This window comes from Abrus precatorius, unplaced genomic scaffold, assembly GCF_003935025.1.
Source record: "Abrus precatorius isolate BTA unplaced genomic scaffold, Abrus_2018 Scaffold11, whole genome shotgun sequence".
Taxonomy (NCBI): Eukaryota; Viridiplantae; Streptophyta; class Magnoliopsida; order Fabales; family Fabaceae; genus Abrus; species Abrus precatorius.
Genome location: NW_020874303.1, coordinates 8729832 through 8801920, shown reverse-complemented (window position 1 = coordinate 8801920; position 72089 = coordinate 8729832). Strand labels below are relative to the sequence as shown.

The following is a 72089-nucleotide window of genomic DNA, read 5'->3' as shown; positions in this document are numbered from 1 at the left end:
TATAAAATATTATTTTTATTAATTTACGTTGTATTTCTCAAATATGACTTTGAATTTTTGATAAAAAAAATAAAAAATTGCACTAAATTAATAAATAGTATATCAAATAACATCATATATGTAAAAAAAATATTTTAATTTTTAAAAATTATTCTAGGACAATTCTAGAGACTCTAAATTTCATTGCCAATCATCTTAAGCCATAAATGACCCAGGACTTGAATTGGATCAAATGCCTAATCCAAAGCCCTTTATGATATAAGCTTGTGCACGTACAATACTTTATATTCATTCATCGAAGACGATCTTGGTCAAAAGGTCAGCATATCACTTTATGGGATTGAAACCTTCTAAACCATATTACATGGTCCTGTCTTATTTGTGAGTCAATTGCATCTAAATCTTATATATTTAGGTAACATTATTAGCTAAGAACCTCATTCGATCACATACACACTGTATTCTTTGTGAGTCAATTGCAAACACTTGATTGAACTTTGGAGCATCTTTTTCAAGTGCTCTTGTCATCTTTAACCTCATATTCGCTAGCGTGATAGCAGCCTTTCCTCTAAACCACATTAAACTCAATCTTTTGGGCTCATTAGAGTGAAATCAGATGAAAAATAGTTCCTATCACCTCTTATGTAACACACATCTAGATATATTATCTTAAAATAGCTATTAAGGTAAGTAGGTTTATATCATGTTATCATAATGGAAAGCTTTTTTAAAATTAAAATTAAACTAAATTATGTTTATAAAGCTTAAAATAAATTTAAACGTAATGGATGGATATTATGGCTACCCAACTACCCAGGTGTCCGAAACGTACACTAATGTTATTTGAGTAAAGGCAAAATGCAAATATGGCAAAGAACATTATTTATGAGGTTTACAAATCTTTATCATAACTTGGACAGATGCCTAACTCTTCTAATTGTAGTTAATGCAACTAACTTTGATTATCACAAGAAAATGTACGTTCCAATACCCATCTAATTAGAGAATATAGATCGATGGGAAGAGAGGTCTATCACGCTGGCCATTTCTTGTTTTTTGCTTGAAAAGACTGAAATTTGACATCCATCGTTGGCAGCCCTATCCTTCTTTGAGGCATTTAAGGCTTAGATTCACACAAGTTAGGTTTATGTACGTTGACTAACTAGCGGGAGAAAGTGACAAACAAGTTATGTGCTAGAAAAGATAGAACCTCGTTTGCTATATGTAAAGTTGAGTGTTATTGTCACCCATGTGACACTTCTTAATTCATTTTAAATGCTTCTTTCCTTCTTACATCAAATACAAACAAATTCAACAAAGAAAAATGATCCATGTAAAATAACAAAAAAGGTGTATGATTAAGTGGATGAACCAAAAATAATGAGAGAAAAAAATTGTAAAGTTATGTTTGGATAAAATATTTCTAATTTACTAGACTATTTATATTTAAATAATATGCAAAAAAATAATTTTATAACACTGTAAACTTTTAACTAGATATATTTTTTTGTTAAATAAAATAACATGTTTTTCAAAGAGAATTGAAAGTTTTCTCTATTATGATTTCTCTAGATGAGATAAATAATAAAAATAGAAAAATAAGGAAGTTAAAAAAATTGCAAAAAAAAAAGTGAATGTATAAAATTCAGAATTATATAAAAAAATCACGTGAATGAAAAGATGCTGGAATAGTGTACTAATAATCTAAAACACCCAGCTCAAAAGGTTAATTCAATTTAAATTTATAGATATGAAACTGCACTAAGCAGTTCTCTATTCAATTCAAATATAATTTTTTTAGAAGATATCTCTGGTCTGGATTAAGAAAAATAAAAAATAAAACTTGTGGCTGTCTTTGTTTTAACGTTGCCCACTGCCTCTCTATACAGTCTGAATAGGTCGACCTGTTAGCTAGTTTCATTTGTTTATCATTAACGACAAAGTTATCAAAATTTCCCTTCTTATCCATATATTTTTTTTATAATTTCTAATATTTTATTTTTAATATATACTTTTTAAATTTTATTTAACTAATTACTCATTACACACGTACATATGATGCGAGACGCATAAATTTTCGCTAATGGGATTTATTTAATTTATCATTCTTCTCCCTTTGCTTGGTTCCTTAAATTATTATTTAACCAATAAGATACAGATACACATTGATTTATCACTTTTTTGTGTTCAAAAATCTCCTATAATTATTCACTGTTTAGGCACCATTGCCTGAGAAACGGTAGAACAATAAAAAAATTTTCCACACTTGGGTGTATTAAAAAATAAGAAGAAGAAAAAAATAAAAAAAGAAGAAGTGATGAATGATATAATAATAAAGAGAAATAAAGATTTTAAAAAGTTGTACAAATAAAATTAAATATGAAAGTTAAAGGATGTGGGAAAAACCGAAAAAATACAATTAATTATAAAATATGTTAACTATGTAAAACTATCATATTAGACGCCTGACTTCCTGCTGGTGATTATTTATTGGTACGCCATTCATACTAATCACAATAAAACTTTGTTGAGGTTTATGCCCTGACCTAAGCTACCTCTCCTCTAAACAGTTTTTTTTTTTCATTAAAAACAAAAGGTTAGGCACCTTGATTCTCTATATCTTCTTAAGAAAATTTTCATGTTATACATTTTATTAATTCTAACTGATCAACACAAATGGTCTATAGATCACCAGCACGTAGGTTGAAGAATAAAGGGATCGCATATAATAAACTTCATAATTTATGTTTGCTTAATTTATATCACTTTGCTTAGTGATTACTGCTTCTTTCGAATTGAGGATGTTTGAGTTTTGAGAATATGTGATAATTGTGTATATTGTGATTCTCTAGTATTACACGTCTTCTTATTTAGTTCTATACCGATATGAGATGTTGACGTTTGGATCAATATAAATGTACCAGAATACTTAGCCAGCATATACTTTATAAGGGTCATATAAAGGATATCCCCTCCTTTCAAATAAAATCAAAATCTAGGTGTACCACTACTTGGCCCGATATTGGATTTATAAAAGGAGTGGTATAGATTATTCCAAAACATTGTCAGGATATGCATGAAAAACATTTTTGCTGAGTCACTCAAAATTTGTGTAATGTCGCATCCTCTTTGTACGATTGGAAGGTGTTTTCATCAATATAATGGTCGTGTGCTTAAACCAATGAGATGATTAGCACAGAGTCCATTAAATTTTACTTGTACAAATATTTCTTCATCTGGCTTGTTAATCGTAATTCTACCCTTTTACTTTATCATTGTCAACTTTCGAAATGGACAGATATAGATTCTTCTATGTCAAAACATGAAAATTGTAAATATAAGTTGAGGTTGCCAATTTAGTGTATTTACCATCCGTACTAATATAACTTACAACCACACATATAGTTTGTCCTAGAAGATTCCAATGACAGAGTTCAACTTGGTATCATGATATTATTGAACGACCCAATCTGTCGAAAGAGTATTAAGGAAGCAGTTAATTGGAGACAAAATCATGAAAAGAGTAGACGTTTAACACAGTTTAAATCATTTCCAGGAGATTGCAATTTGTATGATATTCCAACCTTAAATTAATGTGTTAAAAGAAATTGATGAAAATGGCCATTATTAGAAAGAGGCATTATTGTAAAAATATTCAAAGTAGAGATCAAGAGGTGTACAAGAAAATCTAATTACAATATTATGAACCGCTTCGTTTGGTAGATTAAATAAAACAACATGATAAAATTATTTTTTTATTCCATATGTTTGTTAATATAAATATGATATGATAAATTTATACTATAGCGAGATTTTTAGTATAAATTTTATCCCTATTAATCTTATGATAAAAAATTAGATAGAATAAGATGATGCAGCATATCTATTTTTTTACAATATATATTACATAAAAATGAGATAAGAGCTTATTATACTTCTATTTTATCACTCGTGTCTTATTCTTTCATGTTCTATCATGTGCATTAAACGAGCTTGGCATGTGAAGCCAAAAAGTGGGAATAATTGCATGGGTGTTGCTTTTGTGATTCCTCATAACTTACTTGAGCACTATCTACAATTTTGGGTCCTTAATTATTATAAAATGAAAAAAAAAAAAAAAACTTTGGTTGGTGATTTGGACCGTTGTACAGTCTATTTGGTTTCTTTAATTTAGAATGAAATCCTTATAAGAAATGATAGATGTGATTTCAATGCTATGATGATTTGATTAGGGTTAGATCATGGCATTGGTATGGTGCTAGAATTAGCAATGGTACCTGTTTAATCTCATTATTGGTGTATTGATCCTGTCTTATATAGAGCATGATTCATAAAGATTGAAGTATGGGTCATGTATTTTCCATTTTGTATACGGGATCGAATACCCCTAATTCTCTATATTATATATTTGCTCATCAAAAGGGAATTATATGTAGCAAGGAGATGGTGAATTAGGGTACCCACGTACTAAGATATTTCATGATATATAGCATGTTAGTAAAATAGCTTGATAACTAATTAAACATAAAATATAAACTTATATACAATTGATACCCAGAACAAATAACTAAATTAATGAGTGGAATTTCAATGAGTATCTAACAGAATACTTCTTAGAACATATTCATAGGAACCAAATTTTTCTCACATCACTTAACTATAACACATTTAAATGCAATCACCCTACTTGGAAAATTTCATAATATCATGGGTCTCATTACCAAGGTAATGAAATGGGAATTTCTGAGCAGAAGTGCTCACAGGAGGTGGAGCTTGATGAGTAGGAGGGTTACATTTGCTTTGTGGATGATGCTGATCCATGCCATGATGGGATGCTAGTAACTTGTCCAAGAATGACCAATCACCATTGAACCTCTCTCCTTGTTGTTGCATAAGATTAAGTCCACAGCCAGATGTAGTTGTGAGCCTCAGAAGATTTTGAGAGCACTCAAGGATGTCCATGGCATTCATTGATGAAGCCAAGGAAGAAGTGGGAGCAACAGCTGATTCTGGACTGAACAACTGTGGTAGGTGCATTGTCCCATCAAAGCTACTGTAATCATATAGTCCTTGCATGTGATGATGATGATGATGTTTTGGCTCTAGAACCTGGCAAGGACCGCTTGTTCTCATGTGGGTTAAGTGCTCTTCTTCTTCAATTTCTTGTTGGAAACCTCTAGTCTGGTTTTTCTTTTTGAAGACCCTGCATACCACCCACCCATCTTCCTGCAAACAGCGCAAGATAAACTTTGTCATAATGTATTTTGTAACTTAGATTCATAGATGTCAAGTTTCACTAAAAATACAAATGAACTTCTTTCCAGTCAGTAACTCGACGACACTTGAAGGAGTTCCAAAGGATCTTATTAGATTTATAAAAATAATTTATTATATTATATATATATATATATATATATATATATATATATATATATATTTATATATATATGTGTGTGTAACATACTTTAATAAATTTCATGGAGAACCTTATCCATTTTTTTTAACTTATCTCAGTAAGTCAAATTTATAAAAGATGCATGAAATAAGTTATCTAACTTAATCTTAAGATCAAGAGAATGAAAATATATATAGTTGAAGTGTATTTGTATGTGATGTTTACTAACCTGAACCTCTGCATCATCATCATCAAGGCGGTACTCATGCATGATCCAATCAGTCTTCTGGCCATGAGGAGCACGACCAGTGTAGAAGACTAGGGTTTTCCTCATGCCAATCCTTTTGGAATTAGTGTGATATATGGCCTTGTCCCTTCCAGTTGCTTTCCAAAAACCAGCTGTAGTTGCTCTATTTGTTCGAGTTCCTGTTGGGTATTTCTTGTCCTTGTGACTGAAGAAATACCACTCATTCTGAGGCCCTGACCCAATCCTACATTTATCTGTAAATCCACACACAAATAAGCATCAATATATTAACTAGTTCATGTCACAGAAAAGTTCATGCAATAAATACATGTAAAAAAAATTGTTCCAGTTATAATACTTTCCATGCTAATAAAACCCTACTATAAAATTGGAAGAAAGACAAGGATGCATGGTTTTATCTGTATTTATTTAAGCATATTATGTACATATAGAATATAGACCAACTAGCCCTTTAATTGGTTGTATAATACACGATATGGTAATTATCTCTGTGATATTGAGAAGTGATGAGAACCTTGAAACAAGCATTTAGATAGATATTTTGAACTATTATTAAGAATTTATTATGTACCTTTGAGGTCCCAAGGCTCAAGTTTGTTGAGATCTACTTCTCTAATGACATCAAGATCAATGGCTTCATAAGAAACTTTCTTCCTCAGGTAATAGTAGAGAAGCTCCTCATCAGTAGGGTGGAACCTGAAGCCCGGAGGAACTGTTAACTGTCCACTTCCTGGCATCATTTTGTACTTTCGTGAGGTTTTTGACTACCTGAAAGAAAAGAGAAAAGTCTATTTTTATAAACACGATAAATTTTTATTTGATATATAAGATACAGTATTTAACTCAAGGGTGGCTTATAGCATCGTAAATGAAACGGTTTTATTTTCATGAAGGTCTGAACTACTGGTAGCATGATGTAGAAATTCAAAAATGGTGGCGAAAGGTTGATAATCTCGAAATCATATATGTTCGTAATCCTCATTGCAAAAGGGTACTTACTTTATGACCTAAAAATAATAGATGAAGGAACTTGGTAAATTATATAATATTGTCCAAAAGCATTTTCATTTTGTAGCTATATCCTTTAACCGAAGTTATTTGTGGATTAAAATTAAAGAAAAAAGTTTTAAGAATAATACACATGATTACAAAGGAAATTAATGAGTATATAGGATCTAAAACTATCTCCATGCATATGGGAGACATTTCCTGACACGAGGAATCTAAATCTGAGTGCTAACCCTAAGAAGATTCTAAAAAAAAGCTAGATAACTTTTCTGACCATATTCCTGATTGTTGAGTAGTTCAGTTTCAGAATATCTAAACATTTTATATATTCCATGATGTTCTTAAAGATTATATGAACAATAACGAGAAAGAACTTTTGTCCAGGATTCCCTCTAGCTATTTTACCATGTAGTATGTACATTAGAACACAATTCCTTAGAAACAGCAGAAACACAGGAGTATTTATGCCTCATATCCCTGGATTTGATTAAACAATTAACAAAAGAAATTCTTTTCCAGCCCTTGCAACATGCACGAAAGGGATCAAGCATAAGCATAATTCCCAAAAGGATAGAAAGAAAATGAGAGAGAAAAGGAAGGAAAATTGACGAGTCTTCATTTTGATATGATTTTGCATGCAACTACAGGTATAAAAAACGTTCATTAACTTTCCATTTAATAAAACTCAGCCAACTGATCGTTAACTGATAACTAAGTTGAATGATATTAAAGGGCGAAATGAAGAACCAAAAGGCATACATATAGCCTAATTAAAACAAAAACTATAAAGACAAAATTTATGAATTAAGCAAGAGTTCAGAGTCATAATTAATTACTAAGAAAAGATCCAAAAAGGGTTCCGAAATTATGTAATAAAGGCACGAGCAAAAGAAGCCACAAGAAAAGAAAAAAAAGAAAATCAGCTGAGAAAACAAAAAAGTTTTCAAGAGACACAAAGAAGTGATGCTAAAACAACAGAACAAGGCATACAAACCTTTTGTGATACGCAAAATGAATCCCTCTCAAAGACAAAGGAAAGCAGACAAAGAACTACACAGGAAAACAGACAACTTGGAGGAGGCTTAGGTTGCACTGTTTCTTAGCTTCAAGGGCACGGACGTGGGTTTTAAGAGAGAAGAGGAGAGAGAGAGAGAGATGTGTGGATCAGTGCAAATGCTATAGCTTCATAAACAAGGACTGACAACCAAGAATGGGCACAGAAATATATAAAAACTTTATTTTATTTATATATTTTGCTAAAACAAAATGAAGAAGAATAAAATAAATTATTAAGTACACTGAGCTAGCTGTGTTATGATGATTATGATGATATCAGAAAGGTACACTAACAAGGAACAAGAGGGGTATAGAGTTTGTTCTTGATCCCTTGTTATGTTATAAACTTTCAAGTGGGTAATTTATTTATTTTGCATAAGATATAGACATATATGCATTGTATGGGTAATAATAATATATAAAATGGACTTTGGTAAATGTCCGTTGAATGGGAGACCTTACTCCCAAGTTTCGCCTTATTACAATGAAGAAAATCTGCTTAACTATCAATTACTAATCTAATATAGCCACAGTAACTTCTTTTGGTTTTTTCCTAATTATTTTTATTTTTTAAAAATAAATACACAATGTAAAACAAAACTGGATTTTGTTTTTATTGTTTTTGTCCATTTAATTACAAGATGAAAATCTATCTGTCTTCAATCACACCCCCACGCGGACTAGTCAAAGTCAAAGAAGAATGATAGAGGGCATTTTCTGCTCATTCCAATATTCCCAATACATGCACCTTAATGTTATTATAACACAATTATTCAACTATAGTCATTTGTTATTATTAAAAATTATTATTATTTTCAAGTACCATCATGATTCACAAGTCCAAAATTATATCCAGGATTTGAACTTGTACAAGTGAGTGTGCTTTATTTCGGCTGGATACATGCCTGTTAAGAGCTAGCTATGTATATTCATATATTTTAATTTATACAAATAGGACAATTATTTTCATTATGATTGCATTAAGCGTTTGTAAAGCTGCAGTCAACAAATCAAAGGATCAAGATCCAGCGGTTAACCTTGAATCAAGTTCATAAAAGTGAAGAATTTGCATCAAATTCAGTGCAAGTGTCAAACCTAGGGGTTCTAATTCTAGCAATATGTATATGTAGTCATGATTCACTGCCTAAGTGCACACGCAATATTAGTTAATTGATTAATTAATTACCAATTTAAATCTTTTGGATTATTGGGATGCAGCGATGGCTGCCTATGGGTGGTGCATCCCAATTCCGGATCCTAGGTGGTAATAAAAATCAAAGGATTGGTTAAGCTAAAGCAAGGTGACGAAAATGACCATTTAAGCCCGACAAAAGCTTCGGATTTTCAAGCTAGTTTGTGTAATTTTATCCTAATTATTGCTCTTTTAACCTCCACTTTATTTTGCTTATTTTCTGGCTCGTTTATACTATATATTTAGATTCTTGTTCTTATGTTCCATTGAAAGAGATGACAAATTTTGGTAATTACTTAGACCACATTTGTTTGCTAGTACATTATACATGGCTAACATAATGTCCTTGACCAGCCTTTGTCTTGAGATTTTCTGATCCAAAGATGGAAAATTATTTTTTGCAATACATGCTGACTGAAACCAACGATTACATATAATTTTAACCATAAACCAGACAGCATGTTAGTATATATGTATCCAAAATGAAGCAGAAAATATGTGCTGAAAGGCAACAAATTTGTCCATATGTCAAACAACTCTTTCTAGTGTATTATTTGAAGACTAGTTTTGAATTTGGGTCAAGTGGATAATGAGCCCAAAATGTCACAAGGATGGGGTGGGGTTTCTCATTGCATTATTTGCACAAACTTAAGAATAAAAAAAAGAAAAGGGTATGAGAAAGAAAGCAAAATTCCTTAAAGTCCGTGGCTTATACACGTGCTGATCCAACATAGTACACAATTCAAGGTCTCGATCACATAAATACTCATAACAAAATAGGTGCAAAACCGGGATCTGGAAGCCTTTGTTTCAATGACTCTTACACTTAACAAAATTCACCAAAGGGATTCCCACGCAACCTCCCCTCTATTCCACATGAAAAATGAGTCACAGTCTGTGCTACTTAGCTGGTCAACCACGCAGATGAACATATAATGAATGAATCAAATCAAAGGCTACACACATTATTATTATGGCTTTGGCTTCTCATTATAACCGTGACTTCCTCTTTAAACCCCATTACTATTCCTAGCTACCAATGTGTTGAACCATTTATAACCATTTTTTTTCTTGTTAATTGTATATATTATATAGTGTATACACATGCATCTTGCTTGCTAGTGCTGGTGCCGTTACCTTTACGAACACTATATAACATTAATGTTTTTGGCTTAACGGATATGGGAATCCTATGCCTGGTCTAGTACTCAAGGTCTGAATGGAGTTAAAGGGTACATGTTCTTGATTCCAAAGACAACGTAACAAGTCTTGTTATGAATTAAACACGATAGTTACCCAGTTTGAATTTCAATATTGGATGCATGGTAAATGGGAGTTATTTAACCCCTTATTTTATCATCATTAGGGCTGATATCACAGTGACATAATAGCAAAACAAAGTGATGTGTGAGCAATTCTTACATTAGTACACACTAAAAATGCCATATCTTAATAATTTACTATAGAGTAAATTTAAATATAATTGTTATTTAACATAAATTAAATTACTATTAAAAAATTATAAATTTATATTAATAATACAATATATCATAATAACACATAGTTCTATTAATATATATTATTAATGTATTCAATATTTAATATAATATATTATAATGTTAGTATAGATTTACACATACTAAATATTTAATTTTGGTGAATCATGAAAAAAAAATCTAATGCTTAACATTTTTAATTCATTACTAAAAGTTTCTTTTAAGTGACACAGTTAATAAAAAAATATTCAAGATATGTTAAAATAAAAATAAAGTATTTTAATATATCACTTTAATTTTTCGGTTGATTGATCATTTAAATTCACACTGCACTCATGTAAGAATTGATTAAAAAACGTCTCCGTCTAAAGTTGATTTTAACTCATTTGGATACAATTTAATGTTTTCCAACTCAATAGTAGAGATCTATATCTGTGGTGATTATAATCAAACAATGGCATAAGTTACAATAATATTATTATAATACATCTGCTGCTACGAAATTGATATGCTTGGGGGATAAGTAGGAACAGGGTGAACGCGAGTACCTCATGAACCAGTTTTTGCGTTATCTATAGCAAATAAAAATCCAAAAAAGGTATAGAGCGCCGCTTCTTGACTTAGCTTTTGGAGACATTGAAATTGAAAGCCGTATTCTCAATCTCATTTACACTTAGCTTCTTCCCGGATTTTCGCACTCTTCATATGTCAAAGAAGCAGGTTTGAATGATCAGATCAAACACTATATAAAGACTTTATGGTGTATATGGTGCCGGATTTTTCCAAGTTATTTCATAGGATGAATAATATCATTTTAAGTATATTAATAAAATTATATCTGCAATAAAATTTTAAAAATTGATACAATTTTTTAATATAACATCTTAATTTCATAAGTCTGCCTGAAATAGGGTTAATTATACTATAGGATAGTATAGAAAAATCCATTTGATGCCACCTGTAGTGTAAAGCCACGCTTAAGTGTTTGCACTAAAATAAGGTTATTTAACAACGTTTTGTTTTCATATATTCTTTTGTTGCCTGTAGTCTACCTCAATGATAGTTTGCAAAAGTTTTATACTAAAAATATGTTAAGATTATATATGGTTAGTTTTTTCTTCCATAAACCTTCACTTTACGGTGCAGGTTGGGATTACAATACATTGGCAAAGCAAAAACAGCACATTTTTCTAGGAACCCAATTCAATCTTGTGTGTTTTTTCTACTATATTTCCAGCTTTAATAGTTTTTTCTCATTTTTGTTATTAATCTAAATTGTGTAATCCATATAAAAAGTTTGAAAGCAATAGTAAGGAGAGTATATTGCATGTTTTTACTTCTATAAAAAAGGATCGAGAGATAAAACCAACCTTAGACACATTTATTAAAAAAGATATTTCAATTAACTAAATTTCTAAAAAATTTAGTATTTAATTAAGCTCAACAGCATCGTGTATCCTCGTAGCCGAACTTAATTAATGAGATAAAGCTCGGCACATCATCATTGAAAGTGACTTTTCTTTTATAGTTGTTCAGGTATAGAATGATACAAATAAGCCCAAGAAACTATGGAACCTTTAAAATATAGTTAACTTCTTAAGAGCTTTGCTTAATTGTGCAACTGTTATTCATGTGGATAGGAAATTTAATAATACTGTCGATACCTTAATAAAACAAGGACGTTTTAGAGAAATAGATTTCTAGACTTTTAGGTAAGAAGTTGATTTTTTCGACGAGGAAAACTTTGAGTATTGTGTTTTAATAACAATAAATTTCTTAGTAAGTTTAAAGATTACAAGCATTACAAACATCTCGATCCTATTATTAATTATACTAAGAATGTAAATTAGTTTAGAAAGTTGGCTGATAAAAAATATAGTTGCCCATGAGAAAATTGTCCTAAAGAAAAAGGAAAATTGAATACATGTGTTAAATGAATAAATTAATAAATCATCATAATAAAATTATTGACAAGAAACATATATGTTTCAAAAAGCGAATAAAGATAGAGTTGTTATTGTTATAATATATTTAAATTTTATTAAGTCTATAAGCATTTTGCTTTAAGTGAAAAGATATTGTTATCTAAGTTGTTACTATGGTTTCTTAATCTTTTCATGACAATCTTAGTGCTGTCAATCTTAATTTTTAAGGTCAAAACACCGGGAGATTGTTACTTAAGTCAAGAGACATTGCTATTTAAGTTGCTACTCTCCCCAACTTACATGGATGCTAACATATTAGCTTAACAAAAAATATATATACCTAGTCATTCTACAAAAAATTATAGTTTTTTTTTTCAAATATGAACGTATTGATTATGAAATTGCTTGAAAAAGATATTTTAGTCAGCCAATATAATATTATATACTATAATTACAACCACTAATTATGGTAATTACACAATATAATGGAAAAGAAATAAGAAAAGAAATTAAATTCTTATAAATATAATATTTAATATATTTCTTAAGTAATATTATCCAACTCTCCCCCCTCAAGTTGGAACATATAAATCATATGCACCAAACTTGCTACAAAAAGACTTTATTTAAGGTTCTTGAAGAGATTTAGTGAAAACGTCTGTTAATTGATCATTAGAACTAGCAGACCTAGAGCAATTTCCTTAGACAACACCTTCTCCTTGATGAAATGGCAATCAAGTTCTATATGTTTAGTTTTTTCATGGAAAACTAGATTTGATGCAATATGGCAAGCAACTTGATTGTCATAATACAATTTCATTTGGTTGAAGTGACTAAACTTCAACTCATCAAATAATTATTTCATCCATGAGTTCATAAGTTACCATAACCATAACACAATATTCAAATTAAGCACTTGATCAAGAAACTACGTTTTGTTATTTCTTCCAACAAATATGCAATAACTTGTAATGGAACGTCGATCAGGAGGACCACCCCAATCTACATTTGAATATAATCACAAAATCAATGTTTCCTTTATCTGCATACAATAGCCCTTGACTTGGAGGACTCTTAATGTACCTAAGAATATGAGTCCCTGCATTCTAGTGATAAACACAGAGAGATTATATAAATTGACTCATTATACTGACTGCAAAAAAAATATCTAGTCTGGTTATCATCAAGTAGTTAATTTTCCCGACTAATCTCTTGTATTTGCTAGGATCTTCATAAAGTTCCCCTTGATTTGGTACTAACTTGATATTTGGATCCATTGGAGTATTAATAGGCTTGCAATTCATCATGCCTATTTCTTCTAATATGTCTAAAGCATACTTCCTCTGTGAAATTGTAATACCACTTTGAGACTGTGCAACTTCTAAACCAAGAAAATATTTTAGCTTCCCACAGTCTTTGGTCTAAAAGTGATTACACAAATATTTTTTCAATTGAGATATTCTACCGTGATCATAACTTGTAATGACTAAATCATCCATATAAACGATCAAATAAATACATTTACCTATTGAATTATGTCGATAAAAGACTGAATAATCAACTACACTCCGTGTGATGTCAAACGTCTATACTACTATGCTAAATTTTCCAAACCAAGCTCGTGAAGATTGTTTTAAGCCATAGAGAGGTCGCTTCAACTTGCAAACCAAGCTAGACTTTCCCTGAGCAACATACCAAGTTGGTTCCATATATATTTCTTCATCAAGATTACCATATAAGAATGCATTTTTTATGTCTAGTTAATCCAATAGCCAATGTTTAATAACTACCAAGGCAAGACAAAGCCGAATAAAAGACATTTTAGCTATAGGTGAAAAGGTGTCAACATAATCAATGCCACAGATTTAGGTGTAGCCTTTGAAAACTAGTCGAGCTTTAAGACAGTCAACAAGTCCATTTAAATCAACTTTAACAACATATACTCATCTACAACTGACTACCTTCTTCCTTTGAAGAAGTGGAACAAGATTCCATGTGTGATTTTGCTTAAGAACAAGCATCTTATCAATCATAGTCAACTAACCACTCTCCAAGTTCATTTTAAAGTGTAATTTTTTACTAACTACTTTACAAGTCAGAATTTTATAGGATATAATTTGGCATAGTGTTAAAAGAAAGATAAAAGTGTATTGAATAGAATAATAAAAAATTACAAGAATAATAAAATTTATATAGTCAACTAATTGACTTATCTTTTATTGACTTTTACATCTCTAGTGCCACTTGACAACACTTCCAACTTGAAATGAACAAAATAAATACATATATATTTAAAGGATAATACAATAGTAAATGTTGAAAATATATTTTTTGAAAAATATATAAGCAATAACTCAAACCATCAAAATTAATAGATAAAGCTTAACTACTTAAGTAAAAGCTATAGTTCATGCTTAACCACTTGTAGAAATTATAATTTAAATACAATTTCAAATACTTAATCACCATATGGAAAAGATAGAATCATCAAAGTCAATAGAAGCAAAAACTTAACCATTAAGTAAGGCTTAATCACTTAGCAAAAGTAACAATGCTTAACCACCTACTAAGAAAAAAGCTAAAATCAAGCCAAATGAAATTGAAACAATATGAGAAATAAAGTGCACAATTGTGTAAAAAGTTAAATTCTTAACATCAAAGAGTAATTAACAACCACCAACTATAAAATGAATTTGTTAATCATTATTAAATTTGCACTATATTAAATTGTAATAAAAAGTTAATTTTAATTACTAACTTCTGCATATTAAGTAACATTCTAATAAGTTTTATTGATTTAAGATTAACACAAAAAAAAATTAAATTTTAGTTACTGAAAAAAATATTAATAGTCACAATTTAATCCTCTTTTCGTGAGATTTAGCCAACATCAATATGACACTCACTTTAGAAAGTTTTTCTCAAGACCTTATATTGTTAGATAAGATGGCTTTTATTTAAGAAAAATAAAAAAATTATAATAGATTTATTCTGGAAAAGATCTCACTAACTAAATAAACAATTGGCATTAGGAAATTATTAAAGGAGTCAGGATAGTGAAAAGGTACATGAACATGCAAGCGATGGGGTTAGTGTTAAGGCATTAGACCATTTTTGTAGTCTAGTATTGATGGTAAAAATAGAATTTTACCTCTCTAATATTTCCTCTCTTTTTTTCCTCTTACATTTTCTATTCTATCAAAGATTCGGTATCCCTTATTTTTATCACTGAAAATCAATTTTTATCGATTTGGTATCAAAGCTCATAATGAGAGATGTAGAAACTTAAGTCAAACACTAAAAGCTGGTCCACAGTTTTTAGTACGTAGTAGGAAGGTGGGAGATGTAGTTTTCTTGCTTTGGCATGGCTTAAAGAGTCTCCTACATTACTCAAGAGCAAAGAAACACCACATTAAAATGCCTGAAATAAACAATTTCTAGTAGCCACCATGGCTGGCCAAGAGAGGGAAGTAAAGATAAGGGAGTTTTGTTCTTTATCTCAAGTTAGAGAGAAAAATGGTGTTAAAAAAAATTATTTGCTAGCCAAGCTTAAGGATATTTATATGAAAATGAATAATTTTTTTAGATTTTTTTACATACATATTTCATTTAATTTCTTTTTTGGGCTCATGCATAATTGTGGTTCAACTTTCTCTAATTCCTTTTGACCACATGCTCACTTGGTGGCCCATTGAGGTTCCTCATCCATTCTTAGTGCCTCTACCTCCAGAGAAATAAGTAGATTTTATTGACTTGGAAATTGAAATCTTAGAAGGTCCATGTAAATAATTTAAAGAGAATTAGCCCAACAAATTTAATTTTGTACACTAAACTGCCTAAAAGAATATTTCTTCTAAGTTTTGGGCCACTGAATCGTACACACAACAAATCCATACTTAATTTATGGTTATTGTTATAATCAATCACTCTACTAAATTAAGGGTTTTACACATTGTGCAACATTAAAAAAAAGAACATTTTAGAATACAATGTTCACATAGAAATAAAAAAAAGAATACAATGTTGATGGATCAAATTGTCTTTAATATCTCTAGTTAATCATAGATAGTGACCTCCTTGCCTTACACTTTAAAAAAAAAAAGAAAAAGGCTAAAAACAGTAGCTCAGTCTATTTTAAAGGTAGGCTAGTATAGGCTAACAAAATGTCTTGCCAAAGATTAAAAAAAAAAGTTAAAATGGATGGTCAGCAAGATATATATAACAGGATAGCTTGCTTAAAATTAATTTAAAATTTTTTAAATAGAAAAATAGCAAAAAATATAAAAATAATATTAAATCAAATAATTTATATTAATAATTAATAGATAAATTTTTAATAATTTTAATAAAAAGTATACTCAACAAGCTAGCATGTCTTGCCTCTACATTAACTTACATTTTAACAAGCTAAAATAGGACAAGTTAACAAGTGTAAAAACTTCATCCCAACTTGTCTTTTTAGTTGGTTAAGCTTATGGAGTCAAACTTATTTTAGCAAGTCTTAATCGTGGACTATAAACACAGTAAATAAAGACAAAAACATAATTGGTTTTCAAGAACTATGCATATCCTTATTCTTTAGTACTCATATGTTGGTTAAAATGCTTCATAAGTGATCTAAGGCAATATTATCTATATTTCAATCAAATGATTATCTTGAACTTAAGGCTATTTTTAATAACATCTTTTTATAATTTACAACTTTTTCTAATGTGTATCCAAGGGCACATATTAAGAAGCATTAAATATATTTTAAATATCTTTATTACATAAAGTATGCATAAAATACTTTTCATGATTTTGAGATAATAAATGTTCTCTTTTTCAATAAATATATATATTTTCAACTTCTTAATATACGTTCTTCTGCACACATTAAAAAATCATAAAAATTGTCATCAAATTACTTCAAAAATTACATTTTTATCATTTCAAAAAATTTTAGAACATAATTTTACCCTCCTTGTCTTTAATTTTCAATATTCTTCGTGCTTCTTAACATACATTTCTTCAGCTGTCACATGGATGTCCTCTAACATGCTTTAACTTAAACATTCAAAAAAGGTCACCATCAGAGATTTGTTATCGTCATCAAAGATTTGGTGTAGTCCTTATAAGATCAAAAAAATATCCTCCGTCAAAATTAACTATTTAAAAATAGTTATTCCTCATGAATAACAAAATCTTCAGGAATATAGTTGTTATTCCTCAGGCGAGCCACAAAATGAAAACAAGAAATTGATGATAAATCTCATTCCGGCAAGAACATGTCTTGTTAGTTAAATTCACAACATACTTGTCATTGTCTTTTCACATTCAACTAATACCTCCCAACCTTTTTATAAAAAACAAAAGGTTAAATTATCAAAATTAAAGAAAATAATTAAGTTAGTTGTATTTTTTATAAATATAAATTTTATTTCAAAAATACCCATAATATTAAATGGTATAATTAGTAGTTTATATATTTAATAATACTAATAAAAGAAGAATATAAAAAAAATTAACAATTAATACATCTTGGATTTATTATTTATTTCTTATAATAAAAATAAAAAAATACTCAATTTTATTTCTTAAAAAAAAGACTAAAAATAGTAGTAAGACATAACTCATACCCCTACCAATTTGGAGTATTTTTTAAACTTCAATTGTATCATAAGATAGATATATGTTGGCCTATATCTAAGCATCAAATATATTTATAATATATAAAAGTTGGGATGAGACCTCACCTATTTCAATAACACAATAATATATCACATCATCAATTTGACATGGGTGTTACATTTTGGTTGAAACTCTCACTTTTTTTTTCTCAAGTCATGTATTATCTTCATTCTCTAATGAATTCATTCTTGTGGTTAGACACCATTTAATTATCTTCCTCTAATTCTCTTTATTTCACTTATGTTGTTTATAATTAAAGCAAACTCATCTTTTTAAAAAAGATATGCATATTCTTTCATCAACATTTATCAACTTCTTTCAGTTTCCTTAAATTTCTTTTTTTTTAAGTTTCTTTTACAACAACAAACAATAGTCATCTTTAAAAAATTGCCAAGAGAATTATTCTGTTAAAAATTTAATTTATTTATTTATTTTACTTTCTTCTTCAATTTAATCATTTAACTAGCGTAACTTAACATGTAATAATATCAGTCTAAGTTATTTTCTACCTAATTCATTATTATTTTTATTCACATCACATCTAAATAGTATTTGAAAAGTTAAAATCATTTTAATATTAAAAATATTATACTATTTATTTATTATTAATTATTGTTTTAAAAACTTAAAATACTCGCATGTGCGAGTCTATATGTAGTATCTCTAATTCACAAACCTATTACTTACGTGCAATTTAAGATTAAAGATATTAAGGGCTTATCCTGTACAAAGTATAATTCTATCAAAAGCCTCACACATTTTGTTCACTTGTAAGTCAAGTAATGTTTAAATGCTATATGTCAACCTAATTCACATTAAAGGAGGCATGTCCATTTTTTTCTCCGTTGCTTTTTATGATCACTGTGTGTTGTTAGAATTACTAATAAGTTTTTAGCATAACTTCTTAGATTCTTGTACAGGTCTTGAAGCCCCTAGAATTAATTCTAAATTTGGTATCTAGATAATTTATACATCCAATTAACCATAACCTCTGCAATTAAGGTATTTATCTTTATGTTTGGTATGTGCTTCAAAGGTGTCTTGAACTTCTTGACTAGCCATCTAGTTTTGTCTTGCTTGTTCTCTGTAATCCTATTGCATGTGTGAATACAACTAAACTGTCAACTTGAGAATATATGTTGAAGTTTGATTTACTACACAAAATGGGCATTCTTTCCATGCATTTCACAATTGCTTTTTTTTGTTGTTGTTAATATTTGTTAAATACACATTGGTGTATTTAACAACTTTAAACCTTCTTAATGTCAACCTCAATGTCATTCAAATCAAACCTTTTCATCAACCACCGTTGGTGTATCAACTAAATGCTCCACATTGACATCTATATTGGTGTATTCCTTTACATCATTTACAAATTTTGGTATCAATATCATAGTTCAGAGGCCTTGGTCCTTTATTCAATTCTTATTGTGGATTTTATACCACAAACATTTGTAAGATGTATAACAGGCTTTGTACAAACTTGGACAGCTCCTCCATAGCTGAAATGTGAAACAACCATCATGGTGTGCATGTGAGGACCTAAACATTAACATCATAAATCATATTCTACTAACCTTTCTGACAACAATTTTAAATGAACATCACAAAAGAATATTTATTAAACTAACAGAACAGACTCAATTTTTTCAACATTGACCCTAAACTTATGTCAGGCCATAATCAAAGATAGTTAATAGTTGTGATTACTGCTGTAACAAATAAATATATGCATTTTTAAATATTGAAAAGAAACTCATTTTTTGGAACATTCAAATCTTGAAATGTAATTTTTAGGGAGTTCTCCCCCCGCCCCCCCCAACAATACCTTTGGGGTCTCAGATTCTTCTTCGCTCATGGTCCCTTTGCTTGCTCCTTGATATTCTTCCTCATTTGTTTTTTTTAATGGTAAAAACCCTAAGTGCAGTGGTTTTATTTTTTGTTAGCTCCCTCAAGTTTATGTGCATATTTGTAATTTTTTAATAATTCATAAATTAACAAGTGCCACATTTAAATAAAAATGCAGAAAAAATATCTTGCAAGCCAACAATGCCATGCCAAAAAAGAAATAGATGAGTCATGACAGATAATTGTTTCATTAGAATCTAATGGAAGAATAATAGAGATGAAATTGGGGCCTTAGGAATTAATTAAGTTTGCTCAAAAAATATATATATATGGAGACCCAAATCACACATACATAATACTTGAGGAACAAAAAGTACAACTAAGCTTTGTCTTGATTAGAAAAAATAATTTCCTATTATAAATTTTCTTTCTACACAGCAATTAAGCACAGTATACACATATCTTTATCTCCAAGGAAATGACAAGGATTCTAATTTGAAATGTTTTAAAAAAAATTGACAAACATATTTTTGCATTAGCTATGAAATGGTAAGATCAAACAGTAGAAACCACCTCACAAGGTCTCCAATCCTTCACACTTATGCTCAATGGAGAAGGAACACTAGCAGACCAAGATTCCAGATCAGGCAAAGGTCCTGTAAGTGCCATAAAGTTTTGACCACTTTCCTTTGGCATTCTCTTCCAACTTAGCTAAGAAATTCAAAACAAACTGTAAGCACTCTAAGATGACATCAAAAAGTTACTGAAAATGTTGGATGTCAAAACTAGCATCAGTACAACAGGAATTCATTAAAAGAAAAATGTCATTTTTCTACACAACGTATAATTACTTTAAATTGGAAATTTCAAAATGATTCAACAATAAACGAGACTAATACAATTGTAGCATTGCTGCTTTGCTTTTTATTTTGAAATCCCACATGGTTTTTAATCTTTCCATAACACTGTTAATCATGGGGCAAAATATAACCTCTCTTTTAAATTTAAAATATTTGAACTCCAAAAATTAATTTTGGCATTTTATACAATTGATAGGTACACTGAACTTCAATTGCAGTGTCACATTTGAAATCATGCATGACCAGATTGTACCAGAAGTGTCAAGTATTTGATAGCAGAATATCTGTGTTTGCTTGTTCATATCAGTGCAACTTAATCACCACAGAATAGTTTTGAGACACAGAACGTTTGATATCCTATCAGCATCTAAATGCAGCACTATTCTGTGTGCCATGCATCTTTAACAGAACAAAGATTAAAACCGTGTACTTATATAATATATAATGTGTCATACACAATACTTAAAATGTGTCCATACATTTTACAATATAAATTTCATTTTAGAATTGTTCTGCACAAGAGAGGACTTGGTATCTATTTACTATCTACCTATCTATAGCATATAAAGATTATTGTTAAAACTTATCAGCTTAGGAAGTACTATTATAGTGTAATGCATGAAGCAGCAAAGAAACCGTAACAAACCCAATGCTACAGCAACAGAACCCTTACTTGTCCAGGAAATGCTTTGGATAGTGCTTTCAGTGCTGGATTGAGTAACCATGATTCATCACTTGAAAAATTTCCCGGATAAATACTTACATCCAGGGCGCCTGATCCCCCATTAATGCCACCGCAATTCACCATGAAACGACCATTGGTCATCAGTCTCTCATGTAATTGCAACCATGTACTAACCTGGGAAATGCATTAAGAACTTTGAAATATAAGATTACCATCCTTGAGCGTTAAAAGTAAAATTTTTTATCACTTAAATTTCTCAAGTAAAAGAGAAAGTTAATCAATTAAGCAGATCATTGTTGGAATTTTCTCACACACAATCAATCAAGAACACATCAATCCAAAAACACCGTTCATTGGAACATTTCAAGGAATAATTTCTGGATTTCACATTCATCTGTCCATCAAAAAATTTCATCTGAAGTTTATACAAGTTGTAGAAGACGAATGCTGAAACTAGAGAAATAATAAGAAAATATAACTGGATTTTGAATAAGAGTGAAGCACTAATATACAGTTTGTGAGATACTGAATTTTGATAAAGATTGCAACTATTAGAAACTAATATCAGAGTCTTTTGTGCAATTCGAACAACAAAGAACATAAAAAATCTAGAGTAAAATAGGCATTTATCATCAGGACAACAAAAAATCATTTTCTTTTAAGATTATCAGAAATTTACATTCCTTATTTTTTGTCTTTTCACAAGAGGCAAAGCAAGCTTGGGATTTTTGTAACTTCCATTGTAGTTGAAGAAGTATATTGTCTTTGAACACCATCAATCTTTAGTTTACTGTTTCCACTTTTCCATAATATCAACTATATTTTCTGGTAACTATCTATAGACTTGCACTGTGCATTATTCCTAGATATGGTTAAGACATTCACATTAACCTTGGATTTGGATCTACTTAATAGTTTTCCACATGATCATGTCATATGAAGACAGACTTTGTGAGACCTTGCACATGGTCATGTGAAAGACTGACATGATAATCCAAATTTCATTAAATCACATTACTACACCATGTAAATGAATGACCTCAACTATACGCTTAAGTATCTCTTAAAGATTTTGGCTTATAAATAAGATAATGGCACTAGTAAGTAAAACATTGAAGAAAAGGCAAATTCATTTTTTTGTTTTTGATTGGTACAAACTTGAATTTGACACTTCTATAATAAAAATAGAAATTGTCATCTGGCCAAGAAAAACTTCACAATCAACTAGCACATGCAAATTTATTTGTAGAAAAACAACTACATACCTCTTGAAGTTGGGGCAAAACTTTTCCATCAGAGAACAAATCAACTACAATACCTGACAAGTATTTAAATATAAGTTGATTAACAGTGACAGAATAATATCCACTTCAAATAATTGAGGAAAAAGTTATATCTAAATGGTATATTGCTACAACATGAAATAATGATGCATCCACATGACCGATTCAACCATAAATTGCTGCATAGATGTTTCAACTGAATTGTGCTCCACTATTTTATTAATTTCTTCACATGTGGATGGAAACATAAACATGATACTAAGAGGACACTAGAGGTAGTAGAAAATATTTTATCCAGGCACGGATATTATACAACTAATACAGAATTAGAAGTAAATCAGGCAACATACAATGTGAATGACTCACCAGCATATCTTCTTTGCAAATCTTCTGAGGGAATGAAGACATCACCAATATGAACCTTTAAAATGCCACCATCTTCTGTTGTTTTCTCCAGATCAGATAGACCAAAATAATCTCTTGCTTTATCAATTAGCTATTCGATTTTCAGAAAAAGAAAATGGATGAGAAAAAATGCACAATGGATCAAGTAAAAATGATAGTAGGATAACAAGACATGAAATTTAATTGAAAGTAACAATCATACTGCTTTAAAAAAAAACATAAAATTGCCACCTAACATCTACTTGGATCTACGAAGACTTGTTCTTTTTTGTATAGAAAAAAGAAATATTATTGGATACAAAAGAAAATACAAGGAAGATAAGGTATCCTTCAAAAGAAACCACAAAGCTGAAAGAAAATCCCCCCTACAAAACTTTAAACACGAGATAATAGCATAAGGAACCACCACAACTGCCTCAAAACAATCCTAGGAAACTCCCCTTCAAAAATACCTGTAAGAAATAGGAAAAAGCAATAGAAACAACACTTTGTGTTTTGCCTTCAACAAAGAAAACATTCAAAGCTATAATTGAATAACCTAATTTATAGGTATTAGATTCTCAATAATTAACTATCATTGTTAATAGTTGATGTTCTTTTTTCTGATATCTTCATCATATAAGTTGTTAAGAAACTTGATGTTAGAGACCAACGTGCATTTGGGCCTAATGAGCTGCTAGTGCAAGATAGTGGACCTGGCCCAAATCAATGGGCAGTTTATGTGAGAAAGAAAAAGAGAGGCACGGGATATGTGGGTGGAAAAGAGGGTGAGCTGGCTAGTTAGTTATGCCAAAAGAGAGAGAATCGTTTGTTATATGGGAGAATGATTTGTTTAGAGGGGTATCTTTTGCAGTTAGCCAATTTGTAAGAATGGAGAGCCTCTAAGGTTCTTCAACGGAGCTAGGCTCTGAGGGTAGGGAGAGAGTCTCTCCTTGCATTTCTTCTTGTTTCAGTAATTAAATACAATCTTCCAATATTTTTCTTCTTTCATTTGTTGCTGCTGTTTTGTGTTTTCTATTCTGATTTTTAACAATGGTCCGACCTGCCGGATTCTAATACGCCGGGAAATGACAAACAACAGGAAAGGGGAAAATTCGAAGAAAGGAGGATCAGCGACATCGGTAGACATGGATGACCGAGTAGAGGAGGTAGAGCGTGAATTAGCTTTGGTGCGTGAAGCGGTGGAAACTTTAAAAATCAAAACAGAACAGAGTCGTATAGCTATGGAGGTTATGAGACGTGAGAATGCAGAAAATCAATCCAAAATCCTTTTCCTTTTGACCAAGAATTCTGAGAAGGAAAAGGGTGCAGACGAAGGGTCAAAGAAGTTTTCGGAGGAAGAGGGAGATAATTCCGGTGACCCAAAAACACCGTGGAGCAAGACACAGAACTCCATTCTGCACAAGCTTGATGGCAACGCGTTGATGGAATTTCGTCAATCCGTAAAGAAAATCGAACTTCCGATGTTCAATGGAGAGGATCCTGCTGGGTGGATATCTCGGGCAGAGGTATATTTTCGTGTCCAAGAGACGAGCGATTCCGTTCGGGTAAATCTGGCGCAACTTTGTATGGAGGGGGGAACCATCCATTTTTTTAACGCGCTGATTAATGAGGAAGAAGACCTGTCTTGGGAGGGTCTAAAGAGGGCTTTGATCGAAAGATATGGTGGCTTTGGTGAAGGGAGTGTGTGCGAACAGATTACGTCGTTGTTTCAGACAGGAAGCGTAGATGAGTACATCTCCAGTTTTGAGTATTTAATAGCGCAAATGGAGAAAATCCCAGATGAGCACTATGAAGCTTTTTTCCTACGCGGGTTGAAGGATGAAATTCGAGGTCGTGTGCGTAGTCTGTTGGCAGTGGGTCCGCTTTCTCGCGGGCGGTTGCTGAATATAGCTCGCTCTGTAGAATCAGAGCTACGTAACAAGGAGAAGATGACGAACGCATTTGGAAGAAGGGATTTCAGGGCCGGATCGGGATCGGGTACAACTTGGACAATAAGGTCTAACCCGATTCATCAAACCCGCAATTTGGTAGGTCAAGAAAAAGGGTTTGGGCAAGGAAATGGGCCTGTTAAGGGGGGTGTTAATGCTAGGCCCAATTTCCATGATGGAGTGATAGAGCAAAACAAATATGGGCCTAGAGACAGGGGAGTGAAGCATCTGTCATACCAACAAGTCTTAGAGAGGCGCCAAAAAGGCTTGTGTTTCAAATGTGGGGGCCCGTATCATTCTATGCACAAATGTCCTGATAAACAATTGAAAGTTATGATGATAGATGATGAGGATGAAAGTGACGGAGGCGTGGATGAGTCACCAAACCCTGACGCTGAAAACGTGTTTGACGGAGAGTGCAGTACTCTTTGCTTGCAAAGTCTAGAAGAGGGCAAACGGGAGAATCCAAAAACCTTGAAGATCGCGGGTTCAATTCATGAAATTCCTTTGTGCATGCTGGTGGATAGTGGGGCAACTCACAATTTCATCTCTAAAAAGCTTGTTGACGCTATGGGATGGAAAGTAGAGAAGACCCAAGACCTGCGAATCCTAATGGGTGATGGACATAAAGTAGTCACGCAAGGGGTATGTCAGAATCTGCCGATGCAGATCGAGAATGAGGTATATCTGATTGATGCCTATCTTTTTGATTTATCCGATATAGACATAGTATTGGGCGTGTCTTGGTTAGCATCACTTGGAGAGATGTTGGTGGATTGGCTCAAATAGAGCATTCATTTTAACAGAGATGGTCGCGAGGTGTTGTTGCTGGGAGCGAAGCAACGTGAAAGATCCCCATTTTTCCTTGAGACCTTGGTACAAATGGTGGAAGAAAAATCAGAAACGGGAGAAGAGTTGCCTGATAACTTACAGAGAGAGTTGGAAGCTTTGCTTGGAAGATTCAAGGTAGTCTTTCAAGAACCAAAGGGCCTGCCTCTCAAGAGGTCCAACGCTCATGCAATCACTTTACTGCCAGGACAAGGGCCGGTAAATGTTCGTCCATACCGTTACCCACACCACCAGAAAGATGAAATTGAGAAACAAGTGCGTGAAATGCTAGAAAATGGGTGGATAAGGAGAAGCAACAGCCCCTATTCAAGCCCCGTAATTTTGGTGAGGAAGAAAGACACTTCATGGAGAATGTGTGTGGACTATAGAGCTCTAAACAAAGTCACAGTACCTGACAAATTCCCCATTCCGGTGATAGAAGAACTCCTTGATGAGTTGAGTGGAGCTACCTTCTTTTCAAAGTTAGATCTAAAATCCGGATATCACCAAGTCAGAATGCGCGAAGAAGATATTTCAAAGACTGCATTCCGCACACACGAGGGCCATTATGAATATTTGGTGATGGCTTTCGGATTAATGAATGCGCCATCAACTTTTCAGGCTTTAATGAATGACATCTTCCGTGAGTTCATGAGGAGGTTCGTGCTTGTATTTTTCGATGATATTTTAGTATATAGCACGAGCTGGAAGGATCATGTGCAGCATTTGACAAAGGTACTGGAAGTTCTGGAAAAACAGCAACTATTTGCCAACAAGAAGAAGTGTCAATTCGCACAGAGGAAGGTGGAGTACCTGGGGCATCTGATTTCCGAGGAAGGAGTGTCAGTGGATCCTTCGAAAGTGGAAACTGTTGTAAAATGGCCAATACCTACAAATGTGAAGGGTGTCAGGGGTTTCTTGGGATTGACAGGATATTATCGTAAATTTATTAAAAATTATGGGCTGATAGCTAAGCCACTCACGGAGCTTACAAGGAAAGACGGATTTCACTGGACTGATAAAGCACAATTTGCTTTTGATGAGTTGAAACAAAGATTAACTACAGTTCCTGTATTGGCACTTCCGAAATTCACTGAAGAATTTGTAGTCGAGTGTGATGCATCGGGATGTCAACGGAATTAATGGGAATTAATGGAAAATAGAATTGTATGGGATTGATTGCACAATTATTTGTAACGGTTATTCTTTTATTTAACATAATTAGCTATAAATGTATATATGGTAGTTTAGCTAATTTATTGGGCTGAAATCAACGTTACAGCTTGTAATATTACTGTATTTATATGAGCAATCTGAATGAGAAGGACACACAGTTCTTGGCCAAATATTTTCTTAATTTGACATGGTATCAGCTTAGGTTACGATCCAAGAACCTCGCCTACGTTCTCGGTTTTTTTTTTCACTTCTATTTCTCGGTCATTTGCTTCCCAGTCCAGATTACTCTAGTTCCATGTCTATCGAAAAGCACGATGTCCTGTTAGTTCGCCTTAACGGCAAAAACTACTCAGCTTGGTCATTCCATTTTGAGATATTCGTTACAGGAAAAGATTTGTGGGGTCATGTTGATGGCAACACTCCAATCCCTGACAAAGACAAAGATAAGGTTGAACATGCCAAGTGGGTAGTCAAAGATGCTCAGGTCATGGCCTGGGTCCTTAGTTCCGTTGACCCCAACATTGTTTTGAATCTTCGTCCTTACAAGACAGCAGCCAAAATGTGGAATTACTTAAAAAAAGTCTACAGTCAAAAGAACACTGCACGACGATTCCAGCTTGAGCACGACATAGCTTCCTTTCAACAGGATAGTCTCTCCATCTCTGATTTTTACTCTCAATTCATGAATCTTTGGGCTGAGTACACTGATATAGTTTATGCAGACTTAACTTCTGATGGTCTAAGTTCAGTACAAACTATTTATGAAACGACTAAACGAGATCAATTTCTTATGAAATTGAGATCTGACTTTGAAGGTATTCGGTCCAATCTCATGCATCGTGACCCTATACCATCTTTGGATGCGTGTTTCAATGATCTGTTACGTGAAGAACAACGCCTCCATACACAGTCCATCATTGCAGATCAAAAATCATCTACTGTTCCAATGGCATATGTGGCACGAGGGAAGTCAAGAAGTCATGACATGAGTGCTGTTCAATGTTTTTGTTGCAAGCAATTTGGACATTATGCTTCCAATTGCCCAAAAAAATTCTGCAACTACTGCAAAAAGCATGGACATATTCTTAAGGAATGCACAATAAGGCCACCAAAGCGAAATGTCACAGCCTTTACCGCCGCAATTGATTCATCTATTCCTGACAATTCAGTCAATGCAGTACCAGTTCAACCAAATCCTCTTGCTACTACTTCAACGGTGACTCCTGAAATGGTTCAACAGATGATTATTTCAGCATTCTCTGCTTTAGGAATCTCAGGTAAATCCTCTTCATCTTGGTACTTTGATTCGGGGGCTTCCAACCACATGACCAACAATGCTCAATTTCTTACAAATGTGAAAAAATATTTGGGCACTCTCAACATACATACCGCTGATGGAAATCAATTGCCTATCACAGCCATGGGTGATATTTTTTCATCTCTCACAGATGTTTTTGTCTCTCCTGGCCTCACTAGTAATCTAATTTCAGTTGGTCAATTAGTCGAAAATGATTGTCAAGTACAATTCTCACAGTCTGGTTGTCTTGTGCAGGATCAACACTCAGGGAAGATCATCGCGAAGGGGCCTAAAGTTGGACGTCTTTTCCCAATCCGTTTCTCATTACCTCCAAGTCTTTCTTTGCCTTTAGTTTCTTGTAATTCTGCCTTTGTTGATTACCAAGTGTGGCATAAGCGTCTTGGACATCCAAACGCAAATGTACTTCATGACTTGCTAAAATCTGGTTTTCTTGGAAATAAGCACACTCCATCTCTTAATGTTGTTCATTTTGATTGTATTCCTTGTAAGCTTGGTAAGAGTAAAATTCTGCCTTTTCCAACTCATCAGTCTCATACAACACAACCTTTTGATATCATCCATAGTGATGTTTGGGGGGTGGCACCAGTTATATCTCATGCTAATTACAAATATTTTGTAACTTTTATTGATGATTATAGTCGTTTCACCTGGGTCTATTTTTTGCGATCAAAAGATGAAGTTTTTTCTACTTTCAAAATTTTTCATGCTTATGTTCAGACCCAATTTTCATCAAAAATAAAAATATTTTGCTCTGATAATGGAGGTGAATACATGTCACACTCATTTCAGGAATTTTTGCAATCCAATGGCATTTTATCTCACAGGTCATGCCCCTCAACTCCACAACAAAATGGGGTAGCGGAAAGAAAAAATCGCCATTTGCTAGATGTTGTTCGCACCCTTTTATTGGAGTCTCATGTGCCTTCACGTTTTTGGTGTGAAGCCCTTTCCACTGCAGTCCATCTTATAAATAGAATGTCATCTCCATCATTAGGTAATGAATCTCCATTCACTCGGTTACATAGTCACCCACCAAATTACTCCACTCTTCGTATCTTCGGTTGTGTGTGTTATGTCCATCTTCCTCCACAAGAACGCACCAAGCTCACTGCACAATCTGTTCAATGTGCTTTTCTTGGATATTCTCCTCATCAAAAGGGCTTTCTATGTTATGATCCTAACCTTCGTAGAATTCGGGTATCTAGAAATGTCATCTTCCAAGAACATACATATTTTTTCGCATCACATCATGATCATGTTGCTTCTCCGATTTCTGTTTTGCCATTATTTTCCAACTCTCATGCAGGTCAACAATCTCCTAAACCTCTCTTGACATACAAAAGACGTAGTACTACCACTCACATTCAACCAATTGACTCTCATGGGCCCCCTCAAGATGATTCCTTGGCTGCTGGTCCAGTAGAAGAACTAGAACCAGAATCGGCTCCTCTACGACGCAGCTCACGCGTTCGTAAGCCCCCAGAAAGGTATATCACTTCCATGACAGCATCGTTATCTTCTATTCCTATTCCTTCATTTTATAAACAGGCCATGGAGAATGAATGTTGGCAGCGAGCTATTGAAGCTGAACTTCTCGCCTTGGAAGAAAATCAAACATGGGACATAGTCCCATGTCCATCATCTATTAAACCTTTGGGAAGCAAGTTTGTGTTCTTTATAAAGTTGCGTTCGGATGGCTCTATAGATCGTTATAAGGCTCGTCTAGTTGTGCTTGGAAATAAGCAAGAGTATGGACTAGACTATGATGAGACGTTTGTCCCAGTCGCCAAGATGACAACTGTGCGCACTATTCTTGCTCTTGCTGCATCACAATCTTGGCAGCTACATCAAATGGATGTCAAAAACGCATTCCTTCACGGTGATCTTCAGGAGGAAGTTTACATCAAACTTCCTAATGGTATGCCTACACCTTCGCCTAATACTGTTTGCAAACTAAAACGATCTTTATATGGATTGAAACAGGCACCAAGAGTATGGTTTGAAAAGTTTCGATCGACATTACTTGGTTTTGAATTCACTCAAAGTCAGTATGATCTATCTCTTTTCCTACAAAGGACTCCTCAAGGAATTGTGGTGCTTCTCGTTTATGTGGATGACATTGTGGTAACTGGCTCCGATCAAGATGCTATCTCAAGAATCAAACACCTACTGCATTCAACTTTCCATATGAAAGAGTTAGGCCAACTCACTTATTTTTTGGGTTTAGAGGTGCATTATCATCATGAAGGCATTTTTCTAAATCAGCAAAAGTATATTCAAGACTTGGTTCAGCTAGCTGGACTCACAAATGCAACCCCTGTTGACACTCCCATAGAAGTTAATGTTAAATATAGACGAGATGAAGGTGACCTTCTAGATGATCCCACTCAATATCGCAAGCTGGTGGGAAGTCTCATCTATGTAACTATCACTCGTCCCGATATTTCTTTTGCTGTCCATACAGTAAGCAAGTTCATGCAATCTCCACGGCATTTTCATCTTTCAGCAACACAACGAATCGTTAGATATCTCCTTAGCACTCCAAAGCGTGGTTTATTTTTTCCTACTGGTTCATCAATGCAACTCCAAGCATATAGTGATGCTGATTGGGCTGGATGTCCAGACACCCGAAAATCTACTACCGGCTGGTGTATGTTTTTAGGAAATGCTCCTATTTCATGGAAATGTAAGAAACAAGATTCAGTCTCAAAGTCATCCACTGAAGCAGAATATCGCGCAATGTCTGCCGCTTGTTCTGAAATTATATGGCTGCGTGGTCTTCTTACAGAGCTTAGATTCTCTCAAGAACAACCAACTCCATTGCATGCTGACAACACCAGTGCCATACAGATTGCAGCAAACCCAGTTTACCATGAACGGACGAAACACATCGAGGTTGATTGCCACTCTATTCGAGAAGCTTATGATCGAAGAGTCATCAATCTACCACATGTCTCAACATCTGTTCAAATCGCTGACATTTTCACTAAATCCTTGACACGTCAACGACACAATTTTCTACTTGGCAAATTGATGCTTGTAGATTTACCAGCATCAATTTGAGGGGGGATGTCAACGGAATTAATGGGAATTAATGGAAAATAGAATTGTATGGGATTGATTGCACAATTATTTGTAACGGTTATTCTTTTATTTAACATAATTAGCTATAAATGTATATATGGTAGTTTAGCTAATTTATTGGGCTGAAATCAACGTTACAGCTTGTAATATTACTGTATTTATATGAGCAATCTGAATGAGAAGGACACACAGTTCTTGGCCAAATATTTTCTTAATTTGACACGGGATTGGGTGTTGGGGCCATTTTAATGCAAAATCAACGTCCTGTGGCTTATTACAGCAAGGCTTTAAGCGAGATGAATTTGGCCAAGTCTACGTATGAAAAGGAGTTGATGGCATTGGTGCTCGCCATTCAACATTGGAGACCGTATCTCATTGGGAGGCATTTCACAATTCGTACTGACCATCGAAGCTTGAAACAACTTTTACAGCAAAAAGTGTTGACAGGGAATCAACAGAACTAGGTGGCAAAGCTCCTAGGGTACAGTTTTGATATACAGTACAAGCCTGGGGCACAGAATAAAGGAGCCGATGCTCTATCACGTCTTGCAGAAGAGGGGCAATTGTTTTCCTTAGTCTATTATCCTTTTTGGATGGACATTCAGGCAGTAGTGGCAGAAGTTCACAATGATCAGAAATTGCAGAAAATCATATCTGATTTGCAGCAAGGTACAGTGATTCCTGCTGGATTTTTGTACAGAAATGGAATTTTGTTGTTTGAGGATCGATTGGTGGTATCTGATACCTCTCCGTGGATTGAAAAATTAATGAAGGAGTACCATGAAACACCTCAAGGAGGTCATTCGGGGTATTTTCGAACTTACAGGAGATTGGCTGAAAATTTGTATTGGAAAGGTATGAAAGGGTCAATACAGAAATTTGTGCGTGGTTGTGATGTGTGTCAAAGGCAGAAGTACTTGACTTCTTCCCCCGGGGGTCTTCTCCAACCCCTTCCTATACCGGATAGAGTATGGGAAGACATATCAATGGACTTCATCATTGGTTTACCACGATCCAAGGGGTATGAGGCAGTATTTGTAGTGGTGGATCGTTTGTCTAAGTATAGCCACTTTATCCCGTTAAAGCATCCTTACACAGCTCAGTCGTTAGCTGAAATTTTCACCAAGGAAGTGGTGCGTTTACATGGAGTGCCAAGCTCAATTGTGAGTGATCGTGATCCGATATTTATGAGCAACTTTTGGAAGGAATTCTTTCGTTTGCAAGGGACTAAGCTTCAAATGAGCACCGCGTATCATCCGGAAACAGATGGCCAAACGGAGGTCATTAATAGGTGCTTGGAAACGTATCTTCGTTGCTTTATAGCGGAACAGCCAAAGGGGTGGGTGAATTGGCTGTCCTGGGCTGAATATTGGTTCAACACAACATTCAACGGGTCAATTAAAATGACCCCTTTTGAAGCTGTTTACGGGCACAAAGCACCTACTCTCATTCATAGCATTAAGGGAGAGATTTGTGTTGAGGCGGTGCAAAGAGATTTGAAAGATCGAGATGAAGCATTGAAGCAATTAAAGACTCATTTAGTCAGAGCCCAAAACAGGATGAAGGCAATTGCTGATGGCAAAAGAACTGAGAGGAGCTTTGCAGTTGGGGAGTGGGTATTTTTGAAGCTTCGCCCACATCGACAACAGTCGGTAATGACGCGCATTAATCAGAAACTGGCTGCTCGTTTCTATGGTCCGTTCGAAATTTTGGAGCATGTAGGGGCTGTGGCCTATCGTCTGAAGCTACCTGAAAATGCGAAGATACACCCGGTGTTTCACGTGTCTTTACTGAAGACGGCCATTGGTAATTATCAAGCACAACCAGAATTACCTGAAGATTTGGCAGTAGATGGGTCTGCACCATTAGAACTGGAATGTCATTTAGCTTCAAGGAAGGTTGTGAAGCACAGGGAACAGATTGTGCAATGCCTAGTACAGTGGAAGGGAAAATCAAGCGAGGAGGCCACTTGGGAAGATGAATCTCAGATCCGTAGTCAATTTCCTGAATTCTGTCTTGAGGACAAGACATTTTTTGAGGAAGGTGGAATTGTTAGAGACCAACATGCATTTGGGCCTAATGAGCTGCTAGTGCAAGATAGTGGACCTGGCCCAAATCAATGGGCAGTTTATGTGAGAAAGAAAAAGAGAGGCACGGGATATGTGGGTGGAAAAGAGGGTGAGCTGGCTAGTTAGTTATGCCAAAAGAGAGAGAATCGTTTGTTATATGGGAGAATGATTTGTTTAGAGGGGTATCTTTTGCAGTTAGCCAATTTGTAAGAATGGAGAGCCTCTAAGATTCTTCAACGGAGCTAGGCTCTGAGGGTAGGGAGAGAGTCTCTCCTTGCATTTCTTCTTGTTTCAGTAATTAAATGCAATCTTCCAATATTTTTCTTCTTTCATTTGTTGCTGCTGTTCTGTGTTTTCTATTCTGATTTTTAACACTTGAACCTAACTCACTCCCAAAAACTAGCTTGTTCTTAGGAGGACTACTCAAGTCCTTATGAGGAGTACGTAGAACATCTTAACACACACCCCTCATGCTTAGGGTCAGACATTTGGTACATAAAGTTTGCAAGATTGAACATCTACGGATGGACCAATAAGATTAGACATCTATAAGCTCTGATACCATATTAAGAAACTTTGGCTTAACTTACTTCTAAAAGCTAGCTCGTAAGAGGAAGGCTTATCAAGTTCTTATAAAAAGTATTTTGTCTCTATTCTTAACTAATGTGAGACATCTTAACATAGGTATATGGTGAGAAAGTGCTCTAACCTTCTGTAGTGAGGTCCTACAATTTTTGTTCCTTTTGCTCATAATATTGGGACAACCATTGGAAGACTTATTCTATGAAGCAGGATGTAGCCATCTATTATGAACTGAAGATGAGGATTTTGGCGTCTAAGCATTGACTTGGACCAGTACCATAATCTTAAAATAGAAAGCAGAACATTGATCAATCATGTGGACTGGAAACTGGAAAGAGACCATTTTTTTTTTTAATTTCTCTCTAGTCGGAAATATGAATATGACCATACTAGGAGGTTCAGTTTTTGGGAAAAGAGCTACCTTTACTTTTGCAGAGGGAGTATTAATGTCTTCAAGTGGTCGATATAAGGAAAAGTAGGAGAGTTGGACATGTAATGGAGATGTCCTGTAGAATGGAGATCATAAACTTACTTCCCAAGTTTTCTATAACAAATTTCTACAGGAATCTGCTTATTTCAAACCTCATATCAACATATTAGACAAATGTTTGTGACAGAAATAATTATCTTCTTTATGACGATGACATACTGGACTAAGGATTGTTTATTGTCCAATAGATTCGTCCAAGTGAAGCAAAATATATATCCATTAACACATCACATGGCAAAGAAATATCACTGACTAAGAACTTTCAATTTTGATAATTAAGTTTCTAAATTAATTGTTGCCTCATTGAATTTAGGAATGTTATTAGCTCTAGATCACTGAAGCAAAGATATAAATTGAATACAGAAACTGACACAACAAATAGTCAATGGGATAAACCATAGAAACTTCATTTAAATTTATCAAAAATATCATTGCAGAAAAGAAGCATGCATTACAATTTGATCAATCTCCCAGCCATGAAGCTGCAGTGAAGGCCATAAGTCAAGCATCAGATGCGCAGCAGTTCCACCACCCTGAAGGATTTAAATGCAGTGAGATATTACTTACAAGATCACTAATATTTAGAAATTCCATCCTGTAAACTCTCCAAGACAATAAGTGCCATCTTAAAATTAAATGAATTACCAAACCTAAGATAGCAATGGGACCATCTGGAACAATAGCCGGCAAGCTGGCAAATTCATCCTGTTTAATGCAACAAGTTCAGAAACCCCTAGCACGAACGATTGATCTAATAATGTACACACCATTACAAAAATACCATACATATCTGTATTCATCTTCACGGTCAAAGAATTATAACCAAAGATAAAGAGAATTTAGAGTGAGATAAACTTATATCTTCATACATTAAATAGAAAGTTTAAAGAGATAGCAAAAGTAAGCTTCTCATTTCAAACTTTCATGTGAAACTCCTATAAGAAGCTGCTTTACAGTAATTTATAATCTTGATATGCACATTTTCAGTGAAAGAGATAAATTTTATGAACTTAAAAAACAAAATGAAAATGGTTCAAAATATGCAGTTACTTTATGTTCAGTAGTATCTTAAGTAATTATACATGTTGTTGCATCTATAGTTTATTAGTTTTACCTATGCATGGATTTCTTCACAAGAATAGAAAGCATTTTATTTATTTGTCACTAGGATTTAGTGGTGATCTGATAGTGCTAGTTCAGCTTGGGAGATACTTTAATTTCATTCTCGAATCAGAAACTTAGTATCTGCAACGAATCCAAGCGCTAATATACATCAATGTCAACAAATTTTCTCAAATCAGAAACTCCCATGAAGTTAGGTTAGTAATTTGTATTTCAAATATAACAATGTCAAATCAATGAGGTAAGCTGAATACACAAAAATCAGTAGTAGTTCTCAACCTTGTGAATGCATGTCTACAAACCACAAGCAAACATGAACACTTACATACATTTCCCATAATCAATTTGAGCATGACTTTGACATATAAACCATAGTACAAGAGAATAGTGTTCTTGATATCTCAAACTCTGATACTAAGCAATCCAAATATCATAATTTTTATTACATACACCACCCACTATCCCTTGGTGCAAGAACACATCAAATCAAACACATAAGCATACACCAAAACAACAACTTTCAGAGTAGCATACCCAGTAGGAACCAGTCCACTTTTGATCCTTGTAAAGAATGCTGTGAACACTATCTGCAACAAAAGAAACAGAAATCCCGACACATCAGTCACCCTTGGCACATTTCTGAAGTACACAATGACCACAACGAAGAATAACAATTAAAAACATTTATAAGGAAATCTAAGACCCCATTTGCATACTTTTCACACCCATATCATCCATGAAGTAAAGTTTCAATTTTTAAGAACAATTCAGACATAGAGAGAGAGAGAGAGAGATACGGGATGAATCAAGGAGTAGCATTGTAGAATTCGGGGTGTCCACTATGAGTATGTCATTGTAATCAGTTTTCAGAGCTGTTAGCACTTGAAAGTTTTCTTCTTCATCATTTTGTTGGGAATTAAGTGAATTTGAAGAGTGTGCATTGGTATTTGGTTGACGTGTAGAGAGGGAAAGGGAGGGTTTTGGTGAGAGAGTTGAAGCAATGCGAATGGGAAAAGGAAAAGTGTTGAACTTCACACCATTGCCCAAATGAGGAGGAGGAGGCACCACTTTGGTTAACGCCAATGAGCACACTCTCATTGTTGCTTCAGGGCCAATGCTAAAGGATAAGTCAACTCAGTTCAAGTTTGTTATCCAAATTCCAAGTCATTTCCCCCTTCTTTTTCTTCCCATTTTCCCTTTTTTCTAAAATAAAAAATTAATAAAGTAATTTATTTTATTAAATATGATAGCACTAACAACTCCACCAAAACACCTTAGCCAATGATACACCCAATTTTGAAGTGCAGAATTGGTTTCCCTAAGGTAATATCAAGATAAGAGAGGGAAAGAGTGGTCATGCAAGAAGGGGAGCTGTTGTTAATTCACGTCAAAGTGTGAATTGATGTATTTATTATTTAGATTTATACATTAATGTGTTATTAATTTATTTTTTTTAAGATATAACCCTTTTTAGTTCACTATTAATTTATTTTAGAATAAATGGACGTTTCATTTAAATTTGTTATATATTATTTTAATAGTACAAAGTGATGCCTAAAAGGCAAGGAGGACAATTTTTTACAATTAGCATATAAAAAAAAACATTTGTGAAATTTTTAATTTAAAAGACAAGAAAATTTAATTAAAAGAATTGCCTTTTTTTTCATTACTTACGATGGAATGGGATATATAAAATCGAATGTAATTTAAATAGAGTTTCTATTTCGTCATTTAAAACTTTTTTATAATGAAATAAAATTTTGTAAATGCTCACAAGGTGAAATTAACCTTTAAATTCTTAAATTATTTTAAAAAATTATATAAATTTATACATTTTTTTAATTATAGTTATTTTTCACCCATAGTCGGATATAATATTTAACGTAATTCAAACTTAACATTACATATTAAATGGAAATAACCCTGTCAATCAATTCAAATGCTCAATAATCAGTAAATTTATACATTTTAAAAGTTTATATTAAATTTCTGCATTTATAAATTATTTTTAATCACCTCGATAGTTACGTTTGTGTCATAATTCTACCAAGGATAACTTAAATGTAATTAAAAAAAAATTGTTTAAACTTGGAAGTTTATAAAAGACTACCTCTTCTCTTGTATTAAAAACTTAAATAAAGATTGTTCATGAAATATAATTGAGAATATATTTTTATTATGAAATAACACTTTTTATATTTTAAATATAATTTCTTAAAGAACAAAAAACAATCATGACCCAGTCGTTGTAATGAATTGTCACACAACTAGTGTTTTAAGTCTCGAATAGTCTATATTATTATAATTGTATGATAATTTTATAATATATTATAAAAAAATTTACATGTACGATAATTAAATAATATATAGTATAATTGAAGATAAGAAAAAGTGTGAGAAGATCAATAAAATGGTGTTTTTAAAATTAAAATTAAGATTTACAGTTGCCAAATAGAAGTAAAACATCATTTTAAAATTATAATTGTTGACACGCACAAATCTGAAAATGCTGAAATCGATCTCTCTATCTTTATCTTTATTGTGATCTGCTTCTAAACATTAGCAATAGCACTTAATCCTAAATTTATAAACATCATATCTATTTTTTTTTAAAAAAAAACAAAGAATTCAAATTCAGAACTTGAAAACTTTTTAACTAGATTTTTTTTATCAATAACACTAGATAACATATTTGCATTATCTTTTGGAGTATTGATTAAAACTAGATAAATATATTGATAAGTATATTTTATTGATTATCTATATTTTTAATTTATTTAGATAATAAACATCTTAAAAAAAATTTGATTCTTAATTCTCACCTATAAATATATATATTTTAACATAACACAGATTAAAAACAAGTTTTCATCATGAGAGACACAACAATTATGAAATTACCTTCAAGTGAAGAATTACTCCTAGATGAAGAATTAACTTTAGATGAACTTATAGCAATTAGAGCTCTTTTAACAATGTAACAAGGCACAAGAAGGCATGCTACAAATCGTCGTTCTAAGAGAAGATGCAGAAGAATTCAAGAAAATAGTGAAGGGTTATCATCAACACAATTTTTTAATCACATAGGTTGGTTACCACTTCCAAACTTCTATTCTCACGTAACAAATTATGAGAGGTCATTATCAACACAATTTCTCAATGGGATAGATTTGCCACCACTTCATAATCTTTATAACTATATTGTTGATTGTAGTAAGCCTCTTGAAAAGAAGCTAACAACTAGTGACTTAAGAGCAAGTCACAACAAACTATTACTCAACAAGAAACATGTTGAAGAATTTTTCCTGCCAATATTAAAGAATGGTGAAAATATTGTGGCAGGAATACCCGTTAGTGCTTATGATATGGATGGTAATGTGTTCTTTATGAAGTTAAAAAAATGGGCAGATAAGTATTATGTCCTTAGTGAAAGTTGGAATAACTTTGTTGAAACTCATACATTAAAAGTACATGAAAGTTTTGTTAAAGTATAGATATTTTATCATTCAATACTCAATAATTTATGTTTTGCTCTTAGTATAAGAAATTTGGAAGAGTCATAATATGTAAAGAGAATAAGGACACTCCAAGTAAAGTTGATTATTTTGTTAAATTTTTTAAGAAACACTTTACATTTAAGAGATTATTCTTGTTTTTTTTTTTTCAAATTGTTATTTGAATAATTGTTCTTTACTCTTAGTTTGCTATTATTTACATACAATATAATTTGTTTATATTCCCATTAAAGATGAACGTAAATCCTGAATTTGTATCAAGCACCATTATATTTTTAACACTGATTTTTAATGCACTAAATCTTTTCTCTTTTAAAAAGCTCACTTGTGCCAATATTTTTAAACGGAGGTGGTAGGAGAGTTTCGATTACGTAAAAATTATTTAATTAAAATTCTACAATGTTTTAAAAATATTTTGTTTACTGTTTAAATAGATACGTAAAAATACATAATCACATGATAAAGTGAAAGTCTTGCGATCACAATCGTAAACACATTTTTAATTTAGTCATCTATGCATAAATATCACATTAATGCGTGACCACCGAATAAAATATACTTTATATAGACTTGAGTATATATTTTTTATCTTTTACCGTTCTTTCTTTTACTGTGAACTGCGTCTTCTTCTCCGCATCTCCAGTCAGTGAAGGCTGAGTGGTTCAGTGAGAAAAGAAGCTGTGTTCTCCCAGTTTAATGCTTGAAGAGCCTCTGCATGATGTCAGAACAAGTTCACCTTTGATGGGGTGTTAGAACAAGTCCCACATCATGTGATTTCACATATTAAAAGAAGGTTATATACGATTAGCTTCAACCAAGGTTTGTCCATTCGGGGACATCCGATAAAATTGGAACGATACAGAGAAGATTAGTATGGCTCCATCACAAGATGACATGCACAAATCAAGAAATTTTGTGTCTGATGATTTTTTGGGAACTTAATGAATAAGTTTTATAATTTCTTTCCAGAAAAACAATTGGTTAGATCACTTTATGCAACAATTAGTGAAATTGGAATATGCTCTTTATCCAACATTCAGTTAGAACTTAGACATATTGCTACTTAAGATTTATTTGTTAGTTTATCTAATGGTTTTTTTTAATGTGTCCAAGGAAACACAATTAAAACCTAATCACATGACATCACATAATTTAACTCGGTTATAACATTAAAGGCTACAATTTTCAATTAGAAGTTACTATTTATTGATATCTTGTTATGTGTTTTTGGACAAATGTTAAAAAAATCTTTTATCTAAAAAATTGATTTTGTATAACCCACATTTGTTGATTAATTCGTTATTCATATAAATACTTTAGTAGGAATATTTATATTGTGAATAGGGAGCACTAATTTTATCTTGATTCTTTGTAGTCTATTGTTGAATTTTATTTTTTTTTAGTTTATTAACTATGTTCTATCTCCTGTTACAGCTGTGTGAAAAATATATTGCAGAATTTGTGCTAGTTGCAATGCCATGATTGGATATGTAATATTTTTTAGTTGCATGGAGCTGTTTGGCATACAAAATGCTTTTGTTGCCATGCTTGCAAAAACTGCTAATAATTTATTATGAGGTGAAAGTCTTTGGTTGCTGTATGCCCCCCACAATGAATTTAATCTTGACATGTTTAAACCTTGTTCTAATATTCATGTATGATGGAGATACTTAACTTATTTCCTTAATTTTAATGTTAAATATGATAATAAATAATGGTTGAATCACCACTACCATCAACCCTCCCATAAAGGAGCTGCATAACCCAAGATGTAATGTTTACAAGAACTTTGCAAGTATTCGAACAATTGGATGTTGTATCTTAGTAACAGTATTTTAATCTCCAAACCTAAAATTTGGAGTTGAAGAAAGAATTGCACTGCAAATAAGTCATGCACACATATATTGTTTTCTGTTTAATATTTTTAGTTTGTTAGCTACACATACAATAAGGTAGGATTATGGAATTTAGGGATACAACTTCACTAAGGTGGAGGGTGGGGGAGTAAGGGAAAGTGAAGAAGTTCAGTAATCATTAAGATACAAAGCAAATGAATGATGAAAAATGTTAAAAGAATCTCCCCTCAAAGCATGCAAAAAACTCCCTTAGTATAGGATATCACTTTGGCTCCCTTACTTTGAATTTCATCATATGAATAGCTTTCTTATGTAAATTGTTGTTCATACTGTGCTGACAATATTTCTTTTCAAGTGAATTGAAATATGTCAAATTACACCGTCAGGTATCACCGGAGATCAATATGATATCTCATAGGACCAAAACTAGCGGTTACTGTAATTAGGAATAATCTATAGGCGTACTGACCCAGCCACAGCGTTGTTATCTTGGATTATTAGGAATAATGTACCTGTAACTGAACATGTTATTTTGAGACCCTTGAAGTGATTGAATTACATGTGCATGGCGTCATATTGTACTATCATATTCCTAGCTACGTAGATATAATTTGGAGTGGGACCATCGCACTGATAATGAGTAATGCACTTAAATCTTTCTGTGACATATTTGGGCAGTTACATGCTATAACTTAGTAACTGCTACTATCCCACCTTCATTAGACCTTAGGACTCTTTACATCTATCAACTGAAAGATTGTTTTCTTTTTCTTTCTTTTGTTTCAAGCTTTGGAAATATAGTTCAGTCACTGTAAAATATTTTTTCAGGACTAAAAGCATAGCGATGGAATTATGGAAACTTGGGGTAATAAAAAAATACAAATTTTAATAATGGGAAAGGAGTTTAAAGGGAAAACTTTCAGAAGCAAAGCAAAAATAATCAGAAAATATTGTAATTTGACCACTCACGAATGTAAAGAGAAACACTCCCTTTAATACCTGATAGTGTCTATGATATAGATGGTAATGTGTTTTTTTATGAAATTAAAAAAATAGGCAGATAAGTATTATATTCTTAGTGAAGGTTGGAATAACTTTGTTCCAACTCATGTATTAAGGATGCGTGAAAGTTTTGTTAAAATATGGATATTTTATTATTCAACACACAATAATTTATGTTTTGCTCTCGATATAAGAAATTTGAAGGAGTCATGAGTCTAAAAATAAAGTGAAAGGAAAGTTTTGGTTGTGTAACACTGCCTTGATTGTATTTTTTACCTTTATTGTGCATTGTAGCTAAAACAGAAGTGTTAAAGTTGTCAAAATGTACTAATAAAATTTATAAATTTTTAATTGATATTTTTATGAGTATTAGCTTCATTTATTTTTATTTTTTTTGTCATGACAGAATCAAAATTATTTATATGAGGTAATTATATTTTAGGTAGTATTAAATTTAAATGTAAATAGTCTCTCTAAAAATTAGAATCTAATTAGATTCTAATTAAAAGATTGAAATTGTGCAGTTTAAAAACATAAAAAAAAACAATAAATAAAAGTTTAAGTATGTGAATTAAAATATGTATTATTGAATCTATTCTTCATATTATACGATTATGAATCTTAATTTGACACTTAAAATAAACTAACTGGTATGGCATAGGTGTTTGAAAAAATTAATAAAATATAAAATTTAAATTTAAATTTTTAATTTAATTGATCTTTTAACTAATCTTTATCACCAATAATATTAATAGCATTTTTTTATTATCCTTGTAGTTATTAATTAAAATTAGATCAATATAATAATAAGTATATTTTATTAATTATATGCAGACTTTAATTTATGTAGATAAATATTTTATTATCCTAATCATACAATTATGAAGTATATATAGTTATGTCTTTGTTGAACATTATTTAATTTAAATATTTAAATCATAATATAAATAATCAATTACCAATAACATATATTTTATATATAAAAAAAAGTAAGAGTAGTGTGTTGTAACGCTCTGAATTTTTGGTAATATTGTTTAATTATTAAATATTTATATACATATATTTTATCTGTTGATTGACATGAAGATGATGGATATATATGTATAATGATGTGGACATGTATAAAAATGATTGTTAGAAAATTCGTATAGTATAGTTAGAATGTGATGTGAATTATGACTGGACTAAAATAGATTGAATATATATATATATATATATATATATATATATATATATATATATGTGTGTGTGTGTGTGGGGGGGCTAAGTGTGGATGCTGCTGCAGAGTATTTTCGCTGTAGTGAGAGACCCTTGGGCGTGAAGCATGAAATTGATTATGTTTAATTGATTATGTGATAAAAATACGTTGTATGTAATATGATATATATTTTTGTTTTATTTTAATCCTTGAAATGATCACTCGTTACACATTTTAGTTTCTAAAATTGTTGACAGACATTTTAATCCCTGATTCTTAAATAATCAATAAAATCATTAGGTTAAAATTTGTCCAAACAATATCTAAAACAACGCCTCTACTGCAAACAAAGAACAAAAATGAAAATAATTGTGCAAACAATGAGACGATGTTCGTGCAAGTTTGTTGTTATATCTCCAAAAAGGCAAGCGGATTAGAGTCATGGTTTTCCGATCATCAACCTGCAAAATTTGGTTTAGAACAGAGTCCAAGTTCAGTTGAATTGGTTGGAGGCTTTGCATTCCATATCTATACTTATGATTCGGTTCCTCTTTTTAAACATAAAAAAGATTAACACAATATATAACATAACATACAATTTTTTTCTATACACAAGTCTAAAATATATCTAAAAATACAATGAACAAAACTCTTTTTTTTTTTTTTTTTGCACTCTCTATTTTCAAGTAGTTTTACCAACTTCTGATTTTGAAAGTTTTATTTAGAAGTTTAAAGGGAGAAAAGTAACAAATTTAAAGAGTAAAGAAGGTAAGGTTAATTGAAAAAAATTAATTTGAAAGAAATTAAAAATACGAATTCATGATAAATTTTAATAAATTTATAAAATTTACTGACAAACATTACCATCAAATAAATCTTTCTCTTCCCCTCTTTCTCCTAAAATTAACTCACTCCAAAAGCTTAAAACATTTGCTGAAAGATTGGCCGAACCATTGCAAAAACTGGAAATGGAATAAGGATGAAAGTAGGGTTTGACAGTGACAATTAAGCCAATTACAAATCAACAAGGAAATTGGCTATTCCATGCAAAATTGCATATTGGACAGAGATTCAAAATACATTACCTACCCATGTTTATTCAATCAAATTACGGCTTATATACATAATTTACAATGGTAGTTAAAAAAATTATTAGATAAATAACATGTTAATGTATAAAATGCTTAGACCGTCCATTATCACTTTTAACATCATTATACCAAATGCTAATTTCTTGCTTTTAATTTATTAGTTTATACACAATGATTGCGCCTCAAATTTACGTCAGCCACTCGTTAAAAAAAAAAATCAGCGTGTCTAATGCAACATTTCTAGTAATTCGTCTAACAACCAATCATGAAACAAATAAATTACTGCACTTAAATGATAAAAGTTTCCTTCAATATGTCAACAAACAAAATTTTACTAAGATTCAATATCACGTAAACGTTGTTTCTTTTCTAACAAATAATCTGGGAAGGGAAACGCCTGAGCTCGGGGAAAAACTTGGATTTAACACCACATAATCAAAATCTCTTGTCTAAAGCTAATCCCAGCCGGTAGCCGCAAAAGTTTGGGCCGCAGGAGGCCCAGCAACTTGTGGAGCCGCAGCAACTTGTGGAGCCGCAACAACTTGTGGAGCCGCAGCAACTTGAGGAGCCGGAACAGACTCACCCCAATCTCCTGTAAGAGGAACTTCAGTCAAAATAATTGTGATTACATAAATTTCGTAAGACCAATCAAAACTGTTAATAATAGAAAAGGCATATGTGGCCCTATCATCTTATCACTGGATCAGAGATTCTCTTCTCTCTCTTTCTGGCCAGTGGAGGAGAGGGAACTGTTGCAACATATGAATGACAGGAATCAACTAGCACTAGCACAGTTGTATACCAGTAACATTTTTTGCATACAATTTACAGAAAGGAAGGATGCACAGCTAATTGCATTATTTCAACATCAAATTTGGACATAGAGACATAAAGGTCAATAAACAGACTAAATGACCAAGATGAACTTATTCAAACATTATGAATAGAACAATTCATATAAAACTTAGTCTAGCATCATCATCAAAAAGATCCAAAACCAATTCAATAATTCTTACCGGTTGCTTCTGGGGCCCAGTTACCAGGAGCTGCTGGGATTGGTTGTGGAGCTTCTTCAGTCCAGGGTTGTTCAAGTGCAGCAGGCCATTGGCCATCAGCAGGGAAGCTGCTAATACCAGCAGCATTAAAGTCCGAAATAGCGTAATCTTGGGCAGCTGGTGCTTCATCTTCTTCTTGTTGCTTGGCCTCCTCGGGTTCTCTATAGAAGAACAAATCCACCTGCATAAGAAAGATTGAGATAATTAGCTATTACAAGGAAATTTGTAAGATTATAGACATCTACAAACAGAATGAATCGCAAGAGCTATAAACAACCATTTTATTCAGAAAAGCAGCTATTTATTTACCATGACATCCCACTTGTGTCCTGGACGAATAGTTCCCCGCATCTGCAGTACCATCCTAGCTAATAGCCAAAAGAGACAACCAATGCTATGCTTCCCCTTATTATTGGCAGGAATCCCAACGTCAACATATCGCATTGGAGAATCAGTGTCACAAAAAGCAATAGTTGGTATATTTCCAAGAGCACCTTCCTTAATGGGCTGCATATAAAACAATTACATAAGGCAAATTCTGGCAGGACAGGCAGTCAGGTACAAAATAACATGATACACTCAATTATTATCTGAAATTTAAAACCAACATAAGAAAAGATCCTCGACAGTTAAAAATTGAACTATATTTCTTCTCAATACACCTGCAACACTTCATAGTTTTAACTTCTAAAGAAGTAATAACCTGATGATCTGTTCTTGGATCAGTCAGAATTAGAAGACGAGGCTCATTATAGGATGTCTGCAACTGATTGGTGAATGTTCCGGGCGTGTGCCTTCCTGCAATCGCATGAGTGCCAGTGTATTGAGCAAACTTAAGCACTGCTCTCTGACCATAAGGCCTAGCAGATTGAACAATGATATCTTGAGGGTTCTCAATGGCAACAATAATCCTAGCAGCAAGTTGGAGCTTCTCCCATGTCTTGCCAAGGTTAATTATGTAAATACCTGAAAAACCAAAAATACTAAAATCAACAAAAAGTCTAAGATGTCCTGTTTCATAGCAATGGCAAACCTTTATAATAATGATAGGAAAAAAAAAATCAGAAACCTTTATAAAAAAAATAATTAGTAATTAAATTGACCCTTTGAATCAATGGTAATTAGCAATATCATGACCATGTTCTGCCCAAATTCAAAACACAGACACAAAAAATCGTTACAATTATCAAAAAGTCCAGATATCTTGCCTTTTTATTAATTTTCCAAAATTTAGAGCACACATAAAACACGCAAAGCTACTACTATAAGCACATATTCACAGTGATGGGGCTTCTAAGGTATCTAGAATTCTACATTTGAGTGATTATATCTAATTATAAATACATTGTAACATATTTACTAAAAGTGAGAAAGCAATTAATCTTGGCCATACAACGATATACGAATAATAAAAATTGATTTAATTAGTTATAGTCTTTACAATCGACTTTAATTAGTTGTGATTCACTCGTCAGACGCTCTCATCTCTCACCTTATGCATTATTATAAATAAACAAATATTAAATGAATTTAAGCATAACATTGACATGCTATATTCTCATTCACCGTCTAAAAAGATGCAATTTTTTTTCAATACTAGGAACATGGAAATCACTCATTAAAATTAAATTTTAAAAAAATCTGTGAATAGATCACTGACCGTCGGTGCGGCGCTTGAAGACGTAACGTTCCATTTGAAAGTCACAGTTTTTGGTGCCGAGGTGAACGTCGGCAGCGAGCATCATCTGGATGTCCGTCTCCTTCTGCGACAGCTGACGTGGCGCAGCTGCAGTGGTAGCGGTGGCGGCCATGACTACGGGGGTAGGAGAATTGGTGATGGTGTTGCTTTGTCTTCTGAAGATTTGAGAAATTAGGATTTCTGAAGGTTCATGCTATTATGGACATAGGTGGAGGACAGAAAAACCCTAATTTTGTTAAATGACGCTAATGTCCTTTTATTGTTGACATTTGGGCCTCGAGGGCCGTGCCATTTTCTGTTGGTCATTACGGTATTTTATTATCTAAGAAATCCTAAATGGACTTTTTTTCATATGAAAAATGAAATTAAGTTACCAAAATATAGGATTTTTAAAAAATAAAAATATGAAAAATATTTGAAAATTATCATTAATTATCAATCAAAACTTTAAGTATTTAAAAAAATTTAAATGTTTATTATTTTTAAGAAATCATTATTGACAAGTTTTAAAATTTTTTAAAAATATTATTAACAATTTTTTAATTCTTTATGGTTTTAATTTTTTTATAAATATCATATCTTATTATATATGTTATTTTTAAATAATACATATAAAAGAGAATCCTCTGAAAGGTTAAAAGAGATAAATAATTAAAAAAATAAAAGAATATATATGTTAAAAAAAATTTATCCACAGATATATATATATATATATATATATATATATATATATATATATATATAATGTTTGGAAGTATATAATATACTCTCTTTTTATGAGCTATAAGTATTATATTATTTTTTAAATAACATATATTGTTTAGACTATTTGTATTATTAAAAAAATTAAAAGTTTTTTAAATATTTTAAATTTACTAGTTATATTTTATTTTTATTCTAATTTTTATTTATATATTTTTATTATTTAAATTTTGTCGTACTTTACTGTATTGAAGTAGATTGTTATATTTATTTATTTTTTATTTAAAACTAATATTTTTTTTTTTAACTTTTTTGTATTTGGTCTCAGGTTATGTCTTCTAAATTTTTTTTAACAATGATAAGTGTTTATTTTTATTTTTTGTTGAACCTTGTAAAATTTAAACAAACTAAGTATAAAACTTAAATTAGATAAGATTGTGAGGTATTTTAATTTTTAAAGTGATAAGATTATTATATTTTTAAATAAAATAAAGAATAGTGTAATTATACAATTTTTTTAGAGTTTGTTTAGATGTTATCTTAAGAAGTGGAATGGAATATTTATTTATAATTAGCTCTTGTTCGGGAGTTAAAAACAATGAAAGAAATTGTTAAGAGTTTTTTTTTAAACTTTCTAGAATCTTTCTAAATTCAATTTTTAAAGTTTCTTTAAATTTAAATTTTTTTTACAAATTTTAAATATTACAAAAAAAAGGTTAACATGTCTTTTCCTTCCTTTTTTTTTTTTTGTCCGTTACACTTTTTTACTTATTTATTTATTTACTTTTAAACAAAGCTTTGAAGAGAGAAATATAATTTATCATAAAAAAAATTAATTTTTAAATTTATCAATATAATTAATTTTTAATATTTTTAAAAAAAATAATAACAATCATCAAAGTATTCTAGTTTTGGGTAAATTAGAAATTATTTTAGTATAAAATTTTAGGAAGAGAAGACTATGCCCCAATTCTAAAGCGAAAAAGGTCATGGACTAAAATATAAAAAAAATATTATAAAAACTTATATTTACTTTAACTTTAAAGATAGGAGTAATTTCAAATTTAACCAATATATGGAAGTTAATTTTTGAGTAAATAACAGCAAGGACGATATTAGTTGGTAATAATTATTGTTTGAGAGTATTTAGAAAAGATGAACAAGTTTTATAAATACTCTTATAACTTTATTTAAAAGTTTAGAAAAAAAAAGTGTATAAAAAGTTGGTTAATACAACACTTTTCAAATTAAGGAAACATGAGATTAAGAGGGTTTTTGAATGTTTATAAATCCTCCTCCTCTTGTTTAAAAACTATAAAATAAGAAAAATCATTATGTAAATCTTTTCATTTCCTTTTCTTTCTCCAAAAAAATCTTTATTAATTGCATAACGTAAAACTAGTTGCATTAGTAAATGCTTCTGGTGCTAGCAATCACGTCAAACATTTATTATCTTTTAATAATAAAATAATAATTCTATTAGCAATGATAAATGGTCCGTTGTTACTTCTTTTACCATTCATCTTCTATCTACTGTTTTCATTTCATAAAAGCTAATACATAGGTATTTGGATGTAAGTTTACAAACAAAGATAATACCTTGTTATCAGCCGAGGAATATTTTCGAGCAACAATATAAGATGAAGAGCAGCTGCTAACAGTGTAGTTTCTTCCCCATTTTTCAGATCTTCTCAACTTTTCTTAAAATTTTTGTCTTTCCCTATCCCATCCTTCTATGAAAAGCTCTCTCCTTCTAATTTTAAAGATTTGTTGACTCTCTAAAATTTTTCTCCTTTCCGAAAACTTCCCCCTGGATCTCTTGCTTGAGATTTTATATTAGGTTCATTTAGGGTTTTTACAAAACGCCAAAATCTTGAGTTTTTTCCCTTTTCATGTTTAAAATTAGTTTTTGATTTTGGGGTATAAACCTGTGTAATACAGGTTGCTGTTCCGAGAAGCAAAATCATTTTTTTCAAAAAATTTCCATTTTACTGTAAAATAATTTTATTTCATTTTTTTTTAATTTTGGAAGTAATATCTGGAAGACAAAAATTGGTATTCACACATGTTATGATGAGAGAAAATTATAGAACGAGAATTGATGTAAAGGTTGTGAATGAGAATTTAAAGTTGTTTATGTTATCAAAGTGAAAAGAGAAGTGTTGTGAAAATGTATGTCATGAAAAAGTGACAAAAATATGTATAGATAGTTAAAAAGATATATTGGAAGTATAGAGTTTAGAGACGATTTAAGAAATCTTGAGAAAATGAGGATAGTGAATATCGTTTGTAGTGGGTGCACATGAATTGCTGAAAGCGGAAACATAACAGGCATCACACTTATTTCTCGACTAGACTCCTGACTATACCTTTATTAAAAAGGGTTGTGTTAGCACATTATATTCATATTATTCTGGCTAACCAATGACCATCTATATTTATGAAAGACCTCAAGGTATCTCGGGAATAATGAATGTAGAAATTGTGATATCTATGTTATAATACAATGATTGTATAATTATAATGCACATGTTGTAATAGATTAATTGGTGTAATTATAGGACAAGTATTGTAATACATTGATGGATATCATTATAATATATATATAGTAATGCATTGATTAATATGATTAAAACGTATGTATTATGACATAATAACTGATGTAAGAATATATGAAATGACATGATCTTAGTGTATGTCTTGAAATAGTAATGAAGTGATTATTATGATGTTTGATCTGCTAAAAATTTATTAATATAATATGCGAACTATATTATTTTAGTGTATATTGCCTTTAATGATGTTTTAGTATTACTTGTTCATTTATAAAATAAGAAATTTAGTGGAACGATAAATACTCACTCTTATAACTATTTTTCAAGAATTGAAATAAAGAATAATTTGTTTTAGAATCATATTTTCAGTGACATTAAAAAGAAGAATTTACTTTATTAAAATTTAATATATATTAAAGTTATAATAATTTTGATTAAGTCCTATTTAGAAATTGATTTGGTATGTAAATCATTTAATGTTGATTTTTAGGAACTTAAAAGGTTTGATAAAGTTTCTTGTAAATAATGTTTTGAAATATATTTATAATATTTAGTAGTTAATTCGCTTAATTCTACTTTTTTTTTTTTACTTTAATGTTCAATTTAAATTGCAAAAATATATTTTTATGTTAAGAATAAAACTTATATATAAAGTTTTAAGATTTTGATAACTTCTATTGTTTTAAAATTTAAATTCATGTAAATTTTCCTAATTTATAAAAAATATTACTTACTTTAATTAAATTTTATTGAAATTATATACAACAAGAATAGAGATGACCTACCTTGTTATAAATTTAAAGCTAATGTTTTTTTTTTTATTGCATTTATTATAAAACAATTTATGATTTAAAATGTAAAATAATGTTAACAAGCTCAACAAAATTCATAATTAATTTTGTAAAATTTATGATAATTGAAAAATTGAGTATAAAATCCATGATATTTAAACATTTGACGGTGTTTTGAGATTAAAATCACAGCTATAAAATATTAAAAGTAACATTCTTTTATAAATTTGAATTTGTCACACGTAATAGAAGGTACACATTTATTAAAAATTATTTCCCCATTTCATAATAATTGCTATATTTAATTTAACTATTTTATAAAAGTATATTTTTCAAATGATTTCTTCTCTTTTTGGGTATTTTGGTTGCTATTTTTTTTATTTACCAACTTCCATAACAGATTATTGGATTTATTATTGGCTATGGTGATTTTAAATATTTATCAATGATTCCAGATTCTTGCTCTCACTCAAGTCCATGGAGAGTTACATATAATTTACGGTTGTCATACATAAGTTATTATAATAAAAATATGACTAGTAGTTATTATAGTAAAAATATGTTAGTTCAAGTGATGCACAATAATTTATATAATTCATAATTTTTTTTCTAGAATAAATTAGGATATGTTTCAGTTAATGTAGGAATTGACGTCCAATTTTGTTTTTATTTAAACAAAAATATAGAAAATAATAATTTTTTTAATGCAAAATTACCTTAAGCTTGGTTTAAGCAAATTATTTTAACTTAAGCAAATTTTATGTCTTTTCTATTAATTTTTTTTTCTCTTTCTTCTCATGTCTAACATTTTCTCATTAACTTTCATGTTTAACCCTCTTTAATTTTTATATTCAACAACTTTCTTCTCTCATATCCAACTTCTCTTTTCCCTCTACCCATGCCTAACTTTTCTCTTCTTCTCTCAACTCCCTTTTCCGTCTACTCATGCCTAACTTCTTTCTAGTATCACCCAACCTCATACCTATCTTTTTTTCTTTCCTCTATATCCAACTCTCCATCCTTCTTTCCCTCCATTATCATCCTGTACCACTGCTCTTCTTATCTCCATTTATTTTCGGTCCTCTCTTCTTTTCACACCTAGCTTCCATATTTTTAAATGCACAGATTTTACTTATGCCAACAAAATTTTACTTAAGCTAATTTTGTATAAAATAATTTTATTATTTTCTGTATTTTCGTTTAAACGAGTCTATTTTTACTTAAGCAAAAATAAAATTGAACATCTAGTTTTCTATTAACTAGAGCGAATACCATTAATAAACTGATGTTGCAAAGTAGCTCAAATATGATAATATGTGAATAATATTCCAGGGCTTCTTAAATATATATACAAAAAGAATTAGTAAAAAAAACTAATTAAATTTAAATTAAATTTTAGTTTAATTTTTAATATTTTAATTTCTATTAAACTATATAAAGCACATTCGTACTTAATAATATATTGACAAGGAAAAAGAAAGAGTAAAGTTATGATATTCATGTCCCAAGTCTGCAACACCAAAGCGAGGTGCTTAGCCAATATAATTATCCTTTACAAATTAAAAAAAAATTATCATCTAATATAATTCTACTCTAATGAATACCAGTATAATTCTTAAATATTATTGATTTTAGATAAATAAATAAATAAAAGTGAACTTGCATTGTGTAATATATATATATATATTTTAAAAATACAACAATTCAATAAAAAAGTCGACAAGATGTTAAAAAGAAAAAATAAATAACAAAAATCTTTTCCAGATAAACCCTGATTGATAATACTACCTCCGGGGCTCGCACAGCAAACTGAAGAGTTCTGAGATTGTGTGTTCAGCCACACACAATTTCCTCAAGCTTGAAGCGACCAATCTATCATGGCCATTGCCTCCACATTCTGGCGGTAGTAGCAATAAGTTTCTCATATCTCTTCACAGTGAGAGGAACCACAAAGGTTTCAACTTCTCGTCACCCTTCCCCCAAAGTTTGAATTTTGTTTTTTGTGGGTTTTTCTTGTTCTTATCTGTAGCAGATTCTTAGGTTTCTACAATAATATTTGTCTTGTCCCATTTGGAGGACCAACAGGGTATATATAAGGTGGTTCAATTTTATTTATTTTTTGTTTAAAAGATGCCAACTTTGATTTCAACGAGGTTTCTTTTGCTTGTTGGAGAGTCACTTCCCATGAGAAGGGCTTTGGCAACTTCTAGGTCTGTTTTATTGCACACTAGTGTTAATTGTATGAGCCAGGTGGAGCCCCATAATGGTTCCCTCACCCTTTCTAGCATTGGTATCCAAAGTGACACTGAACCCAGAAAGAGAAGCAAATCAAATAAGGTTAAGCCATTGAGTTCACCCTCTGAGACTCTCAAGGGCAAAGGAAAGCCCTTTGGCATTAATGATAAGAAGAAAATTGTTGGTGTTATGAAGAAACAGCAAATAGAGTCTGCCCCTTTTGCCGCAAATTCATTTTCAGAACTTGGACTTCCACGTGTGTTGATTGAGAGGCTAGAAAAGGAGGGTTTCACTGTTCCAACAGAAGTTCAATCTGCTGCAGTTCCCACCATTCTTAAGAACCATGATGTCATAATTCAGTCTTACACAGGTTCGGGGAAGACGTTGGCTTATCTGCTTCCTATACTCTCGGTAGTTGGGCCGCTGAGGGACAAAATTCCTGAAGGCAATGGTGATGGTGGTGAGAGTGGGAAAAAGTTGGGAATAGAAGCAGTGATTGTTGCTCCTTCTAGGGAGCTTGGGATGCAGATAGTGAGGGAGTTTGAGAAGGTACTAGGAATGGATAACAGGAAAGTGGTTCAGCAGCTTGTGGGAGGTGCAAACCGAACCAGGCAGGAAGAAGCTCTCAAGAAAAATAAGCCCGCCATTGTTGTTGGGACGCCTGGTAGGATAGCAGAGCTCAGTGCAGCTGGGAAACTTCGCACTCACGGCTGTCAATATTTGGTGTTAGATGAAGTTGATGAACTCTTGTCGTTCAATTTCCGGGAAGATATGCACCGGATATTGGAGCATGTAGGGAGGAGGTCAGGTTCAGACCCTAACTCAGATTCTGGAAAGGCTGAGCGTCAGTTGATTATGGTTTCTGCCACTGTGCCATTTTCTGTTGTAAGAGCAGCCAGGAGCTGGGGTGGTGACCCACTTCTTGTCAAAGCTAAGAAAGTTGTTCCGCTTGAAGCTGTCTCTCCCTCCGAGCCTGTCAATTTGTCAAGGTCTTCACTCAACTCAAGTCATAGTCCATCTATGCCATCTCAGGCAGCAGTAGAGAGTCTACCTCCTGCATTGAAACACTATTATTGTGTAACAAGGTTGCATCATAAAGTTGATACGTTGAGAAGGTGTATTCATGCACTGGATGCTAAATTTGTTATAGCGTTCATGAACCACACTAAGCAGCTAAAGGATGTTGTCTTCAAGCTGGAGGCCCGTGGGATGAAAGCTGCAGAGTTACATGGAGATCTTGGGAAGCTTGCTAGGTCAACAACTCTGAAGAAATTCAAGAATGGTGAAGTAAGGGTTCTGGTGACAAATGAATTATCGGCAAGGGGTTTGGATGTGGCAGAATGTGATCTTGTGGTTAATCTGGACTTACCTACTGATTCAATTCACTATGCTCACCGAGCCGGTCGAACTGGTCGACTTGGTAGAAATGGTACAGTGCTAACCATATGTGAAGAGCCAGAAGTGTTTGTTGTGAAGAAATTGCAGAGGCAGCTAGGAATACCAATTGCATCGTGTGATTTTGCAGAGGGGAAGCTACTTGTCACTGAAGTAGAGAAAACACTAAGCACTTCTGAAAGATGAGATGTTATATTTGCAACATGTTTAGTTGACGATTTAGTTTCCATGTTTCATGTTTTATTCTTCATCGCAATTTCCTTTCCTTTTTTCCCCTTTTTTTCTCCAGACCCTTGGGGGAATAAAGTTATTTATATGCATCAAAGGTATTTATAGGGTTGCTTCATACCTATTTTACTGATTGACAACATATACTTGAGTCCACATTGGAAATGTACCTTGTAGATTACTTTTAGGTTGAATATACTGATAAGTGTAGCTGATATCTGTTTCACAACAAGTACTGCTTATAGATTCAACTAGTTATCCCTTTATTGGATATTGAGTTTGTTGAAGTCTCATATCGACTATAGATATGACTAGATAAGAGCTTATGAAGGTTAAAACAATCCTAATCTTACAGGCTAACTTTTGAGGTTGAGTTAGGCATAAAAGACTTAATTCAACATAGTGTTAGAGCCTATTGTAGATCCAATATTAGCCACCCTTGACTGGAAAAAAACATAAAATCTGGCTCCATCAATTTTCCAGTGCAATTAATATGGCCCTTGGATTTCCCCATGTAACTTACCTGGTCTTGCAGCTTTCCCAGTGCTATATTAAAAAAAAAAGTCTTACAATTTCTGTGCTCAAAATGTTCAATTTTAAGTGTGAGGGGATGTGTTGAAGTCCTATATCAACTATAAATATGACAAAATAAGAGTTTATAGATGCTAAAATAATTCTCACCTTACAAGCTAGTTTTTGGGGTTGAGTTAAGCTTAAAGCCCCAATTCAACAAAGTTTTTTAGTCAATTGCTGATGAACAACTTTGGCATGAATTGCCTTGGAAAACACAATTTCTATGAGATCAATGTTCTTCCTTTCTTTTTTCCCAGTTCTTATAGATGGAAAACATTTCAGGCATTGAAAATTACTCCTGTGGACTCTGGTGAACAGAAGAAAAATGGCAGAAAAATAGAGTGGTCCTATGGGATGTATCAAAAGTGACGGCAGGGAGGAGCTGGAAGGAGAGAATTATGCGGTAATGCGATGTAAGGAGTTAGAGCAAAGTATGACTCACCATATATAGAAAATACAAGAGTGAAGAGAATGTAAAGATATTAAAAAAGGATTAGTGAGCATTAAAAGAGCAAATAGGGACTAGACTGGTGGACATCTAACAGGAAAATGGTGCAATATAAGTTAACAGGCTCAAAAGTAAGGTGTAACTAAAACAGTTTTGGATTAGCAGCAATTTTTATACCCCCAAAAGAATGAGCGGGTGAAATACTGAAATTATGAACCCATGGTCCAGAGTCTTAAAAGTATTTAGATTGTCATACAAGTCTTGCTTTAGTATGATATTGATATACCATGCTAATAACAGAACCTTAAAAGAAGAAAACTATATTATGCATGATGATTCATGCTGTGACCAGAACGCTACTAATTAAAGGTTCTAATTCTGTTATTTCATGTGTAACTACTCTTTTGGTGACCCTTTATTTTTTTTGTTATATCTTAGTAAGTTCTATGTTTTGTGGTGCAAAGTAAGTGGTCCCTAAATGTAGATTTGAAATGTGAAACAAATAATTTGAGATTGCTACTAAATTTAGAGAAGTTATAATTAAAGCACATACTTGAGTATGGAATACAACTCTATGGGAATCACAGTAATGAAGTGCCACAGTTTTGACAATCTTATGGAAATTCTTTGGATAGCACGTTAATTGTCATCTCGTAAGCCCTGTGACTGCATTAAAATCTGTTATTTAATACTCTTCTACTCCTAATATAAAGTCTGTTTCGCACTATGATTAAAACAATTCTTCTGGGTTTGATTGTGGTAGTCTCAATTTTTATGTCACTTGTTACTGTTAAAAAACATGATTTTGAGGATTTAAAAGAGTTCAAATTATGTGCAATACAGCTCAAAATAGTTTGGGATATCTATTTTAGTATACTGTACGATTTATAATTTAATTCAAAAGAAAATAGAAGGTAAATCCTTGATTAATCTTTGTTCCCAAACCATGACTCTTGAGACTTTTTAAAACTGAACAAAAAGATTCAGTAGTGTGAAAAAAAGACAGAGAGAGATGGGTAGACACAATTAAGTGATAAGGCAGATAAGATACAGGAGATAAAATTGGCAGAGAGAGGTGGATTATATAGGGACAAAGAATAAAAGAAGTGTTACATAGAAATGTGGCACCGTAGAGTGTGATATGTTGTCAGATTAATTGCATTGTATTATGCATGCAGAATACGAACAGGATTAGGTGCTTACATGCTGCACAACTAGAGTATGTTTGGGAAAAAGGTAGAAATTGGGTTAGGAGAGTGTCAATATAGGTGATAATAATTAAGAAAAAGCAAGAAGTTAGAGAAAGGAAGAGGAGGGAGGGAGAGAGAGAGGAAAGGAGAGATTTGAATAGTGTAAATAATGAATAATAGGTTTGAAAAAATGATTTAGAAAGGAACATATGTAACTTAGCATGCAATAGGAAACATAATAGTGCCTTTTACTGGCTGTGATTTGTACTCCTTTGAATACATCATGATTTAGGTAGAAGAATACCTATAGGATCCAAGGAATAGGCCCTTTAGGCTCTTTTTTTCTTATTTTTTATTTTACTGTGTTGTTTCTCTGTATAATATGCATATGTTTGGTTTTTTTTTGCTTACTGAAATTCTGAAAAATTTGAACATCAAATAATGAACGATTAACATGCATGTTGTGTTGAAAATTCTCTGATATAAAATTCTTGTTGCAATCTTCTTTGAAGTTATAAGAATTTGTTTCTTTGATTGAAAATTGCTGGACGTGGTAGAAATATCCCCCAGCTTACCATATTTTCTTCTGTTTTGGTACTTTTATTTTAAAACATTATTCACCAATTTTCTCAAAACTCACTTTGATTTATGATTTCACAAATTTTCTCAAATTTCCTCCTTTGATTGATGATTGTTATGGTCTCACTTAATTTATTGTTGAATGGAAACTTATACCTGTACCTCATTTACCCCCTTTTCCGGGTCTAACTGCGCTTGAGATGGATACATTCTGCAAATCTTGGACGCTAGAAAAATAAAATTTCTTTATATGATGATGAGCGTTGAGGGTTCTTGGATTTTTTCTAAGTAGAAATTTTATTCATGTATATTTTTTAAAGGATTTGAGGATCTTGTTTTCATATCATCCATTTGAGAAACTAGTTTTCCACTCAAATGCGTGAGTATGATCTATGCTCTTCTTTGATTACTGGTTAGTGGAAGTGTGATGTAGGTGTTATAATTAGTATGGAAACCTGTTTGAGACGTCTCTGGAATTTTATGAAATGCTGGCTCTCTACCTTTGTTTATGTAAAAAAGGGATTTTGAAATGGCTTTGTACATTAGAATTTCGAAAATTGAGATTTTAAATTGTTTTATTGCAGTTTGGATTTTTCAAAATTATTGAGACTACTTTCTCAAAATTCATATGTTAATAAATTTATTTGATATTTTTGTTTCTTCTTTTTCTCTTTTGGGGAAAGTTTTGTTGGAACCGTGGATCATGTACTTAAATTGGTTAGATAAATTGAGCTGGTACCATATGATATTTAATTATGAAAAATGTTTGGTTCCTGAACTCAAGCATAGAGAAAACAATTGGAGGCTTAGAGCATAATCTTGGTGTTGCATGCTAGGTAATTTGTACCTCCCTGACTAGTTGATACCCATCAAAAGAAATGGAGGTGTGTTATATAACTTGGGTTGAGTGATAACCCAATTATGATGTCCATATAACTTATTGAAAATGTGAAATGGTATACTTGAATTGCTCCAATTCATGGACTATGCTTGTGTGAAGAGAAGTGCCTTTGAATCAATTCTGTTTTCTCTTTAATTTCTTTGAATCAAAATAAAGCTTATATTAAATTAGGGATGAAATTGAAAAGAATTTAAAAAATTAATGAGTTAAGTAATAATTTACTCAATTTATTATTGAGCTATATGTTCATCTAATATAAATAGTGAAATTAATAGTTATGATGTGTAAATATATATTTTCTTTGATCCTTTTAATAAGTGTTTTGTAATTTTCATGAAGTATTTATTATATATATTTTTATTTGTTCTTAATAAATAAATTAAAATCAACCAAGGTGAATATTTCAAATGAAGTTAGGGACAATGGTATTAAATGAGGGTAAATGATCATGTTATAACAATTTAAAAAATTAAAAAATTAACTAATTTTAACTATTTTTATTAGGTTGTGTAATTTTATTGAAGAGACTAGAGGGAGTATTTCAGTGTATATTTCAATGATGTCTATATTTTATTAAATTCTATACAATCTTATATTTCAACTATTGATTTAAGTTGTCTTATAAAAAGAAAGTTATTGTTTACTGTTAGGGTTTTCTTGAATAAGTAATGTTAAATGATTGTGATGGCTGAATAAGCAAGACAAGCAAAAGAAAGAAAAAGAAAAAATAAATAAATTCTAACTTGTGGAAGCTGTTCAGGCTAAATCTGGAATTATGGATTTGCATATTTGCATATGCCAACATTAATATTCTGATCCATCTTGAAATTGTTCAAGATCAAGAATGTTTCTGGAATTCAAATTTTGATTGGGCTTTGCTAGATGTCCATGACTTGCACGCATTATATCATTCATGAATTTCATTATTCTATTAATTATTTTATTATTTATTATAAAAATAATAAAAAATGAAGAAAATAAAGTTGATAAAGTATATAAAGAAAAACAAGGAAGGAATAATGTGGAAATGTAAAACAATGTTGCTTTGGAATATAGAAGTGGTTGTTGAATTGATTGCTTTGAAGAGTTGGTCTTGCAAAGGAGGGGTATTGACCAATGACAACTGAGATTATGCCATGGGATAATGGGATCATGTTCATGCCTGCACGCATCCATGTGCTGTCACCACAACTTGCAATGTGCCACTTCCTTTCATTTTTATGTATATAGATATAGATACCCTTTGATTTTCCACTCAAATCTATAAAATAAAACATTCTTCTTCCTTAAACAATCAATTAGGTAAATCTTATGAAATAAAAAAAATTATAAAGCAGATTAAGTATAACCATTGAGCTTTAATACTGTTTTATTAGTACTTCTAGTCAAACTACAAATAAACGATTGATCTTTATATGGTTTTTAAAGGCCTTAATTTTTTTAGTCCATCACATGATTAGTATTTTTCTTTTTAAATGCTCAGATGACACATTTGAATTTGTCACTGGGCTCAAAATTAAACATCTTCCACATGCAGAAGTGGAAAGAAAGGCTAAGACCAAAAATTAACAAAAGAAGAAGATAAATTAGGCCTAATTTGGTCCTTTAATAACAAATATAAGATCATCAAATAAAACAATAGAGCTAATTATTTTTATCCAAAAATTATGAAGGATTTTGTGTACAAGATATTGGTAGCATGAAGCTTGAAGAAAATGTAAAGCATTTTTTTTTCAATCCTCCTTTAGATTTTATTGGTTAAAGATAGATATAATAATATTCGTTTGATGTGTCAAAATACTTATGATTGTGATATACTGTTAATGATCATATTAATTATCAACATGTCTCTCTATGGGCATCAAAAACCACCCAACTACTCCCATGATCATATTGTAGGCAATATAGATTCTCCAATTATTTGTACCTAAAACGTGCAAACCAAAGTGAAAAGAGTGATTTAGATCTTGCCCGTAGCTTTGCCAAAGGAAAAATTAAGGTTTGCTTAGTATTAAATAGAATACTTTTTTGTTGTTCCTTTTAATTTTATAAGAATATTTTTAAAGATAAGGATTGATTAATTTTATAAAGGTGTAAATTAGATTTATTGTTAAATCATTTAATATTTTTATTAAATAAGTTTGTTTTAAATTTCGCTGTTGAATTTTAAAAATTTATCATATCAATTATATCAATAAAATTTTATATTATTTTTAAATTATTTAATATCTTATATACACACACACACACATTTAAAATTAAAAAATAAAAAATTTTTAAATACATTTTATATTTTTTAAAAATTAATAGAAATAATTAAGATAATATAAATTATAATTTAATAATTAGATTAATAAAAATGATATCTTATATAAAATAATCATTGGTATAAAATTTAGTGTAATGTATATTAGTGTTTGCTAGAGTCTTTTCTTTGAAGATATAAATGAATGATTTCAGTTATTTAATATTCAAATAGTAAGTTCTTATTGTTAGATGTGATTATTAATTATATATTTTTTAAGATTAAATCTTGAACTTAAATGACACAAAGTATTTGTTACTTTTTAATTTAATCTTATTTGATAATGGAGTAGTGATAATAAAAAATTATAACGATCCCAAAATGTCCTAAAATTGTTGATGTAATGGTGAGTTAAAACAATGATGAGATAACAGTGATGGGCACCGGCACAGCAAGGTGCAAAAGTCAATTGGTGAGTACAAATATAGTAGAAGAAGCTACTTGGTATCTAATATTGCACTGTCACTTTCCATAAATACTAATTAACCGCGTGGTTTAGTCAATTAGACAATTACATTCTCATAATAACACCGTTGTCTTCCACAATCCCCTTTTACCCTTTCTCCATGCACATATAATTGCACATCATCACTCACCCAATTCAACTATTTCATAGAAAATGCCTTTGCATATCTTTTTGCCATTGCCAGCTCAAGATTGGTCCCACGCTCCTTCCTTCATTTTCCACCCTATTACACTTAAATCATATAAACATTACTATAAATATACTAACATTATTAGGGTATTAGTTAAAGGAAAATTGCAAGTTTTCATTATTATTTTTTCCTAATGCGTTCTGTTTGGTCGGTCCATGATCTTTAATAAGTTTAAACACTTCAAGCGTAATCTCCAAGCTGGTGAGAGGAGATTAACGTTAGAACTTGAGTGAAAATTGGTAGAGGTACCTATTAGAGCACATTCTAATAACATTTAAGTTAATTGTACGTTTAATAAAGTAATAATATATAAATGTGTATATATTTCATGTTATAAGTAAATCTTTTATCTATATATATAAGATTTGGGTGTTGGTAATTCGCAATTATACGGTGTGACTCTAATGGCATATTTGATCCATTTAAGAAGTAGGTCGTTTAAAACTTTAGAAGGTTAATCATTAATTAGTTTAAAAATTTATTTAAAAATTAAAAGGTCAAAACTCAATTAAATTTATAAGATAAAAATTATAAATTTTTTATTAATATTTAAAGATAATATATAAAAATATTGTATAAAATCATTAATTTTTGTAATAATTAATAAAAAAAATATATTTATTATGTATTTTAAATGTTGGTTGATAGTATTTTTACGCTAACAATGCACAAAAATTAAACTACGTCTAGATAATTTAATTTAAATATGCTGATAGTGCAAAAATATTTTAAACTATTATCTAATCATAAATCGTCAGAATCATTAATTTTTGTAATAATTATCATAAAACTCATATTCATAATGCATTCTAATTGATTGACAATGTAATTTTTTTTTATTGATAACGTACAAAAAAATTAAATTCTATCTAGATAAATTTAATTCAAATATCATAACAATATAAAGATATTTTATAATATCGTCTACATTTGTTTTAGGCATACCCAATTTCGGTTTCGTTGTATAATACTTTTGTAATGAACATCATAGCTGTATTTATGGTCATGATAAACATACTATCTCACGCATGATTCACTTAATTGATTATCGTCAAGAATCTCGAATTAAGATGTGTATCCCTAAATAAGTGTGTTTAAATCTTTTTTCTGTTGACTTTGCATATATATATATATATATATATATATATGGTTCAAAATTTGAGTAGAAGTCACCTAAATAAATATGTCACGAAATGAAGGTTAGAGTTATTAAATGGTACTAGCATATAGTTGGTGTATATACATGAGTAAGAGTCGGCAAGCATAAATTGTTTACTTTGATTTGTACAAGCTCCCTTGTCATTATGCCAAAAAGAATGAATAAATTTATTCATATGACCCAACTAATGAATGCACAAACCTCATTTACTTTCTCTATATCTTCATATATATAGTAATACTTTTAATATTTTTCTTATATTTTTTTTATTAATTTTAGTATTCAATCATGTGATATATATATATTTATTTATCACATGATTCAAATATGAATATTTTATATTGTGAAAATGAAAATTATAAATATAAATCATTAAAATTTATTGAAATAGTAAATGTTAAAAGAAAGATATATATACAAAGTTTTTAAAGTGATGATATCACTATTACCTAATTTTTTAACAAATGTTATATATATATATATTAAAGGCTCTGGTTAACATTTGTCAACTTTTAAATACATTGGTTACCAAAATCCTATGTATGTGTATACATGTGTGTATGTTAGATAATTTTTTTTTACATTAATAAGTTAATAACAAATTATAAGATATATAAATAAGATAATCAGAAGTTTAAATAGCTAATGTTTTTTTTAATAAAATAAATAGGTTACTTAAACTTAAAGTTTACTCTTTTCCTTTTTTGAATTGGGTCTACACTCAAATTTTAGAATAGTATTAGAACTTGATCCAAAAGAAAATAAAAAATTGAAGCCTTAAAAAAATGAAAGTCCTAAAATTTAAAAGAAAAGTTAAAGTGAATTAAAAATAAAAGGCCCCAAAAAATAAACCTATGACATCTTTAAAAAAATTGTATAATCTGAAAAATCAAGTTTTGAGATATTTTATCTTTATTTTATTTTTAAAGAAAGTGAGAACCCCTCCCCCCCCCAAAAAAATAAAAAATAAAAAAATTGCATGTTAAAAGAATGCTCCTGCTCTAAAAGGAAGTGAAATATACTTAGAGGTGAGATATAACAATTAGATTTATCTTTGTAAAGTGTTGTAATATTTATCTTTCCAATTTTTAAATATTTACATTTAGTTTTTATAAATTTTTAAGTGTTCAAATTCATTTTTTTTTATCTTAAAATTAAAATTTTTATTTTATTTATCTAAATATTTTGTATATTTTTTATTTACTTATTTGTACAAATCAATAATATCACACCTATATTATATTTTATTAATTATTAAATAAAATTCTAAAGTGAAAGATTTAATTTAAACATTTAAAAATCTAGAGAGATTAAACGTGAGTGATTAAAATTAAAATGACTAAAATTATACACATATTAAAGTACAATGATTAAAAATGTAATTAAGCTATGATAATAATTAACAATAACAGTGATAAGTATAATTTTAATTCTAAAAATCTAACTTATTAGCAATTCGGTGGCAAATGAGCATTAAAGAAAATTCAACAATGATAGATATTAACGATAAAATGCTACAAATAAATACTTTCCTACAACAAACATTTTAGCATCCAATGCTTGCCAAAAGAAAAACAAAAACATCTTTAAAAATTTTCTTTGGCCATTACTTCATTGCTTTACTGCTCCCACGTTCCATAATCTGTATACAACTACTCTAATGTTAAATTAATTGGTAGAATAGCATAAACTATATTTTAGATAATATAGTTTATTTCTATGTTTAGATGCAATGCTTTTGTGGTAGCTAGGCGTAGACTTCCCGTGTAGATATTTTAAATTTCCTTAAAATCAGCGTTGAGAAAACCCAATATCTTAAATTACTATAAAAATTGAATTGCAAGTTAGTTGTTAAAAGTGAAATGTTTTGGATTCTCTTTTGTTCCTCATTTGATTAAAATGGTCAATACAAAATGTTTAGATTGTTAGCGCGTATGTTGTTTGTCAACCATTCACTGTCACCCAACTGGCCCTTGTAATTTAGTCAAACTGCGCTTCTTTTCTATACGCTCTTGCTGTCTCTATTCCCCACTTCTTGCTCCCTACCCTTTTCCTATTACTAAATTCAATTATTCTTACATTTTTCAACAATTATTATCCATTTTTATTCATTAAGTAGTTTATTAAATTATATTCTAAACACAAACTTAAGCTGCAGTTTAATTTGTCGATATTTATTCTTATTGATCTCTTTTCTCACATTTATCCATTTATCTTCATATCAATATTTTTAATTTCTAAACATTTGACTTATTTTTCCTAAGTATGTATCACATTAATTAAGAGAAACATGCGAAGTGTGATGTCTGAGCCCAGGTTTGGTGCTCGTGCTTCAAGTGGTGTCACACCACATTCCTATGGAGCCCCCCTTTTGGTAGCAAGTTAATAACAGGCGTACAATGCAGATTATACAGTACAGTTTCTATGCTGTAATATCAGCTATCTGGTCTAGTTGGAGGAACAGTATATTATAACTTTTTCCGGAAATTGTGATGAATCTCTAGATCAAATTCTTGGAAAAAAAAAAACACTACCAGTCTTTTAGGGGTGAAGTTGATGCTGCGATTCTTATTTGGTGTAATAATCCTACTTCTTGATTATACATGATGCCAAAATTTGTAAACAAGCCAAATGTGATAATAACAGTATCTGCTTTCTGTGCCTATTTTTTTTTTTTACAAAAATGTTTATCTATCTATTTAAAATTTAAGACAATATTAATTGCAAACTTTTTAATCATGTCTTTATTTTTAAATTAATTCTTAAATATTATTTAATATTTTAATATGTAAGTTATTCTCCTTAAATGTTAAAAAAGGGAGTATCCATTGAAATAGATTGACTGATAATTTGTTCAATTAAACTCAACACACACAAATCATTGGGTACTGAATCTTAATTTTTTCAATTCAATAGAATCTAACATGTCTCAATTGCTCCAGTCCTGGATCTGATACCTTAAAATGGCTCGCAAAGTGGAGTTCAATACCCAACAACACCATCTTTATCAATAATGCCGTTTTAACAATCTAAAAAAGGTAAATAAAGCCAATTCCATCGAATTACGCGGGTAAACGAAGTGATAAAAAGGGATGACATTAATCCAATAGCATGACAACAAACAAACCAAAAGGGCATTACGAAAAGGCAAAACCCCACTTAAAATAAACATCCAGGGTGGTGCTGCGCAACTTAACTAGCATCCAAAATAGCCAACACTACAATAACAGTGTAACAATTATGGAAGGGAAACAAGACAAAATTCGCAAAATAAATTAATAAACGAGACGTGTACGTTGGTTGAGGCTTAAGAGAGAGAGCACAGCAAAACAAACAAACTAACCCCCAACATAAAGCAAATTTCCAATAATTATAATAATATATAGAGAACGTATTAAAAATATACCTTTTAACACAATTTTGTAATTAATTAAAATTTATTAAAAACTATAAAAGTATAAGTGGGAATTATTAAATTAAAAGTAAGATTTATGTAATTTTTTAAATTTCATTAAATGTTTGCTAATAATAATATAAATATTTTAAATAATGTCTTATAGAATGTGTTACAAACATTTCATATATATATATATAGAAGGCCCTTCAACCCCAAAGGCGGAAATAAAGGTGCCCAACCATTTCTTTGCCTCACAAAACTCTAGTACATATATATCTTTGTTGCTTGTGTTCCCAGCCTCCATTCCTCCTCATTTTTCCTAGTAAAATGGACCCATCTGCAACAAAACCAGCTCAATCTCCCTCTTAATTCTAGCCCCTTTATTCTCTCCCTCTCATTCACCACCCCATTTCAATCATCCACCCCTTTATTCCATTTCACTAAATCGTTATCCAAATCAATCCATATATTTATATATACATATATATACACATATCCATAACTCTTTATAAGTTTATAATTATTACTATAATACATTTATATGAAGATGAGGGGGATGATGCAGCGGAGCAATGGGTTATTTTCAAGGATCATCACCCTCTTCTTGATTCCCTTGATTGTTGTTGTTGTTGATGGCTTCAATGAGGAGGGTGGCGATCACAAAATGAGGCTAGAACTAGTGCACAGGCACGATGCACGCGTTCTTGGGGAGGTTGATCAAGTAGAGGCCATAAAGGGGTTCCTCCAAAGGGACAACATTAGACGCCAAAGGATGAATCAAAGGTTGTATGGGAATGACGACAACAACAATAACCATTATGACAAAAGGAGAAAGGAGTGGGAAACATTGGAATCGCAACCCCAAATGGCTATGCATTCGGGAAGGGACTATGGACTTGGAGAGTACTTCGTGGAGGTTAAGGTTGGAACCCCGGGCCAGAGTTTTTGGCTTGCTGCTGACACGGGAAGTGAGTTCACGTGGCTTAATTGCGCGAGGGTTAATGGAAGCAAGAGTGGTGGGGTGCATAGACAGCATAGAGGAAGGGCAAGGTCGAGGAATAGGAGAAGGACAAGACCAAGGGCGAGGTCTAATAATGTTAATGATCCTTGTAATGGGGTGTTTTGTCCACACCGTTCTGCTTCTTTCGAACCTGTCACTTGTTCTTCTGAAAAGTGCAAGGTTGACCTCAGCGACTTGTTTTCTCTCACTCAGTGTCCTAAACCTTCTGATCCCTGCCTCTATGACATCAGGTTGGTCAAATTTTTCTTGCTTTTTGTTTACTTATTTATATTTTGGTTGGGGGGAGGGGTGGAGGAGAAAAAATGTTTTTTTTTTTTTAATGTTTCTTGATTTTGGCTTTTTGGTAGAAATAAATTAATGGGTTGTTCTGAAAAGATGAAAATGTTAGTGGGATGGTGTCACAAGTTTTCAGGGAAAAAAACATATATAAGGAACAGAGTTTTATATTTTGTTTGATTCTGGAAACGAGTGTTGGCAATGAATTGCATGAGGGAGGGAGAGAGAGAGAGAGAGGGGGGAAAATTAAAGGCTATCTTTTTTGGGCCTCAAATATAGTTTGTGTTTTTGTGGGCAAGGGAGATGGGCAATTAAAGCGGTTGGGAGTAGTATGTCCTTTTTGAAAGCAATATTAAGTAGTTTAGTTCCATTTTAAAAGCCAGCCAAAATTATTTGGAACATGTCTCTTCCGAAAGGGAGTCGAGTTTGAAATGGAGCATGTCTCTTTTGAAAGATACTTGAGTTTGATATAGAATTCCATTATTTATATTTAAAAAAAATGACACCGTATATTGTGTTCTATATAATTATTTTTATTTCTCATCTATCTTTTATCTTCTTTGTTTATATACACTATATAGTCTGAAAATATATCCTACTCACAAAAGAAATGTCTTTAACTGTCCCGTTAGGTGATTCAAAAAATAATTTCCTAAGTGGTGTTTTCACACTTTTGGGTATGGAATCAATTTGTGAATTGAACGTGGTGCGGGTTGTGGTTGTTTGGTTCAAGGTTCAAATGATACTGTTAGTTGCATAGTACCATTTTTTAAATTGTTTTTGCTATTTATGAAAAAAAAAAAGCTCCTTAAATTATAACTTAGCCTTATCCTATGCGCTTAAGAACTTAGATCTTTCAAAGATCCATCCTTTAAGGAGCTGGCACTTAAAAGAAACAGAACATTTCTAGTCCTGCAAAGCATTTAAAGTTCTGAAAGGAGTGCGTGTATATTAATAACAAGCATGTTTATGGCGATCATAATCAAATATCTATCTAAATGTTCTTGACTTTTTCATTTCTTAAAAAAAAAAGAAACTTCGCTAGGACTTATTAACAAAAAGGTACCCTCATACACAGACACAAGCACAAAAGGTGGCATGCTCTTGCTGGTGAACCAGCAACCATTCTTTTCAGCATCCAACCATGGTTATAAATGAGAATTAAATGTTAGTAGGTGAGCATCACATGACGCACATTTCTGCATCATGGCATGAGGGGGAACATAAGCCTCTAATCCGAAAAATAGACCATCCTTTTAACAAGTTCACCTAGAATAGAATACCCCATCTACATAGTTTTCTAACATTAATTTTTCCAATCAGAGTGAAACCCTCTTCCATTGTGACGAGTCTCCCTAGGACGCGACAATATTATTATTATTATTCTTTCTGATATTATTTATAAAAAATAATTACTAATATTTTGTATTTAAATTATAAAAGATAAATACATATGTTTAGATATATTAATTGTCAATTTTGTTTTATGTTTTATTTATATAAATGGAAAGTTTTATGATATATAAGAATTAGATATTTATTTGTTATGAATAAAATTAGAGGGCAGTATTACTTTGTGTAGAATGTTCAATTATTGACTTAGCTGATCTTATCCTTGACAGCTATGCTGATGGATCATCTGCGAAGGGGTTCTTCGGCACTGACACAATCGCACTAAGCCTCACAAATGGAAAAGAAGGAAAACTGCATAATCTAACAATTGGGTGCACACAATCCATGCAGAATGGGGTAGCCTTCACCCAAGACACAGGTGGCATATTGGGTCTAGGATATGCAAAGGACCATTTTGTTGATAAAGCAGCACTACAATATGGTGCCAAGTTCACCTATTGTTTGGTTGACCATTTGGCCCACAAAAACGTTTCTAGTTATCTAACTATTGGTGGACAACTCAAAGTCAATTTGTTAAGTGAAATCAAAAGAACAGAACTGGTTTTGCTTGCTCCATTTTATGGTGTGAATGTACTAGGCATCTCAATTGGAGACAAAATGTTGAATATCCCACCTCAGATATGGGATTTCAATGCCCAAGGAGGCGCTATAATTGACTCAGGAACAACATTGACCGCACTAGTTACTGCAGCATATGATCCAGTGTTTGATGCTTTGAGCAAATCTCTAACCAATGTCAAAAGGGTAACTGGGGATTTTGGAGTTATGGAATTTTGCTTTGAAGCTGAGGGGTTTGATGTGAGCGTGGTGCCAAGACTAGTGTTCCATTTTGCAGGGGGTTCTCGGCTTGAGCCACCAGTGAAGAGCTACATCATTGATGTGGCACCCGAAATTAAGTGCATTGGCATTGTTGCAATAAAAGGCAAAAGTGGTGCCTCTGTCATAGGCAATATTATGCAACAAGATCATCTTTGGGAATTTGACTTGGCTCAAAATACTGTGGGCTTTGCTCCTTCTGCCTGCACCTAATTGTTCTTTGTGTTAATTTCTTTTTCTTTGTTTGCCCTCTTAACTCACTCCCTCATTCTCTTGTGGACACTAACAAGTTACATTTTGTGGTTGTTTTGTTCGAATTGGATTGCCATTATTCTTTCTAAAATCTTCTATTATCTTCCCCCTCCTTTCAAATGCATTGTATAATATTACGTGTAAACATGGATCATACATTAATGTAAGTTATTGTGATGTTAATTATACGTGGCTGTGCCGTAGATATTCTCTAAAGGCATAAATTCTTGCATTCACACTATCCTCTCTCTCTCTCTCTCATTTTACTATTGTGCAAACAAATCAAGACAAAAAAATTCCAATCTATTGCGGTTAAGGCAATTTGTTTAGGAGTTTAATAAATTAGAAATTATATTTTGTGTGAAAAAATATGGTTGGATGGTGTGTATTTTTTGAAAAATTAATTTTCTCACCTATCAGGTACGTTGATATTTTAAGAAAATATATTTTATGAATATTGAACTAATGTTTTCTTTTCCATTTTTTTTTCTTATTTATGCTACATAAGCATTAATCTTGTGTAAATAAAATCTCATCACTTCTATAAATATTTATTTTTAAAAATGATTTTTTAACTCATGTTCAATTATACATAATAACTCAATAATACATAAAAAGATTTAATATATAATAATTTTTTATTAAAAATTATAAAATATTACATAATTTACTCTTTATTGATTTTTCATTATGTGACCTTAAACAAACATTAAATTCTTTCTTTAAATACTTATGTTAACCTCCTTCATGTTAGTACGAGGATTATTTAATAACATTTTCTAATGTCCTCCTTTTTATTAGTTAAGTTTTGTTAAAATTTATAACTATAATTAAGAATCATTAAATTAAGAGAGATAAACACTTTTATATTATTCAATAGAAAAACGTATTAAAGAATGTGTAATAAACATTATACTTGTTCCTTTCATTAAAAAATTAATTTAATCACACTAGTAGTGTAAATTTTTACATAACCACTAATTTATATAATAATTAATATAAATATTACATCCATTATACGTCATAATATTAATGGGTTAATAGAGTAAAAATCTTTAACGCTTAAAATTAAAATACATCAAAATGAAATTATTAAAAAATTACATCTACTTTTATTTCTTTACATAGTAAGAATTATTCTGATATGCTTACACTTGCTATTTTAAAAATTATATATACTTGTAATTTACATATGAACTTAATACAAAATATCATTAAAAGTAGAAAAAGATACAAGGGATATCCGTGTAGTTTTCTCAATTGAAAAAAATCATAAACAATATTTAGAGTTATTCTCAAAGAAATTAAGGCGAAGTAATTAAACAAGATAAAGATAAAAAGAGATTGCAGCCTAAAGAGTGAAATTAGTTTGCTGAAATAAACTATGCCTGCCTGGTGCCCAACAAGCTTTGAACAATAGAGAGAGATGCATGTCACAATCAAATGCTATTATATGGTTTGCGTCTATCAATAAAGATAACTTGCGTCCACATCATATATAATTATGTCATGACAAAATATACGTTTTTTGTTTTGTTTTGTTCTTTTCTATTTTTGCTCAAAGCAAAGCAAAGCAAAGCAAAGCAAAGCAAAGTGTATATCTTAATAAAAGCATATTTTTCCTTACAATATATCAAATCATTTTTCAGCTTAATTTCTATTAGATGATTTCATCAACTGAAATAACAGAAACCCCCTTTATCTACAATTTTCTATCGATAAGAATACTTGGCACAAAAATGGACAACAGCAAATCACATCTATAACGAAAAGAGTAAATTTATATATCAAGTGCATAAGAGATAAGTTTTGGGTCAAAATCACTTGATATATATAATATATAGCTAGGTTGCAAATGTATAGAATCTTATTACACGTACATATATGTTTGTAGACTCATAACATATATGAGTGGGATGAAATTTCTTATCAACAACACGGGTAGCTTGTTGAATAGAAGAGATTGAGACATTAGAATGTTCATGAATTGGCAACAAAAGGAAGCATACATATGAATCAAAGTTTGCCACTCCAATCATTGACGTGTACCGTTTACTCCTATCATAAGAAGACAAATGGATTATTGATGC

The 72089-nt window shown here is 31.5% G+C and overlaps 5 protein-coding genes and 1 non-coding gene across 10 annotated transcripts; 3 read left to right on the top strand and 3 right to left on the bottom strand.

The window, feature by feature from the left end:
* Positions 1-4683: 4683 nt before the first annotated feature.
* On the bottom strand, positions 4684-6403 carry LOC113856351 (protein SOMBRERO). The gene is made up of 3 exons (XM_027488136.1): positions 6235-6403; positions 5625-5896; positions 4684-5226 (listed from the first exon to the last, which is right to left on the bottom strand). The coding sequence occupies exons 1-3, from the start codon at positions 6401-6403 to the stop codon at positions 4684-4686; spliced, it is 984 nt and encodes a 327-aa protein (XP_027343937.1).
* A 12763-nt stretch (positions 6404-19166) lies between these two features.
* Positions 19167-36814, bottom strand: LOC113853971 (probable polyamine aminopropyl transferase). 2 transcript variants are annotated; one of them, XM_027484719.1, is made up of 9 exons: positions 36489-36814; positions 36226-36278; positions 35215-35274; positions 35025-35102; positions 23053-23182; positions 22669-22721; positions 21392-21577; positions 20432-20569; positions 19167-19512 (listed from the first exon to the last, which is right to left on the bottom strand). In XM_027484719.1, the coding sequence occupies exons 1-9, from the start codon at positions 36787-36789 to the stop codon at positions 19429-19431; spliced, it is 1083 nt and encodes a 360-aa protein (XP_027340520.1). In that variant the 5' UTR covers positions 36790-36814; the 3' UTR covers positions 19167-19428. The 2 variants fall into 2 exon arrangements, with proteins under 2 accessions (XP_027340520.1, XP_027340521.1); XM_027484720.1 differs by lacking the exon at positions 19167-19512 and having other exon boundaries at positions 20393-20564.
* A 3215-nt stretch (positions 36815-40029) lies between these two features.
* Positions 40030-40137, top strand: LOC113856751. Its single transcript, XR_003502985.1, has one exon. It is a non-coding gene; the product is annotated as a U6 spliceosomal RNA (small nuclear RNA).
* A 4472-nt stretch (positions 40138-44609) lies between these two features.
* LOC113854788 (40S ribosomal protein SA-like) lies at positions 44610-47335 on the bottom strand. 4 transcript variants are annotated; one of them, XM_027486006.1, is made up of 6 exons: positions 47069-47320; positions 46112-46374; positions 45718-45915; positions 45370-45589; positions 44909-44957; positions 44643-44875 (listed from the first exon to the last, which is right to left on the bottom strand). In XM_027486006.1, exons 1-6 carry the CDS (start codon positions 47217-47219, stop codon positions 44809-44811), a joined length of 948 nt encoding a protein of 315 aa, XP_027341807.1. In that variant the 5' UTR covers positions 47220-47320; the 3' UTR covers positions 44643-44808. The 4 variants fall into 4 exon arrangements, with proteins under 4 accessions (XP_027341806.1, XP_027341807.1, XP_027341805.1 ...); XM_027486007.1 differs by having other exon boundaries at positions 44644-44875; positions 44909-44945; XM_027486005.1 differs by having other exon boundaries at positions 44610-44945; positions 47069-47335.
* Positions 47336-52921: 5586 nt separating this feature from the next.
* On the top strand, positions 52922-55914 carry LOC113854365 (DEAD-box ATP-dependent RNA helicase 47, mitochondrial). The gene is made up of 2 exons (XM_027485318.1): positions 52922-55294; positions 55749-55914. The coding sequence occupies exon 1, from the start codon at positions 53286-53288 to the stop codon at positions 54969-54971; it is 1686 nt and encodes a 561-aa protein (XP_027341119.1). The 5' UTR covers positions 52922-53285; the 3' UTR covers positions 54972-55294; positions 55749-55914.
* A 10527-nt stretch (positions 55915-66441) lies between these two features.
* LOC113855592 (aspartic proteinase NANA, chloroplast) lies at positions 66442-69960 on the top strand. The gene is made up of 2 exons (XM_027487223.1): positions 66442-67472; positions 69141-69960. The coding sequence occupies exons 1-2, from the start codon at positions 66763-66765 to the stop codon at positions 69958-69960; spliced, it is 1530 nt and encodes a 509-aa protein (XP_027343024.1). The 5' UTR covers positions 66442-66762.
* Positions 69961-72089: the final 2129 nt, after the last annotated feature.

Bases quoted from the DNA above. Each gene is read 5' to 3' on its own strand.
- LOC113854788 (XM_027486004.1), bottom strand. From the start codon at position 47,219: ATGGCCGCCACCGCTACCACTGCAGCTGCGCCACGTCAGCTGTCGCAG. The intron at 46,375-47,068 runs GTCAGTGATCTA...TTGGTTTTTCAG, and splicing joins CTTCAAGCGCCGCACCGACG to GTATTTACATAATTAACCTT. The intron at 45,916-46,111 runs GTTATTACTTCT...TTTTATATGCAG, and splicing joins ATCCAAGAACAGATCATCAG to CCCATTAAGGAAGGTGCTCT.
- LOC113853971 (XM_027484719.1), bottom strand. From the start codon at position 36,789: ATGAGAGTGTGCTCATTGGCGTTAACCAAAGTGGTGCCTCCTCCTCCT. The intron at 21,578-22,668 runs GTATGTAGTTGT...TGCATTTCCCAG, and splicing joins TTTTGCCCCAACTTCAAGAG to GTTAGTACATGGTTGCAATT. The intron at 19,513-20,431 runs GTGGTTTCTACT...TTCACATTTCAG, and splicing joins AGGATTGGAGACCTTGTGAG to CTATGGAGGAGCTGTCCAAG.
- LOC113855592 (XM_027487223.1), top strand. From the start codon at position 66,763: ATGAAGATGAGGGGGATGATGCAGCGGAGCAATGGGTTATTTTCAAGG. The intron at 67,473-69,140 runs GTTGGTCAAATT...TATCCTTGACAG, and splicing joins CCCTGCCTCTATGACATCAG to CTATGCTGATGGATCATCTG.
- LOC113854365 (XM_027485318.1), top strand. From the start codon at position 53,286: ATGCCAACTTTGATTTCAACGAGGTTTCTTTTGCTTGTTGGAGAGTCA.
- LOC113856351 (XM_027488136.1), bottom strand. From the start codon at position 6,403: ATGATGCCAGGAAGTGGACAGTTAACAGTTCCTCCGGGCTTCAGGTTC. The intron at 5,897-6,234 runs GTACATAATAAA...GTGGATTTACAG, and splicing joins TGAGCCTTGGGACCTCAAAG to ATAAATGTAGGATTGGGTCA. The intron at 5,227-5,624 runs GTTAGTAAACAT...CGCTGTTTGCAG, and splicing joins ATGATGATGCAGAGGTTCAG to GAAGATGGGTGGGTGGTATG.